The 64,811-nt window shown below is 45.5% G+C and overlaps 2 protein-coding genes across 5 annotated transcripts; one reads left to right on the top strand and one right to left on the bottom strand.

The window, feature by feature from the left end:
• Positions 1–4,445: 4,445 nt before the first annotated feature.
• Positions 4,446–11,669, bottom strand: LOC140222663 (uncharacterized). The gene is made up of 3 exons (XM_072293488.1): positions 11,633–11,669; positions 11,125–11,196; positions 4,446–6,092 (listed from the first exon to the last, which is right to left on the bottom strand). The coding sequence occupies exons 1-3, from the start codon at positions 11,667–11,669 to the stop codon at positions 4,522–4,524; spliced, it is 1,680 nt and encodes a 559-aa protein (XP_072149589.1). The 3' UTR covers positions 4,446–4,521.
• A 13,259-nt stretch (positions 11,670–24,928) lies between these two features.
• LOC117852687 (uncharacterized) lies at positions 24,929–33,180 on the top strand. 4 transcript variants are annotated; one of them, XM_034734887.1, is made up of 4 exons: positions 24,929–25,184; positions 25,549–25,631; positions 25,726–25,808; positions 31,600–33,180. In XM_034734887.1, exons 2-4 carry the CDS (start codon positions 25,571–25,573, stop codon positions 32,881–32,883), a joined length of 1,428 nt encoding a protein of 475 aa, XP_034590778.1. In that variant the 5' UTR covers positions 24,929–25,184; positions 25,549–25,570; the 3' UTR covers positions 32,884–33,180. The 4 variants fall into 4 exon arrangements, with proteins under 4 accessions (XP_034590778.1, XP_034590777.1, XP_072149390.1 ...); XM_034734886.2 differs by having other exon boundaries at positions 24,932–25,184; positions 25,540–25,631; XM_072293289.1 differs by lacking the exon at positions 24,929–25,184 and adding an exon at positions 29,742–30,692 and having other exon boundaries at positions 25,565–25,631; positions 25,726–29,655.
• Positions 33,181–64,811: the final 31,631 nt, after the last annotated feature.

Raw genomic sequence — 64,811 nt, 5'->3', positions numbered from 1 at the left:
GCTCGGAGCTTCTATCAGACTGATGGGTGGGGCCATCCTTGTTGACTGGCCGATAGATACGCACTTTAGATACAACATAAATTGCTAATAAAAAAATTCCGAAACATATGGATGATGCATCTTGTTTTATAGATGTAATTGTCCGGAACACAATGCTACAAGCGAAATTAAAAATAGACACTCCATATGAAAGTTATTGTATTTTTAAAGAGGTGAAACAACCATTGCAAATGAGGTCGTTTAAATTTTAGGTCACAATGGAATATTCTTCTTTGAGTGGTTTGGATGGTCTCACCCGTACGTCATGTATGGCCCACGATGTGCACACAGATGTAGCCCATCATCGTGAGGTGTAATTCAAGAAAAAGCACGATCCATGTCAGTAAAAAATAAAGCAGGCCAAACGGGCCAGCCTGCTCGTTCGCAGGTCGTGCGGTTGTTGCTGAGCGCGACTGGTACCGCGTTAGATTTTTCCATAAATTACCTCTTGTCTCCACTAATATCGACGCGGCCCATGTAACATTTATTCAGGCGGCCTTGGGAGTGGCAATATGGGCCCAAGCCAACGCGAGTGACCTAAGAAATATGGGCTGCAAATATCTTAGTGACCAGGCGCTTGGGCGGCCCTGCTCGCCCAGGCCACAGGTAATTTAATTCGATTGTATGGCCAGTCACGCGTTCTTGCGTGTGATTGTGTTTTCGTAGCTGCAACATTCCGGCATAGGCATTGGTTCTCACTTCTTTGTTTTTTCCCCGAGGTTTCGTGCAATGGCGCGTGCTTGCCCGCTGCTATCGGTCTGTGGAAGAGGAAGACACGGTCGGCCAAAAAACAGCAGATTCCTCTCTCTGATTTCTCCAGTACGGCCACGCGCAAAAAAGTTGGGAAGGCCAGAGCCTCCAGAGGTGGCGTGGCGGATTTCCTAGGAATCGCCTGTTGAGAGAACCTGTGGGTAGGATAAAAGCCTAATTAATTGATTTTTCCGGAGGAGTTTGGCAACCTTAATTAGCTGATTATCCGTTCTGAGTGTAAAATGACATGCATAATCCTATGCCTGATGATATGACATGCATACTCCTATGGCTGATGATAGCTCATTTGATTCATCAGTACGAGTAGAAGATGATTTTAACAGTATTTTTAAAAATTGCAAAACACAAATTTTGATACAATAATTAGTAAAACATTCCACGTGATAGTATTTTACGTGGAATTAGTAGTAGTATTGTACAATTAGTAGTAGCATTTTACGTCACCTCAATCAATCTCCATTAGTTCAACAAAGAAAGGATATTAAATTAGGGATGGCAACATCAATGAATCACATCTCAAAGAGAAAAAGGGAGAGGTCGAGCTCCTCCCGTTTGAGGCAGCAGGCCACCAGCTGGTGCCGCTGCTGCTTGCTCTGCACTGCCCGCCTGCTTTGCTCTGCTGCTGCTGCCTGCTCAGCACTGCCAAAACCTCCTCGCTGGCCGCGCCGCCCGCCCGCCTGCTCCCTGCAGGCCGCGCCGCACCGGCCGCCGCCCGACCGCCTGCTGCGCCGCGCCGCCGCACGAACCAGATCTGCGGTGGGAGAGGCTTCGAACCTCAGGGACGGCGGCGGCCTGAGATGCGGCGGCGCGAACCCTAGCGCCAGAGAGGGAGGAACGGGAGGGAGAGGGAGAATATCGGTGGAAAAGCCACGAGGATTACTCGTACCGCGGGGGGGGGGGGGGGGGGGGGGGGGGGGGGGGGGGGGGGGGCGCTGAGCGCGGTGCGGTGCTAGGCAAGTCGCGGTGGGGAAGCTGTATCGCGGCGCGGTACCGCGCGGCCGCTGCGACCTGTTCGGCGGGATTCTCGCGGTTGGCTGCCGCACCGCGACCGCAACGCGAAAACAAACAGGGCCTAGATACTCCCGTAATTCGCGGGTGGGCTTTGCAGCGCCGAAGCCGCGTCGCTCGTCGGACGGCAGCGGTGGTGACTCCCGGCACGCGGTTTGGCCTGCGTTCGTGCCTCCGTTGGGTTTATCTCCATCTCCTCCCCGCTGTCTTCCGCGGCCGGAAGCCGCTGAGGAAGCCGCGCGCGGCACCCGGCCGGCCACTTGCTTCGCGCCGATCCGATCCCTGTTACAAGGCCTGTAGACGGCGAGTCGGCAAGGACGCCGCGCGGCAGCGTCACACCGTGCCGCTCGCTTCAACGGAGATCGGGCGTGCCGAGTCGACTGCTTCACCGCCACGGAAACAACATGATTACTCTCTTGTCCCCGTGTGTTGACTTGACCTGCTGGTGCGTTTGTATCACCACTCGCGCACGGCCCACACACGCCGCTCCGATCCGCCCCCTTCACTGCAGCCTGGCCGTTTGAGACAAGCGAGAATTATTGGGCTGCCGTGGCAGAAAGCACTGGCCTCTCGATCGGTTGCCGCCAACGCCAAGAGACGAGCGTCTGACTACTGAAATCCAACTGTTTTCCTAGGATTCGAAATCCTAATGAAACACTCAAAAGCGGTGGGGAAACTGTTTTCCTACGGGTTTTTGGTAGGGGAAGGTTCCTAGGACCATTTCGACGGGAAAGGGCGGCGTGCCCTAGCATTGCATTGCAAAAGCGTAAGGAATGTTTTTTTTTGCTTCTACATGGGCAAACAAAGCTTACATGGAAAGACGATTTCCCTACTGTAGGGAAAGATGCTGAGATGGCAGACTGATCAGCTACCATTTCTATTTGAATTCAAATATTTTCATATAGAAACATCATATAAGAATTCGAATACAAAATTATGTTTGAATTAAAAATAAAAATATTTTCATTTGGCAAAATATGCATTTTGTTCCTTAACTTTAACCTGAGCCTGAGGGTCAAATTCATCCCTCAATTTTTAGATAGGCTAATTTGGTCCCTCAACTTCCGTTTTTAGGTCAAACTCGTCCTTGTGCTAATATGGTGCACTTTGTTAGCATGAGACTAATGCGAAAAATCCTTTTTGCCCTTGGCTCATGTAGACTAGACATGTATGTGCTCATATTCCCTTGACATATACATGCAAAAATAGATTTGTTAACTAACACATAATATGTACTCAAATAAATATTTACTCATACTCTTTTGGTATATATATGACTCAATATATGTATGCATAGTCTAAAACCTAAAATCAGCTTGTGCTCACATACATATGTGTATTCATACTCTCTCAGTAAATATGTATAAATATTTATGTGCTCGTACTTGGTTTGGATCATACTGTTATTACACTTAATGACGGAAATTGAGGAGAGGAAGAAGGAGCCAAGGGCAAAAAGGACTTTTCGTATTAGTCTCATGCTAAAATAGGGCTCCCACATCAGCATAAGGACGAGTTTGACCAAAAACAAAAGTTGAGGGACTAGACTGGTTGATTTCAAAGTTGAGGGACGAACTTAACCCTTGGAGCAAAATGGAGGGATCAAAACGCCTATTTTGCCTTTTCATTTCTAAATTCAAACACACGAACATGACCATAACCTTTGGGTCCATTAAACCAACATTCAGTAGGGCATACATTTTTTAAGTTGTATAATATCAAAATACATGGCATCAACTATTCCAAAGATAAGCTATACAAAAGCTACATTAGGTGACTTTGGTAAGCTACAACATACAACCAACATTGGTTTTCTTATGCCATTTTCAATGGGTATCATCGAGGGTTTCATGTGCATTAAATTCTATGGCACATCAGCAATTTTGCTGACTTAGCAACCTAATTATGAAGAGAGAGGAAAGGGGAGTTTCATCCCATGAAACCCACCTGGCACAATTATCAAGTCCTATGAAATCCAATGAAACTTGCACTGAGATGTTATAGTTTCATAGCATGACACATTTGATCATAACTCTACATAAAAATTAAATGATGCAGGCTGCCTGTAAAATTGTGCAATGAAATTATGCATTGAGAGTGACAGTTTTATTTCATTAAAAAGATAATATGGCAGTTTTGGTAACAATGCGATGAAATATGAACTGGCTTTAACCTAGCTCTACTGTTTCTCGAAGCGGCCGGCAGCTGAGCTCCAGATACACCAGCCCCAGCCTGCTGATGATGATGCCCACCCGTACTGCTTTCTGAACGCGTTCGTGTCCCATGTAATGATCCGTCACCCTGGCCGGCCGGCCGTGTGGTAAATTCTCAGTTCCCACCGTACCGCAGTTTCTCGGAATGGCACCCCAACACCCACCCATTACCCAATTGCAATGCACATTGGCGGACCCAGAAACGGACCACGAGCGGGGCTAAATCATAGGCCAAATTTTTTTTTCTCGCTCAAGCCAGTACACTAATTACTAATAGATATAGCTAAGATTGATTTAGAGTGCTCAAAGGCCAAGATACATAGAATTATGATAATAAGTATAGAAAAATACCAAATACATGGAGTCTTGCATCTTCAAGAATTCACACCACTTGAACCAATACCACTTGAACTGCCACGCCCAATGCTACATAATTTTTAAATGTCATACACTTCTTCAATGATCAAGATAACAAACAAGAAGAAAAATACTAAAATAATACGCACCTTGGGACCTTGCGTGGCAAGTTTATCTTACGATTTCTTAAGCCTTGAAAGCGCGTCAAAATTTTATCATCTTCGATGAATGCAAACAAATCCCGCTCAATATAGCATAACATGCTATCATTCATCCAATCATCATTCATTTTATTCCTCCTGTCGGTCTTGATAATATTCATAGCAGAGAAGGCTCTTTCAACTGTTGCTGTTGCCACTGGTAATATCAGTGCAAGCTCAATGAGGCGATACACCAAAGGAAAATGTGTATGTATATCAGTTTGAACCATCTTCTCGGCAAGGCTACCAAGATCAATACAAGTGCAAAATTCTTCATCATGTTTGACTTCATCAATGAAATTTTCAAGCTCAGTTCTTAGCTTCGCACATTCATAATCGCTGAAGTCAGCATAATAAATCTTTGCAAGCTCAACTAATTTCTCTATCTCAAAATTGGCAAATTCATTTGTCGGATCAAGACAAGAAACACATCTCAATAGTTGAGTTGATCTTTCTGGAAATCTATTGCTCAACTCACAAATTACTTGATCAAGGACAACAATGAAAATCCCATGATGAAAATGATGGTAGTAGGTCACTAATTTGGCTCCACGACATTTTGAACGACCTCTTACTGGTATCATATCTTCCATATAAGGAAAGTCTATCTTTTGTTTTACAGCAAAGGCTTTTACCTCCTCAAAAAGATTATCCCAACCATTCTCCCTCATGGCATTTATATTTCTCATCACAGAACCAATCAATCCTATTGCACGAACAATATTTTGATTTTTCATTTGCAAACATTGTGATAGGTCTTCAGTTATTCCTAATACTCTAATCATAAGATGCAATATGAACACAAATTGAAATGACTCCATTTTTTCTATCAATCTAGATGCTATAGTTTTCTTTTCCCCATCAGTTCCATCATCACTAATATTCTCTAACACCTCAAGCACAGGTTCCCACATGTGCAGAAGACGTACTAATGTTTTGTGATGTGTACCCCATCGTGTATCACCAGGCCTAGCAAGACTAGTTTCTTGGTTTTTCCCTCTCCCAGGAGATATTTCACCACTATCTAATTGCTGAACAAGAATATCATGTTGTTTCTGCAGAAGTTGATCTTTTCGCTTGCAAGAAACACTAACAGTATTGACAACTGAAGTGACATAATTGAAGAAATCATCCGTTGAAGCACAACATCTGGCTACAGCAACTACCACAAGCTGCAATTGATGAGCAAAACAGTGGATGTAAAAGGCAAAGGGGTTTTCATTCAATACCAGCCTTTGCAACCCATGAAAGTGCCCTCTCATGTTTGAAGCTCCATCATAACCTTGTCCTCTAACCTTGGAAATAGACAACCCATATTTTGCAAGCATAGAAACCAATGCTTCCTTCAGTGAAGATGATGTGGTGTCAGAAACATGTTGCAAGCCAAGGAACCGCTTAATCACACTTCCTTTATCATTGACAAACCTATTAAACAAAAATTGGCAAATGGTCAATTGAAAACACAAAACAAAACAAATAAAACACACAAATATATGATATATACCTCACAACCACAGCCATTTGTTCCTTAATTGATGCATCACGAGCCTCATCAACAAGCACCGCAAATCAACGGTCTCCAATTTCATTCTTAATTAATTCACTTGTCTCCTCTGCACAAGCCCTAACCAAATCTTTTTGAATTTTCGGACAACTCATTTAATTATTCCCTGGGGCATTCTCACCGGTCACAAGTGCAGCCTTAGGATCCTTCTTTCTATACCAATCAAGCATCTCCAAAAAGTTCTCTTTATTTTTGGATGTTTTAGACTCATCATGCCCACGAAATGCTAGAGCTTGCAAAAGGAGAAATCTAGCGATGCCTAACATTATAGTTAAACGAGCTTTATATGCCTCCTCTTCTGCTGCAGTTGTTACTGCCCACACATGTTTACACTTTGCCTTTGATTTTTGAAATCAATTGACCGTTTTCTTGCTACACTATGATAGCCATTAATTGATCGAGAATGCTTGAGCAAAGAATCCTTTCCCTTTTTCCAATTTCTAAACCCTACTCTGGTGAATGCATCATTATCAAACTTGCTTGTAGCTGGTGGCTTAAAGAGGTAGCAATAAAAGCAATAGGCTGCATCCTTAGCAGGACTGTACTCTAACCAATCAAATTGAGTAAACCATGATTTAACAAATCCTCTAGTTTGAGTTTTGCCCGATGTTCTTTCATACTCACTATTTGGTTGATATGGACCCATATGTAGATACGCTCTCCTAGCATCATCCCTAATATCATGATGGAATTCATCAATTGGCTTTCTAAGACCTGGATCAGCAACTATATCATTCATATCAAGCTCAATGCGGGGTCTCTTTTGATCAAGTTGTCTCTCTTGAGTAGAAGCAGCGACATCTTTCTTAGCATAATATTTTTCCATTCTACAAAATAAAACCAATCGAATTCCAATCATTGACTAAATTTCTAAGACTAATAACGAAAAGATAAACCTAAAATGAAATAAAGAAGGATCACTCACTGGACGTTGTCCTGGTTCCTGGACTAGAGACCGGCGGCGCTGTCGTTCACTGGAGGAGGGCAGGAGGGGCGGCGGCCGGGCGCTGTCCAGTGGAGGCCGGAGAGCAGCAATCGCCGATCTCGATTAGGCGAGAGGCCACGAGGGCGGGCGATGCGATCGTGGAAGTCGAAACGGGACGAGGCGTCGGGGGCGGCGGCGCGGAACGCAGGAGTGCGACGCTTGCTGTGCCGTGCGATGGTTGTGCTGGGTAGTATGTAGGCCAATAGTTATTTATTTTGGGCTGGGCTTTTGCTAAAAACAAAACCTGTTAAAAAATTTTTCAGCCCAACGGGGGGCTGCAGCCCCCCCAGCCCCCCCCGTGCGTCCGCCAGTGGCAATGCAGATTCCTCCGAGTGCCTCACCCCGGAAGCAGCTGAGGAAACCGCAGCTGACAAATTAACCCACCCACTTGTTGCGCGGAAGACGATGAGCAGATCATGCGAAATATCATCCTCGATCTAACGACGCCGCCGCAGCGCCACCGCGTTGTTTGGAAATGGACACCGGTCGGTTGGAAATGGATTAGGCCGGCCGGGGAGTCGGGGAGATGTTGCTTTGCAACTGCATCTTTAGCTAATCTCTTATCTCCGTGTGTTGACTTGACCTGCTGGTGACCCGATGTTGCTTTGCAATTTGCAGAAGCGGCCAAGAAAGCGCGTGGGTTGATAGGATTATTGGCTTATTGCCATGTCGGATGATTCTTTCACATTAATTAACTATGAGGCAAAGAATCCATCAGCTGGCCAGTTTATTCAATTCGACACTTCATCATTATGAAATGGGCAAAGAAGATAGGTATAAAAAGGGATTCTTCCAAGGAAACTTCCCGGACAACAATTTATCGCTCTGATGGATTTGTTCCGTCTACGGCCTAGTACGCCGCACGAACAAAAATAACCAAAATGTGCTTCGTTTGGACAGTGTTCATTTCATAACCATTGCTTTCTAAATTTGCATTGGGTTAGTTGGCTTTCACCTTTCGGTGGCATATAGGTGATAGGTGTAGACATTCTTTCACCTAAAACTAAGTTAGTTGCTACTTCCCCTGCCATTTGCAAATGCCTTCTTAGTTCCCATGCGCACCACGAGAACATGCATGCTGAGTGAGTGAGTGTGTTGATTTTGAGCGTACCTCCAAACACGTGATATTTTGAGTGTGTTCATTAGACACGTGATATTTTGAGTGTGTTCATTAGTACCGGTTGGTGTTATCAACGTCACAAACTAGTATTCGATGGGGTAGCTGTTAGACCCGGTACTGTTCCAGGTATAGTTTTGGCTGGTATTAGCATGCGGGACGAAAGGTCGATTCTCCATTGGAGGCACACACATGTGTTTTCATGTACATAAAAATAGTAAAAGAATTAAACGGATCGCACAAACATAAAAAAAGCATCTACACAGGGGCATAGAAACGACTAACATGCATGCTCAATCAAAGTTCCCACCATGTACACATTCGATAAGCTTGTAAATAATTATTTTTTCTCAAATTGGTCATAAATTTGGCCTAAAAATTCTGAATTTCACAAAATTTCACGAATTTCAATGATTTTGCAGGAGGCTGAAAAAAGTTAAAAGCGAAATTAAAAACTCTGGTCCACACTTCATCCTCTTATAAATTAAATCATCATTCATGGTTGTTGCTTTCCACATCAGCATGTAAGTAGAGGTTTTTTTCATATAGAATTTGTTTGTAGTAGCATTACTTGTCAGAGAAATGCCTACACTATTTGTTTAGAAAAATAGTTCCATCAATTCAACGGTTAGTTGGAGTAACCTCTTCTTCCCATTAGCATCGTTGTTTGTCAGCCATCATATGAGGAAGAATCCTCTACCAGTTTAGACTTTAAATGATAACAATGCAACGTAGAAGAATCCTCTAGGTAAAATAGAATCCTTTGGAACCTTAGGCAACTATAAGTTGTTATATTTTAGTAGTGTATGCTTTGATGGAAATGTTTTGTTTGACTTAGTGTGGTAACGGAAGGGGTTTCTGAAAGGAACACATTATCGCGTGACCTGTCGCGCCAACATGGATCGCGTGACCCCTACCCGTACTAATACAATTCTGTGTGACCTTGCACTGTACTGACATAATTATTGTTGCATGGCTCGTGGGCACCGGTCATTGCACACCCTACGGAGGTGTGTGTGGGTCCATGCAGGTAGATTGAAATATCGCTTTCACGGACGATGCAATCGTTGATGTCATTGAGAAGAAAAATAAGGCTATGTTCTTTAATTAATCATTACTCTCTCATCAATCATATCTATTTTCAAATCCGATTACATCATTGAGATCTTTATGACAAGATCTACAAAATGTTGGCGGCAGTTAGCGCGTCAGTTTGAAAAACTACAAGCGCATAGATCGTCCTACAATCAAGTATGGCTCTAATACCAGCTGAAACAGGGCCGAATCTCCATTTCTGAGAATTCAAGCCTACGCACCTCCTAATAGTCCTAGGAAGGCTATCATGTGCGAATCCTTGTCTCAGATAGTATAATCTGTACCAACACAGAAAAATAGAGTAGCAACAGAGTAATAATATTATAAATATTAAGTACAACACTTCGGCTCATGCCGGTACAAGTCCATTAGGACTGAATCATGAAAGGTAAAACATCTACGCAGCGAAAACGCATAGCGTGGTGAACAACATCTCCAGAGGCGACTTGAGCGAGGGACCTTCTCTAGTCTTCCAATCCGTCATTGTCGAAGTCGTAGTCGGGCTCCGACTCTGAAAAGCCACCATCTACCCGAGAAGCGGGTATGCCATGTCAAGTTCCAAAAGCATCAAGCCAAGGAAACGGGGGAATAATACTATATGCATGGATCAACATATATATGGCTGTAAAGGTATGTGCAACAGTAGACAGCAGCAATCAAGAATGCATTAAAGCAATACCATCTCCGAGGTCAACACCTCACATCAAGGAAGTCGTCACAAATCACCTGATCCTTCACCCAAGAATCCAGCACCCAAACACACTAGGGGATGTGAGAACTCCCTTCCCTCATATCTCAACGGCAAACGCCAGCCTATCTCAAAGAAGGAAAGGTAGAAGTATAATATAAATCTAGTCAGAAGTAGCAGTCAACAGTGCTGTCCATAACCAGTGGACACGGGCTATAGCTATAGGTTTATACACTCTACAGAGGTTGTACATCTATACTGGCATGGATGGAGCGTGAACGGGGATCAGCTGTCCAAACCCCATCTAATGGCCGAAGACCTAGTAGGTGGCTAGGACTCTCATGTTTCCTCAAGTCTAGAACCGTCCTTAACTGCAGGGCACGTCATCACCAGTTGAGGACGTCGAAGCTGTGAAACCTACCCACGTCACGGTGCAGTCTGGTTAAAGCAGGTCAACACCTTGAACTCCTTACACTGATCCTCCAATCCGCCTACAGGCTAAGCACTATCCACCACTAGTCTCGGATCGAACCCCTCCCATAACAAGGCGAACGATATATACAAAAATAGATACTATGACTGGTGGTAAACTGACTCGGTCCTTAGGGGCTGAGAGCGAGCACTCAACTCCACAACTATGTACCAAAGTACCTGCAACGTACAAGTATGCCACCTTCTCCTCAGTGTCAAACAAGGTACCCGCCACAGGTACAGGGCGTGGAGAGAGTCCAGAACGCTCTCCCTTGGAAAGGCCCTCCTCAGTACCAACCGTGGCTCGCTCCCGCCAAAACATGTCAAGGAATCACACTCACCCAAAACACACGCGAGAGTGTACAAGGAATCCCATCACCAAAATCATGGCATATGTCCATCCATAACTCAAAAGCATGTATATGGATATAATAAGGTGAACTAGCTAGGGGTCGATAGCTAGTCCACAAGTAGGTAACAAAGAAAATAGGATAAACAATTATCAAGGCATGACTAGAAACATAGGCTATGCAATCAATCATCATCCAAGCACCATAAATAAAGCGCTAGCAACTAAGCATGCATAGGATCTATATGATTGGAAGTGAAATGACACCTTGTTCGTAGACGTTGGGATCCCCCTTGGTGTAGTCGGGGTCTTGAGAGTCTTCCGGGTCGTAGCTCGGGTCTGAAGACAACGAGATATGACACAACATAAATTAATTGCCATTACATCTAGGTAAAAACTCCAAGAAAGCTAAATTTAGAAGATCTAAATAACATCAAACTAGCTACCAATAGCACGGGCTTGATTTTACAAATTTAATGCAATTGGTTTCATATTTTTTTCAAATGAATTTATTAGGAAGTATATGTGTATATTAGGATGTATTTATCCTTTCCTTGTACACTTGATGTATTTCTTGTACTTCAAGCCATATTGGCCATATATATAGAGGTCACCCCCCGTTAGGGTGTGTGGTGTTTCCCATGTACTTCTCTACATGGTATCACGAGATTATATTGTGGGCCTCCTCTCCTCTCCCTAGCGCCTCCCTCCTATCCCATGTGTAACCCTAGGGTGGTGCCCCTTCTGCTGCGCTACCGCCCCCCCTCCGCTGCACCTTCTGTCGCGTACGCCCCCTCCCTGCCACGCGCCATGGCCACCCTCTCCTCCGCTGACTTTTCCGTGTCCGTTGACGCCACCACCCCTGCTGGTGGCTCTGTGCCACCGTCTGGCGCACCTGTTGGCGCCGACGGTGGTGTCCTTGTGCCGCCGCCTCCTAGTCCGCCTCCTCCCGACGTCGGCGGTGGTGCCCCTGTGCCACCCCCCAGGCCTCCTCTTGGCGCCGGCGGTGGCGCTTCCCCTGGTGGCGGTTTGCATCTTATTCATGCACCACCACCCGTAATCCACCCCTACGCAACCGTCTCTGTCAAGTCTTACATTCCCATGACATTGACGATGATGTCCTCCGTCTACACCAAGTGGGCGTCCTTCTTCAAGTTCATGTGCGGCAAGTTAGGCCTCAAGTCGCACATCGACCCCACAGTGGTGCCTCGTCCCCAGGACTCCGACCGATATCAAGCGGATTGCTGCGTCCGCTCCTAGTTCTTCGGCTCTGTCGATGACTCCGTCCTCGACCTTGCCATGACCGATGACGATCATACCGCCCGGGATCTTTGGCTTGCCATCGAGGGCCTCTTCCGTGCCAACAAGCAGTCCCAGGCGATCTTCCTCAGCCATGACTTCCACTCCACGACACAGGGTGACTCCTCCATCACCGAGTACTGCAGCCATATGAAGACCCTCGCTGACGCCCTCCGTGACGTCAGCCATCCCGTTCAGGACTCCCAGCTTGTCCTGAACCTCCTCCACAGTCTCAACCCGCGCTTCTCCAACACCGCCGACGACATCGCTAACTCCACCGCTAGCTTCCTATCCTTCGCCTAGGCGCGGGACATGCTCTTTGTGAAGGAACTTCACCTAGCCAATGAGGAGAAGATATCCAACTCCACCGCCCTTCTCGCCGGGAACCCTTCATCGTCTTCATCCTCGAACTGTACGGGTGGGTGTCGCCCGTCATCTGGTTCTGTCCAGACTGGCGACGGCGGCAGCGGCGGCCGCACTGGCGGCGGCGGCGGCAAGAAGAAGTGGCAGCAGAAGAAGGGTGGCGATAGCTTCTAGGCGCCCCTAGCAGTGAAGGGACCCTACGGCCCATCGGCCCGTGGTTTTGCTTCAGTCCGGGGCCTGGCTCCTATGACGTCCCGGGTTTCTAGCCAACCGGCGGTCAAGGCGGTGGGGGCTGACGTGTCGGCACCCTTGGCCTCCTCGGCCCCCCTCCGTAAGCCCACGCCGCCTACACCCCCGTACAGGCGCCCACTCAGGCACCAACCTGGGACTAGGAAGAACTGGTTGCTGCCTTGTACTAGATGGCGCTGCAGGACGACAGCTGGGTTGTTGACTCATGTGCTTCTGGTCACATGTCATCTTCGGACGGTATTCTTCATTCCCACCTAACTCTCTCTCTCACTCCTCCATTACTGTCGGTAAAAGTCACACCCTTCCCATCATGTGCCGTGGCAACTCCACCCCCCACCTCCCACTTTCACCTTAACAATGTCCTTGTTGTCCCTTCTTTAATTCGTAATTTGATTTCTGTTCGTCAGTTTACTAAGGATGATAACTGCACCATAGAGTTTGACGCTTTTGGTTTCTTTGTCAAGGATTTTTTGACCAGACGCATGATCCTTCGCTGCAATAGCGCCAGCGATCTTTACACCATGCCTCCGGTAGCCAGCTTTGCAGCGCCCCACGCCGGCCTCGCCATCTCCTCTAGTTTGTCGCATCTCTGTCTTGGTCATTCTAGTCCTGCCGCCATAGCTACACTTAGACAAACTTCATCTATTGCCTATAATAAAGACAGTCACACTCTATGTCATTCATGTCAGTTAGGGAAACATGTGCGGTTACCTTTCTCACATTCTAGCTCTTGCAACTCTGATCCTTTTGAGTTAATTCACTGTGATGTTTGGACTTCTCCCGTTGCTAGAATTTTTGGTTATCGCTACTACCTAGTCATTTTGGATGACTTCTTGCATTTTTGTTGGACGTTTCCTCTAGTTCACAAGTCTGAAGTTACCTCACACATCACTGCCTTTTGCGCCTATGCTCATACGTAGTTTAGTCTTCCCGTTCGAAGCGTCTAAGCTGACAATGGGACTGAGTTTGTCAATAAGCCTCTCACATCTTTTTTGACTTCTCGGGGTATCCACTTGCGTCTCTCGTGTCCCTGCACTTCTTCCCAAAATGGGAAAGCTGAGCGTGTCCTACGCACCCTTAATAACGTGACTCACAACTTGCTCATTCACGCCTCCATGGCTGCCCCATACTGGGCCTAGGCACTCACCACCGCCGCCTATCTTCTGAACCGGCGCCCCTGCTTTGCCATTCAGAATGACATTCCCTACCGCCTCCTCTATTTCCAGCCTCCCGAGTACTCTCACTTACATGTATTTGGTTGTCTTTGTTACTCTAACCTCTCAGCCACGGCACTCCACAAGCTTGCTCCTCGTTCCACAGCCTGTGTCTTCCTCGGTTATCCCTCCCCTCACAAGGGGTACCGGTGTCTTGACTTGTCCCCTCATCGAGTCATCATCTCTCGCCATGTTGTCTTCGACGAGTCCGTTTTCCCCTTCTCCTCCCACCCCACTCACCGGTGCAGCTCAACTTCCTCTTGTCCAGCGCCTCTGATGCTCCTGCTCCCACCTCGATCGTCCTGTCCTCGGATGTGGAGCAGCCGCAGCCCTCACCCGTTGTTTTGCAGGAACTTCCTGATGACGACCCCGCCATCTTGGTACATGGACCGATCGTGTACCCCACTCCGTCTGCGGGCAGGACGCCGCTCTCTCTTTCACCGGTGAATGCTCCGAATGGTAGGGCGAGCCTCCCCTGACCGCTCCCACGAGCGCCCCGACCGGTCGGGCGAGCACCCCAATCGCTCCGGCGGGCGCTCCAACCGATCGGACGAGCGCCCCGACCGTACCAGCGAGCGCTCCGACCGGTCGGGCCAGTGCCCACGGTACCCTCCCCCACGTCCGCGGTGCCCACGGCCGTGGCACCTCCTGCACCGTCCTCATCACCACCTATCCCTCCTCGCCCTGTCACTCGTTCTATGACTGGGGCAATCCAGCGGGTCCACTACCAGGGCATGACAGCCTCGACTTCTTCTCCGCCCTCTCTGATTTCGGTGAAATATCGCAGTGCTCTAGCTGATGCCAATTGGTGTGCTGCCATGGTCGACGAGTTCAGACCCTCATCGACAATGACACCTGGCGCCTCGTCCTGCAGCCGCCGGGTGCCAATGTCATGTCGGGCAAGAGGATCTTCCGGCATAAGTTCCATGCTGATGGGTCCCTTGCCCAGCACAAGGCACGCTGGGTGGTTCGTGGCTTCTCCCAGCATCACGGCATCGACTAACAGCCACAGACTGCACACCAGCAGGTAGATTGGGCTGCAAAGATAGCTGAAGTAATGCAAGATTAGTTCGGGTTAAAACCTACGCAACAGACTTACATGTACAGAACGCTGTATCCACCTGCTTATGATCTGCTTCCCTTTCCCCATCGGTATAAAGTACCTGACTTTACCAAGTTCTCTGGACAAGATGATACTTCTATGGTGGAGCACGTCAATCGATTCATTATTCAATGTGGAGAAGCAATTGCGAAGGATGCGTTGAAGGTTCGGCTATTCTCATCATCTTTGTTTTGATTGGCCTTTGCGTGGTTCATGTAACTTCTAGCAGATTCTATTATTTTCTATGCCGATCTGAAGAAGCAGTTTCATAAATACTTCTTTGCCGGAGTTCATGAGATGAAGCTCATGGATCTGATTGGTTTGAGGTAGAGGAGTGATGAGTCAATATCTGGGTCTATACAAAGATTCAGAGAAGTCAGAAACAAATGCTATAGTTTGGTCCTAAGTGATAGCCAACTAGCTGAAGTAGCCTTTCAACGACTCTTGCCTCACATCAAAGAAAAATACGCATTGCAAGAGTTTGACAGTCTAAGTCAGCTTGTGTATTGGATGTCAAACTAGGAAGTGCGCCCTGATGAGCAGAAGAGGAACTTCCAAAAGAGGGTTGCATATGTGGAGTACTCCGATTCGGATGAAGAGATGGAAATCGGCTTGGCTGAATGGGTTAAAAACAAGAAGCTAGTTTCGTGTCCATTTACCAAAGCCGACAAAATCTTTGATTTGTTGTTGCAATAGAGGCAGATCAAGTTGTCATCCTATCATTCTATCCCATCGGCTGAGGAGCTCAAAAAGATCAAATACTGCAAGTGGCATAATGCTACGTCTCATGATACAAATGAGTGCAAAGTTTTCCGTCAGCAGATTCAATCGACTATTGAGCAGGGAAGACTTAAGTTTGAAGTCCCTACAAAGCCAGCAAAGTTGATGAAGATCGACCAACACCCTTTCCCAACTAACATGGTGGAATTTGGTGGTAAGGGTGCAATTTAGACCAAAGTGTTGACTTCAGAATCGACCAAGAAGAGTGGAGCTATAGATCCTAAAGTTCAGATATCGGCTGATGACATCAATAGAAAAGGTTGATTAGAAGAAGGAGAAAGTTCAAAGGGACCTCGTAGGCCGATTACTTCTCAAGAATTGCTCAACAAACTCCAAATGCAGCAAGAGAAAGCAAGGCACAGGGAAGAGAAGATACGTCACCATGAAGATCATTGGAGGTGCCCGTTCTTCATATACTGCTGGGAAGAAGGGATCAAACTACCATCGGTTGATAACTGCCTTGAGTGCAATAGGTTGTGTCAAGATAGTCGATCGTTCAAGAGGCTATGCTTTGATGATAGAAATTGCAAGCCGATCATCAGAAATAGATCTGATTATGGTGATAGGCATATTCCAGTGCATGATCGGCTGGGGGGCAGAATTGGTGTACCTAATTGGCTGGAAGAAAGGGCCAATGAAAGAGTCCCTGATGAGGAGCCGATGTGTCACAAACCAGAGCGATCGCGTGCATCACAGCATGGTGTTGCCCAGAAGGTTTGACCAAGTCCCAGAAGAGAAGAGTTCGGCGCTTGCGTTAGTGGGAATAGCGAGAAGAAGAAGAAAAACATGGCTTAGAGAGGAAAGGAGTCAAATCCCAAGTATGGCGCGTCAAAATGAAAGCTGATAATGTGGATGATAACCATAAATCGGCTGCAGATATCAACATGGTCTTCATTCTGCCGATGGAGTTTATGGCTCCAGCTGATCATAGTGAAGTATCGGAAGCAGAGCGATGGATGGTGCAGTTAACCTTAGAGCCGATGCCGGCTACCTTTGAGAAGCCTGAGGATGAAAATTGTTGGCACTTAAAAGCTTTGTTCCTCAAAGGACAGGTTAATGGGAGGCTAGTTACCAAGCTGCTGGTGGATGAAGGTGCGGTGGTAAATATCATGCTATATGCCATGTTTCGCAAGCTTGGAAAGGGCAAAGAAGATTTGATGAAAATGGATATGATGCTGAAAGACTTTGAAGGAAACATCTCACCAGCTCGGGTGGCACTCTGCGTTGATTTGACGGTTGGAAGTAAGACCTTACCTACCACATTTTTCATCATTAATGGTAAAGGGTCATATAACATGCTCTTAGGTCGAGATTGGATTCATGCCAATTGCTATATCCCGTCTATGATGCATCAATGCCTCATCCAGTGGATCAGCAATTCAATGGAAGTTATCCCTGCTGATTCCCCTTTTAGCATTGCCGCAGCCGATGACTAGCAGTGGATCTGTGAACAAGTACGTTTTATATCTGGCAAAGCCTAGGATATAGACTTCTTGAAGGTGTTCGATTTTGGACTACAGCCGATCCAAGTAGTCGGCTCAGAAGAATCATCTTGATGGATGAATTCGTTGAAGATAATGGGAAGCTTGGGCACGGGTTTACGTTGGCCAATGAATTAGAGCAGGTAGATCTTGGAGATGGCAGCAAGCCAAGGCCGATGTACATTAGTGCTAAGTTAGATCCTGAGTATAAGAAAGAATTGATTAAGTTACTTAGGGAGTTTAAAGATTCCTTTGCTTGGGAATATTATGAAATACCTGGCTTAGACCGATCTATTGTTGAACATCGGTTGCCTATAAAGCCAGGGTATCGGCCGTATTAGCAGTCTGCGCGGCGTTGTAATCCAAAAGTGTTGCATGATATTAAAACTGAGATTACAAGATTAATTGAAGCTAACTTCATCAGGCAGTGTCGTTATGTTGAACGGATTTCTAATGTTGCCCATGTATACAAGAAGAATGGAAAGCTACAAGTTTGTATTAATTTTAGGGATCTCAAAAAAGCCACACTGATGGATGGTTATCCAATGCCAGTAGGCGATGTACTGATAGATGCTGCTGCAGGGCACAAAGTTATTAGTTTCATGGATGATAATGCTGGGTATAACCAGATATTTATGGCGGAAGAAGATATTTCCAAAATAGCCTTTAGGTGTCCTGGGCACGTCGGCTTGTTTGAGTGGATCATCATGACTTTTGGATTGAAGAATGTTGGGGCTACATATCAACGGGCCATGAACTATATTTTCCATGAACTCATCGACAAGATAGTAGAGATTTACGTCGATGATGTCGTGGTTAAATCAAAACGATACTAGGAGAATTTGGCCGATTTACGCAGGGTTCTGGAGTGCACAAGGAAGTATGGACTGAAGATGAATCCAAATAGGTGTGCTTTTGGCGTATCGGCTGGACAGTTCTTGGGTTTCATGGTACATGAACGTGGCATCGAGGTTAGTCAGAGGATCATTGGTGCCATTAACAAGGTTGTTGCTCCAAAAAATAAAACTGAGTTTCAGTCATTGATCGGCAAGATTAATTTCATTCGAAGGTTCATATCAAACTTGTCTGGAAGAATTCAGGCATTCAGTTTGTTGTTAAAATTAAAGGTTGATCGAGAATTTATTTGGGGAGTGGAACAACAAAAGGCATTAGATGAAATCAAGCGGTACTTAGTGTCACCTCCAGTGTTGGTACCACCCCAGTAACATAAGCCGTTCAAGTTGTACTTATCGGCTGATGAGCGTGCCGTCAGATCGGCCCTTGTTCAGGAGTTTGAGGGTAAGGAACGGATGATTTATTATGTGAGCAGGAGACTTTTGGATGCGGAGACCAGGTATTCTCCGATCGAAAGGTTGTGCTTATGCTTGTATTTCTCCTGCACTAAGCTTAGACATTATCTATTATCAGCTGAATGCGTCGTCGTATGCAAAGATGATGTTGTCAAATATATGTTTTCGTTGCCAATTTTGAATAGGAAAATCGGAAAATGGATTTTGGCTCTCTCAGAATTTGACCTGAAGTATGAATCGGCTAAAGCTGTTAAAGGACAAGTCATGGCGATTTTGTTGTTCAGCACTGTGGTCCAGAGGTTGCTGTCGTGGAACCAGTTCCATGGACTTTATTCTTTGATGGATCTTCATGTGGAATTAGCTCAGGGATCGGCATAGTGCTTGTGTCACCACAGGGGGCAAACTATGAGTTTTTGTTGCCTATTGATGCTACCGCTACCAATAATCAGGTTGAATATGAAGCTGTTTTAAAGGGCATCAAGCTGTTGAGAGAGATTAAAGCTGATGCTGTTGAAATATTTGGGGATTCTATGCTGGTCGTCAATCATTTAACTGGAGAATATGAATGCATGGATGACATTTTGAGAGTCTACCATGAAGAGTGCCTCCAGTTACTTAAGGAATTCAACAGCGTGACCATTGAGCATATTCCCAAATCTTACAATGAAGAGGCTAACAGACTCGCTCAAAGTGCTTCTGGGTATCGGCCGATTTGTGGTGCTATGGCCTTAGAGCCGATGGTTGATGATTGGAGGAAAGAAATAGCCGATTATTTAAGGGATCCATCCAAAAAGGTTGACATATGAGTACGTCTTCAGACCATAAAATATGTGTTACTAGGGGATGGTTTATATTATCAGACGATTGATGGGGTCTTGCTCGAGTGCCTTGGCATTGAAGAATCAAAAAGCTTAATGGGCGAAATTCATGAAGGAGTTTGTCGGGCTCATCAATCGGCCTTTAAAATGAAATGGATTGTCAGAAATAATGGGTACTACTGGCTAACTATCCTTGAAGATTACTTCAAGTATTACAAGGATTGTCAAGATTGCCAAAGGTTTGGCAATGTACAGAGAGCTCCGGCATCAGCTATGAATCCTATAATTAAGCCGTGGCCGTTCAGGGGTTGGGGAATTGACTTGATCAGCCAGATCTATCCATCATCAAGTAAGGGCCACAAGTTCATATTGGTAGCAACATATTATTTTACAAAGTGGGTTGAAGTGATTCCTTTGAAGAATGTGACATCGGCAAACATGATCGACTTTGTTAAAGAGCACATTATCTATCGGTTCGGTATCCCTCGGACTATTACAACCGATCAAGGGACTATGTTCACTTCAGTGGGATTTGATGAATTTGCTGCTAGTATAGGGATTAAATTATTGAATTCTTCTCCTTATTATGCTCAAGCAAATGGTCAGGCTGAAGCATCCAACAAAGGAATTATCAAGTTAATCAAGAGGAAGATTGAGGAGCAACCAAGACGTTGGCATGTTACGCTAAATGAATCTTTGTGGGCATATCGGATGGCCTATCATGGTGCTACAAAAGTATCCCCTTATCAGTTGGTTTATGGGCATGAAGCGGTTTTGCTTGGGAATTAAAGACGGGATCAAGACGTATATCATTGCAGTATCAATTGACAACGATGATTACTCAATCCTAATGAAAGGTGAGTTGGAGGATCTAGCAAGTCATCGGCTAAGGGCTTTGATCAGTATTGATGAAAATAAAAAGAGAGTGGCCAGATGGTATGATAAGAAGGTCAAAGTCAAAGAGTTTTCCTAGGGAGATCTGGTCTAGAAATTAGTGTTGCCGATAGGGTCTAAAGATCCTAAATACGGAAAATGGTCACCCACGCGGGAAGGACCATATCGGGTAAATCAGTGTGCTCCGGGCAATGCATATATTCTAGAGACATTTGAAGGGGAAGAATTCGTTAGAGCCTTAAACGGGAAATACTTAAAGAAATACTACCCCAGTATATGGGTAGATGCATAGCCGATGGCTTAAAGCTTCGGACCGTTATAGCCAATACTAATTATATCACCTTCAGTACAAAAAGAAGGAAAGCAAACATGCTAATAGCCGATGAGATACAAGTAAGCCGATTTCAGTTCGGTACGTCAGGTGATACATGGCCGACGCAATATGCGTCTCCCTTAGAACAAATAATATCTGCAATCTCTAAGTTATCAAGGTACAACAAGACATTACATCGAACCCAAGAAAAACCCTGGATTGATTTTATCGCACGCAGGCGAGCTTGGTTGTCTTCATCTTGAAGATTAGCGATTACTTGTTCTCTTTGGTGAAGTAGGCCTGGATGGTGTCCTAGTTGAGTTGTGGTTATGTTAATCTCATTGGTGATCTGGCTCAGTTCTTGCAGAAGCTGATCCCTTCTGGCTTCCAGAGTAGTCAATTTACTTTCAAGAATTGAAAACAAAAGTTGAAGGCCTCGTGCTTGAATGGCCGATTGTTGCACCTGCTGACTTGAACTTGCAGAGTTGATTGCAAATAAAACCAGCTTGACATTCGAGGGAATGTAATCTCTGATTTGATCAAGGTTGGTCTGGATCAGATCTTTGTTCGCTTGAGAGAGCTTCTTGTTGGATTAGAGGAGGAAGATGATGGCCGTGGATTTATAGTCTTGCCTGTGAAGGGTATGCATGGCATTTCATCCGCCGTCTGCGCGAAATACGAGAAGCTGTTGTTCATCAGCGCTTTCTCAGGGAAGTAAATCATGGCCGAGAGAATTTCGGAAGCGAAAGATATATTTCACTCCGAAACTGGGGGGCATGTGTTGACACCGTTTTTTGACATGTGTCAAAACTGGCATCAAAAGGAAGCAAAGATGCTGATGCATGACAGAAGGACAACGGCTAGTGAAAATGGCTGATAGAGTCACAAAGGTTCAGCCGATGAAAGGTGACAGAGACTCAGCCGATGAGGACGGGAGGTGTCAGCCGATAAAAGGTGACGGAGACCCAGCCGATGAGGACGGGAGGTGTCAGCCGATGAAGGGTAACAGGGACCCAGCCGATGCGAGCAAGAGGATTCCAGCCGATCGGAGATATTGGGGTTAGACCATTAAAAGGCAAGAGAGTCTTGATCGGCGAAGATATTGCAAGACAATGGATGTAGAGTTGGTCGAGGGAAGCCAAATTCGTTTCTGACTCTTGTACGAGTTGTTTTATTTAGATAAGTTTATTTCTTTAGTTACAGATATTGTATTGCGTCGTAATTGACTAGGACTAGGAGTCTTGAGTTTAGGATATAAATAGAAACCCTGTGAGGTCTGAAAAACATGTACACACACAAACAAACAAATCTACTTTATTCATAATTTACTTTCAAGTCGGCGACTTCACCAAAGTTCTCGTTTGCTTCATGAGTTCTTCGAAGCTAGCAGGGCAGCATCATCTTGACATTCGGTTGGATCGTAAGTTCCGCGTTTATCGAGTAATTTCTAGGCTTTAACTTCCGACGCATCGCTATTGTTTCGTCTAAATTTTTTCATCAAGTTATCGATATTTGCTAGATCTGCAAGTTTATTTGTTTAAATCTTGTTGCTTTAGCTTTTATCACCACTATCCAGCTTGGAATAGGTTCCGATCGGCTTCTTATCCTGTTTTTCAATCAAGAACTGTTCTATAGCTGATTAAGATCTATTTCAAGTGTTGTTCGTGTAGCATTGTTTAGGTTGCATTTCAATAGTTCCTTTACATTGATTACGCATACATCGGCTAACCTAGCTGATCGTCTATTTCTGTATCGGCTACTCGGCTGTTACGATCTCCTGGAGCTAAGCGGAACATCAGTCGATTTGCTCTCGAATTTAATGTCTTCTTTGCCCTTGTCAATTAGCAGGTCAAATTGACTGGCACGCCTTGGATCGAGAGGGTTACAATCTGTACTTGAGCGAAGTAGATCTCTCAGGTTTCGTGTGTTAGTACGCGAAGGTCACCGCCCGATTTTTGCGTCAACAGGTAGAAGGTGATGATGCAGCCCACATTGCCAGAGTAGACGAACAAGGTGGAGATGAGACGGAGACGCTGGCAACGAGGTGGTGATGGACGAAGTGAGGAGATAGACCAGAATGATCTGGCGCAAGGCCTAATGATCCGGATGACGTGGAGGCGAAGCTCGAAGGAGATGAGGAAGAACTTGAATAGCTTGACGAAGACCATGCGTGCGATGCACACACTGACATAGTCATGGACAAGGTCGCAGATGTTGTCGACGGTGATGATGATGCAATGGCAAGAGGACCATGGAGGGCGGCGTTGCTGCTCAAAGAGGCGGCACAACCACAACTGTCGTGTTGATGGAGGTGCACGCGTACTCAAGACAACTGTCCCAAATCCGCACGTGTCATGACCGTGCACTGATTGGCTGATCAGATCGAGGGCGCAACTACCAGACGGTGGATGATGATGTCGTGCAGATCGGAGCCATGGCGACGATGTCGAGGACGACTGGCGTGGAGACCGTATGGCGGAGGGGCCTGGTGGCACTATGGGTGGTGCCCCTATGCGCACTGCACGCTAGCCCGGGCCACACAGGTGTTAAAGAAGAACAGCCGGTGACGATGTAGAGGAATAGGCATGCGGAGTCGATACAGTGGCGGGCGACGTAAACCTGATTTCTGATCGAGAAAAAAAATACAGCAGCAACTTCTCCTATACAACCTTATGTGCATGTAGCCCTTAGCTCCACCTTCTTGTTTTTTCCTTCTGCGCAAAAGCACGATAGAGAAGGGGAGGGATAGGCAACGGCCAGACGCACTACGGTGGAGAGAGTCTGCCATTGGAGCATGGCCGGCAAGGACGCGCATCACTACTGGAAAATTATCCTTTTGTCCATTGCATTAGTGCCAGTTGCAACTGGGCCTGGTACTAATGTGAGCATTAGTACTGAGCCTAATGAATAGTTCCCCAGGAGCCTCCTGTGACCCCCTTTAATACCGGTTGGGGGCTCCAACCGGTACTAAAGGTTGCACATTAGTATCGGTTGGAGCCTCCACCCGGTACTAATGTGCCATCGAGCCTTTAGTACCGGGTGTTGGCTCCACCCGGTACTAATATGCAACCTTTAGTACCGGGTGCAGCCTCCACCCGGTACTAACTTCCCTCCTATAAATCCGCCTTCTTCTTCCTCCTACCCGAGCCATTAACCACAGCTCGGGCTACATCCTATCCTTGGAGTCATAGGGGAGGTGCTGCCGGATTGAAGACCATTTTGTGCGGATTTCACTCATTCAAGTGTTCTAAAGGTTAGAAACTTCATCCTCCATTGATACATCATCGGCCTCGCGTGACATGGCAACCAATTTAGTACCAGTTGGTCTCCCCAACCGGTACTAAAGGACCCCCTTTAGTACTAGATATTTCAACCAGTACTAAAGGCCCCCCCTTTAGTACCGAACTAGCAATACCGGTTACGCAACCGGTACTAAAAGAGGTTACGAACCGGTATTGATGGGGCTTTCCCAGCAGTGCATGCAGCCCCAAGGCGAGGTCCCTCCTACGGCGGCTTGAGGAGCACGGCCTCACGGCCGCAGATCCCGCAGGTTGCACGGAGCAACAACGTGGTCGACGTCCTTCACATAGACTGGCCCGGTTAGCAACCTGACACAGCGAAGCGGAGGCATCTCGACTTCCGAGGGAAGCGAGGGCGATGACGGCGCTGAGCTGCACGGCAACCCAGCAAGCCTACGGACGACTGCACCCAAGATGAGTTCCTTCACGATCCGTTGCTGCTTGACGCAACGATGGCAGCCGGATCAATAAGATCCGCCGCAAAACAAGAGCGCTGCCCCTGGTGGAGATCGATCTCCCCAGGGGCGGCGCGGTGGGCAGAGGAAGATACGGGTTAGATCTGAAAAAAAACTCGTGATACCATGTAGGAGGAATAGATTGTGTATAATAGATGGATTGGTTGTATTGCATTGAGCCTTTCAGCCGATATATATTGAGTACAAGACTTGGAGGGCAAGGCTCCATTGGATATATATGGCAGTCTACGATACATGTATCTACAACTACCAAATATACTCTAAAACATGCACTCTTGCTTTGGAATTTCATTAAATAAGCCTCTCCATGAGCCATTTTTCCAGCATTTTTCCTTTATGAAATCAATTAATTCTTTTTCGAGTCTCATTTTATCTTACCTTGCTACTAATCTTCAGTATCCTGTGCCTATTACGTCATTGCATGCGTTGCTAGTTTGTTAAACCTCAGTGTGTGGTCCTTTTATCACGTCTAGCCGTCTAGAGACAAAATACTTATTTTATAACCATAGAAGAAAAGTCCGCACAGGCATTAGAAGACGGGGCTAAACTTCATGGCTAAGGATTTGTTCTTTTTTTCTTTGATGAAAAATAGTACTTCTACTGTGGCTTATGATCGACCATCATAAGTAGGACACCATACGATAGGATGCGTTGATTTGCCTTGTGGTTGTATTAGCCATCGACAGGCCTTGCTCCGCAACAGCAGAGCTGCAGGGCTCGCATTATTAGGTGAGTGCTTAATATTTCTTACAACTTTCCTTCCTTCCGATTTGTCGCCACTTCGTAGATCAAAAGCTACTGAATTCAGTTTGTTTTGGTTTCGCCTGTTAATCGATCCGTTGATTCTCTTTCCTGATTCAAGTTGATGCTATGACGACCAGAGTGTATGCATGTGATATGCCATGTGTGTTTTGGTTCATCTGATCTGTCCATGTTCTCCCAATTGCCTGGGCTGTTAATTCGATCTCAAGATCATAATATAAACTATTCTTTATCTTTCTTGTTGTGCTACATGCAAACCTTTTATGTACACGTTCTTAAAAATAAAATTCTTGGTCTAATTGCTTGTGATTTTGACATATAGTTGCTGCAGGGGGGAAGCTCCAACCACGACCATGGCAGATGAGGTCAAGATCCAGATCGATGCCGTGCCCACTGATAAGGATCCAAGCCAAGGTGAGGACCACACCTCCAATCGATGCTGGTTCACGCGCCAGCCAGCTACCTTGTCTCTCCAAGGATTTCACGCGAATAAACTGTGCAATTGCAGCTTCGAGTTCATCTTCCGAGACGGAGAGAACCGCGACGGAGACTGAGAGGCCTGCATCAGGAACACCCGGCGCACAAGGCCAGGTACGCGCTCAGCATGTGCACGCATGCTTAGTCGTTCCTCTACAGTTTGCTGAAATATCAGGCAAAACCACCGGCCACCGGCCGGTAAGTCGTCAGGCCTCGTCATGATTAATGGCGCTTGGACGCCGGAGGCCGGTCGTGAGGGCCGGAGCCCACCGAATACAGCAGCCGCGTTGGCAAACAAGAAACCGTGAATAACCCCGCACCTGCATTCACGAGTGGAACAGAAGTAGGGGTATAGAATCTAGGTGCGGCATGTGATGTGGGGAACAAAGGTACGGTGTTCCTTCACCTCTTCTCGACAAATGCCAAGAAAAGATCACTAGTAGAGAATTGGCTTTCCATGCGCCCCCTTTTGTCCCGGTTTAAAGTTGGTCCGGAACAAAATGTTCACCAACCGGGACTAAAACTCGGTCACTGGTGGGGGGCTCACCAACCGGGACCTTTTATCCCGGTTGCAAAGACTAGTGGGAAAAAAAGACTCTGAGAGGCCTTTTATCCCGGTTTGAAACACCAACCGGGATAAAAGACCCCCCCTTTTATCCCGGTTGGTAACACCAACCGGGATAAAAGGGTCAAGAGCCTTTTATCCCGGTTTGTAATACCAACCGGGATAAAAGGGGGTCATTTATTTCGGTTGGTATTTCAAACCGGGATAAAAGGGTCCCCAACGAGGTGACTGGAAGGTGACTGGAAGAGGATTAAATCCTCGAACCCTTTTATCCCGGTTTGTAATACCAACCGGGATAAAAGGGGGTCTTTTATCCCGGTTGGAAACACCAACCGGGATAAAAGGGTCCCCCACGAGTTAATACAAAAGGATAGCATCCCCTACATAGTTAGATGTGGTGTGTAGGTGGGATGGCAAGGAAGCTACGCGCGAGGCTGGAGGTTGTGGGTTCGAATCCCACGAACCGCGCACGCGCATATTTCGCGTGATAAATCGCGTGACTTGTGACTTGCGTATTACCAACCGGGATAAAAGGGGGTCTTTTGTTCCGGTTGAGTGACCCGGGCCTTTTGTCCCGGTTGACTGGGGATACCATGTTTAGTTTCTAATTAAGATAAACCTTGCTAGCAGTCTCAATATACAAAGCGCACCTATATAGTTGCGCCAGGAAAACGTTGTCAGGAGAAGAAAATTGAAAGAACTGACCTTGCCCAAAAACTAAGGTAAAGGCAAGGGAAGAATCAATCATTCGTTTCGTACGTGCTCTTCCTTTGTCAGGTAGGTTAGGCAAATTTAAGGGATCCTAACAAGTATGCAACTACCGAAGACAGTGCCACTCTGTTCAAGTACTCTTTAAAACATATATTATGTTCAGCTTGATGGCTATGTTTTGAGATATAGAGTCATGCTTGGATACTATGATTGAGATGTAGTGAAAATGATCTAGTATAGAATACAATATTTTAATCTAAACATTGATAATAGTCCCCATCTGCATTTCTCCTTTTTTCTAGATAATGACCTACATGTCAATGCATCCATCCTCTCTCATCTCTCTACCGATTCCTAACCTTTTCCATCATGACTGTGCGAAGCTCCAATGACACCATCACCCGTCCCGGAGCTGCTCACCCGGAGGCGTCGAGCCCCTTGCTATAGCAGTAGTTTGCTGCCGTGGGAGGGAGGGAAGAAAAGGGGGCAGGGGAACTCGATTTGGTGGGAAGTGACAACAGGCAGCGCATCGATCCCCTAGGAGGTGGATGTGGATCCTTGCGGTGTCGAGGACAGCGGAGGTGGCCTTGGGGGCGGAGTTCCTTGCACGTGACCAACGATTACAAGCTAGATGGGGTTCCTAGCAGCATCGAGGGCTGCGGAGGTCGCTTGCGACCGCAATGACCCTAGCTCACTGGCCCTACCGGCCTGTCCATTGGTGTCGAACGCCCCATTGCCTCAGCACTTTGCGCGCGCCACCATCAACTTTGTCGCTGGTGGATAGGATCTCAGGAAAGGCTGGAGCGAAGCTTTAGGAGAATACAAGGGAGCTCGAGGGCGGCCTAAGGGAAGCTCATGGGCATGTACCTAGTAGCACAGTGCATATCCCATAGAGACGAGGTTGGAGGGAATGTATCTAGTGGAAACCATCTACCCCGTGCAACCTTGAAAATTATGAATCAAGATCACGAGATGTTAATCTAATGGATAGGGTTAGAGGTGGGATTATTTTGCGCTTAAGCTTCCCCACCCGCTTGCCACTTTTTCTAATACCCCCTGCGGCCAGGCGTCAAGAGGAGTTGAAAGTGGCCAGGCGGGTGGGGGGAGGGCTTAAGCGCAAAATAATCCCACCTTTAACCCTATCCATTGGATTAACATCTTGTGGTCTTAATTCATAGTTTCCAAGATTACACGGACTGGGTAGATGATTTCCACTAAATACGTTCCCAAGGTTGGAGAGGAAGGTGAGATTGATATTGAGAAGCAGGCCAGCCGAGCGTGCCGATAAAACCAATGGGCGGCTCAGCGGCAGCCACGGTGGATGGATAGGGAAAGAAATGGACAAGTGGGTCCCGGATGACATGGTGGAGTGAGAAAGAAACGGACAAGTGGGTCCCAAATGACATGGTGGAGCGAGACTTTCTGACATTTGGATCCCACTAATGTCAACTAAAATCACATTCAAAGCCACTTTTAAAATGGTGCATGGGTTAAGTTGACCTGTTTTGATAGATGAGAGGTGTATGATTCCTTGAGGGTGGCTTTCGGGTTCACCAGGTGAAATGGACTTTGCTTTATTTTATTTAATGGTACCAGCATGATTCATACTCGAGATCTCTAAAACCCTAATATAAGTTGTAAGCATTGGCCCTGATACCACATTAAGTTGTAAGCATTGGTGAATAGTTTAACCCAAAAATTTAAGGGAACAGTGCGCAATTCACTTATATTAACACATCGTGGGATTCGAACCCACAACCTCCAGCCTCGCGCGTAGCTTCCTTACCATCCCACCTACACACCATATCTGACTATGTAGGGGATGCTATCCTTTTGTATTAACTCGTGGGGGATAAAAGACCCCCTTTTATCAATACCAACCGGGATAAAAGGGTTCGACAGATTTAGTCCTGTTCCAGTGACCTCGTTGGGGACCATTTTATCCCGGTTTGAAACACCAACCGGGATAAATGACCCCCTTTTATCCCGGTTGGTATTACAAACCGGGATAAAAAGCTCTCGACCCTTTTATCTCGGTTGGTGTTTTATCCCGGTTGGTAACACCAACCGGGATAAAGGGGGGGGTCTTTTATCTCGGTTGGTGTTTCAAACCGGGATAAAATGTCTCTCAGGATCTTTTTTTCACACTAGCCTTTGCAACCGGGATAAAAGGTCCCGGTTGGTGAGCCCTCCACCAGTGACCGAGCTTTAGTCCCGGTTGGTGAACCTTTTGTCCCGGACCAACTTTAAACTGGGACAAAAGGGGGCACATCGAAAGCCAATTCTCTACTAGTGTGTGGATGTGGGGAGACAAAGCATGGAGGGACAAATGTGATCTAGAAGTGGTAGTCAAGTGGAAATTGTTGGTGTAAGAAAGGTAGCAACTTAGTGAAGCCTAGGAGGAGAGATTTGTCAACGTGTCATTGGTGGGTGACATATCTACGGTAGAAACTACTGGGTGCAAGCATATCGGAGAGTGAGTTTGGATTCGATCATAGGGAAAGAGAAATTGGAAGTGCATTATTGATCATTTTCACCAAAATATAGTGAAAGCCTCTAACCGATCGATTAATTAACTCAATCACCAACGAAGTTCAATTGAAGAGCATTGGAACCGTTGGGACGGTTGTGTTGATCGAGAATATTGATCGTGCCCAGCGAAATGGAGTGACAATTCAAGATCGAGTAAGTAACACATGTTAAATATTGAGTTGTTATTTGCTTATGGAATGTTGATTCCTTATTTTCTAATTAATTGTTCAATTTGATAGATCAACACTCGGGAGCTCTATGTACAAGCAGAGGGATTCGAATCCAACTTAATGCACTATTGTTTGTTGCTCCAAGCCTCCTGCACAATGAGAGTGGATAAATAGAAATAGTTATGGCCATCCACTTAAAAAAGGCCAAGGATGTCACCAAGTTTATAATTAGGAAGATCTCATTGTCGTACATACATCTATGGGCCCACCAGAAGGTTTGGACAATCCTAAATATGGGGCTGGACATCAAGACGTAGGTGCAGTACAGTGTAGTCTACATGGCAAGATAGGAACTAGTCGAGGATTAGGAAAAGTACTCGTGGCAATAAGAGTAGAACTCGTCTAGTCGAATCCGACTGGTATTTTTGTAACCAACCGACCTGTAACCCTACCCATGGCAATATAAGGCGAGGCAGGTACCCCCTCCAAAGCAATTCAATCCAACCAACACACAGGACGTAGGGTATTACGCTATTCAGCGACCCGAACTTGTCTAAATCATGTGTCTACATTTACCTTCGAGTTCCTAATCTTGACGAGCCCTATTAACCAAAATACTACCTCAGGCACCCCCCTCGGTAGGTTGCCGGGTCTAAACACCGACACTCATTGAGGACTATGATGATGAGAGTCGCACTCCAAGCTTGGAGGCACCCAATGAAAGAAGACCTCTGGGAAGGAAACAAAAGAAGGAGAGTATTAAGAAGGGAGAATGATGGTCTTGTATTCTTGTTTGCGGTGCAAGAGATGATCATAACAAAGAAGGAGATGTAGGCCATGAGGAAGAATGAAAAGGAATCAAGGTGGATGAAGGTCAAGTCACTGGAGAAGTGAAGGTGGCATATGGGGAGCATAATTTGGTGATTGAAGAGAAGTTGAGAGTCCTTGGACAAGAGGTGCAAGCAAAGAAGATGAAAGCAAAAATCAAGATCATGTTTATGGAAACTAGTGGGATTGGAGGTAATGCACACGCAAATTCTAGCGTCATGGTTGAGTGGGACTTAGAAGGGAATATAAATTAGAGTGTGTGATGATCGACATGTGATTTATGCATTTCGACCATATAAGTTATGTTCGAATTTGAAATGGTGTTGAATTTATGTGCTATAGAAAACTAAATATTTGAGTTATTTCGATGTGAAAGTAGAGTTATCATTATGTTTATATGCAAGTGTAGAGAGAAATAAAGAGAAAGGATTATTAGGATGAGTTTATCGGGAATTGCAAAGCACCTCTCTTAATAATCCTAAAAGTGATATAGGAGCAGGCCGATAATAAGGTTCTGTTTGTTTCCCTCCTAGATTATACAAACTAAAGTATGATCTATGGATAGTAGGGTAAAATACCATTCTAGAACCACTCTAGGATCATAATAATCTGAAATAAGCTTGGGAGACCACAAATTATTTGTAGTCCCATAGTAGCTTTTATCATAAAATGCATGACCATAATCCAACTTATTTATAATCTAGAGGGATTATAATCTGAAACAAACAGGCTCTAACTTAGGTTTTGTTAGGTTAATCCTTTCCAAGGGGATTGCTTCCCTAAATCTATTAGGCAATTAATCCCCCCTCAATCCCTGCACTCTTTCTCAATCCGATATTAAAAGGTCACTTTATTGAGCATGGATGGGAGACTATTAGATTGGAGACTATTAGAGTTGCTGTAAGCTACTATCTTTGTACACATGATGTACCCTTGAACATACTTTTTAGTGCACGCATGTCATTTTGTGATTCGTTCTGAATTTTCAAGTGATAAACATTTTCTAACGCAGTCACTGACTACTGGCAGCTAGATACCGATGCATTATTAGGATTTAATCATCTTTACTGATACTTCTTGCTGCAATTGGCCTCTGCAGGATGAGACAAGCACCGTGGGGAACGAACAGGGTGGCACAGCAGAGGGCGAGAGAGACATCCAGCTCGGCGCAGTGGTGGCCATCCTCTCCTTCACCGTGATGCTCCCCGGTCTCTCCTTCAGTTCAGCGGTGGCAAAGGGCCCGGAGAACTGGCGCCTCGACATCCTCATGCTCTTCGCATTCGCTTCTTGCATCTGTGGTTTATCGTTCATGCTCCTGAGCATGCAGCTGCTGGGGGCTCCGGAGACCCGTGCCTCCTTGCACCGGATCATCTCTCGCTGCCTCTTCTATGCCTGCATCGCCTTGCCAGCGCTGACAATACTCAGCCTGCTGCTGGTCATGCCGTTCAAGCTTTTCCTCTACGTTGGTCTCGCTGTCCCTCCGTTGGTGGTAGTGACGGTTGCCGGCGTCCACTGGTACGTCAAGAGCAGGAGCGAGGGAACAACAAAGCCGGACATCACGGCCGAGTTGAAGGAGCAGGAGAAGGAGATGGAATCCAACTCTAAGATCACCGGGGCCTTGATGGCCTCGTCGTTCGGGGGCCTCGTCGGCACGCTCGCAGCCTTGGATAAACAATCGGGAGACACCGGCGGCGACACCCTCCGCGGCACCCACGTCGCCATCATGTTCATGTTCAGCACAGCCGTGACGAGCGTTCTCCTGATGGTTCTTTCGATGGTGGCGCTGAAGATTGAAAGCAGAGTGCACAGGCGGTCCATCGTCGGAGCAATCAGGCATGCAAACGTCATCCTGCTCGGCTTGATCGCCGTCGCCGCATTCTCGGCGGCATTTGTGGTCCTCAGATTCTACATACTCACCGCGTTCGTCTCCGTGGCCCTCGCCGCCATGGTCCAGTTCATCATCGAGCATTGCACAACTGCCAAAGTCGATGCTGATGAACCGGTTGAAGGCCGGCAAGATGACAGCAACGACGTGCATCCAGACCCGGACCCGATCCAGGAGACGCAGCTCGGGTGGATGGCTGACATAGGCAAACAGGTGACTGCGTGGTCGCTGGGAGGAGTCATGGTAATCTTTGGACGCTTCATTGGAGATTCTGACAAAAATCACGACAAGGCCGCGGCAAACAAGACCTGCATGTTCCTGCTGACCTCGGCGTTTGCATCCGGGCTCGGGCTCATGTTTCTGATGAACTTCGGGTCCGGAGGTCGTCCAGCCAGAGTTGTCATCAACGCGGCCACCAACATACTGGCTTGCTCGGCCCTGGGGATGATTGCAGCAGCCGCACTTGCTATCTACGGCGTGGTAGTCATAAAGTCGTAGCAACGAAGAATCTCACATCCTCACTGAACATTTTTGGGCCACCATGCACCACGGCAACGACGGATGACTAAGTATAGCTCACTGCATTCTGTATTGTTTTATTCTATATGATATTCTGATGTTCTGAGCGGTAGATCATGGAACAAACAAATTATGCACGCCTAATGCGTGCCCATAGGCCATAGGGTCCAGGTAGTTATGGTACTAGTATGAGAAGTGCCTGGCGCGTTTAGCGGCAATTTGTCCATTGATTTTACAAGCAATAACTACTGATTGACATCTTTCATGACCCTGAAACCGCGGCTTTGCTGTTGTAATTCTGTTCCTTTCTTGTTCCATTCTCCTCTCGTGTTTGCTGGTCAACTCTGTTCACTACTGCTGCAGCAGGTAGGGTGTGCTCTTACCCCCTTGTGAGTGCAAAGGTCCTCACAAGTCGTATGGAAGGAAAGGAGATGCAAAGACCAACAAATATTTTAGCGCGCAACTGCACATCGATTAATTGGGGCGTGGATTGGGGCATGGAGCTACGACATGGCGGAATAGAAAACTGCCATCTCCGGCAGCGTGGTGTGTCCGTCATTAATGTTTTTTTTTTGAACAGGAGGGGCTAAGACCCTACTGGTTATATATTAAAACAAAAGAGTTACAGAAGTAATTACAAGCAGAAAAAAGGGAAGGGGGGAGGGATTACAACAGATGTTCGTGCCATTCTAAGGTGTTAAAGTTTAACATGGTGTGTTAAACTTTAACACATATGGAGTGTTTGGATGGGCTGTTAAATTTAACACCAAAGGTTGGAATTGACACCAATACCCCTCGATTAATGCTCTTAATGGCTTCCTAATACTCCTGTGTGCTTCCTGTTTCCTATGGCGCCAAGTCCTGGCGTTGAGTTTTGGTGCATGCTGGGTATGGCTGCTGTTGCTGCTCATACGTTTTGGTTTTTTTTCTCATTCAACCAAATCAAAGAACTAAAGGAGAAAAAACCTTCAAGTTATTTGCATTGTCCTATAAACACGATACAACACAAAGAGTGCACAAAGGTTGTCAATATCATTACAACACAACCATACAAATAATCTACGATTTGTTGTACAAACCATTAGCTAATTCATCACGAAATGCATTCATATTACAGTCTTCGTCCCCTGCTTCGGTATTCATCGCATGTCCTTCATACTTTGACACTTCGGCCATGGGAATGAAATTTTCATCCCGATCGAACATACAAAAGGCCCTATCGGTCATATCATTCTCTCGAATGAAATTGTGAATTGCCATGCATGCTACTATTATTTTGCTTTGTTTGTGCATTGGAAAACTTGGTATACCCAACAAAATCCTCCACTTCATCTTCAACACTCCAAAGGACCTCTCGATAACATTTCTAAGGGAAGAATGTGCGTAATTAAAGATCTCTTTCATACCTCTATGCATTGGGCCACTCCGAAACTCCGGTAGATGATATTTCGTACCCTTGTACAGTGCAAGGTAACCCGAACGGTTTGGATATCCCGAGTCAACTAGGTAAAATTTGCCTACAAATGAAGACAATTTTATAAGGTTAATGAAGTTGGCACGATTTATTGTACAAATGAAAACAATACAAGTATAGAAAGAAGTGTACCTGTAGGAGGATGTGGAAACTTGTCATCATATTTGGTTACGACATCACTAAAGACTCTCATATCATGAACCGATCCAGGCCATCCACTGACAACAAATGTGAACCTCATGTTGAAATCACAAATAGCCAGCACATTCTGTGTGGTATATCCATATCTCCCGGTGTGCTGAACCACCTTTTCATTTGGTACCACAACTAGTACATGCGTCCCATCTATAGCTCCTATACAATTGTTGAAGTATGGGGCAAACCGAGGGTTTTTCAATCTTTGGTGCACGGTCTTAAATTCTGGGTCCTTTGGCTTAATAATATCCACTGCTAGCTTAAGAACACTACACAAAACACTATTGAATATATGTCTTATTGTTTCTAAGGACCTTACAAACCAGTCCTCAACTTTTCTAAGTGATTAGGGTGCACCAATTATCCAAAGGAACATTCCTACCTCCATCGTTGACATTCCTCTAGTTCCTGCGGGCGGGGATGGTGGCGGGAGGAAGAAAGGGGGCGAGGGGAAGGTGATGGGAGGGAAAGAACGGGGAGAGGGGATGGTGGGAGGGGATGACCTGTGGGCGGGATGGATGGCCGGCGGGAGGAGATGGCGGCGGGTGGGGAGGAAGCGATGCGGGAGGGGAGGATGCGCAGGCGGCGGGTAGGAGAGAGAGGAGGAGAAAGAGGGGGGGGCAACTAGGGAAAGATGGAAGAGGGGGACCACTTTTAACACCTTTAGCAAGTTTTAACACCCCCTCCATGTGTTTATGAAAAATGGGGTGTTAAACTTTAACACAACTGTTTGGCAGCTAATGTGTTAAAAAGGTGTTGAAAGTGGGATGTTAAACTTTAACACCCCCTATCCAAACAGGGTCTAAAATTGAAGGGAAATATTTCTTCTTTGCCCTACGAATAACCAAGGCAGATTCATGCTTAAAGCACCTTATGGCCGCTTCCACTGAGAAAGGCTGTTGGTTGAAAATGAAGCTGTTTCTTGTCGTCTAGATGCTCCACGCTACAAGGATGATGATCTCCGTGAAGAAAGGCTTTGCAATCTGTCTCTTTAAATCTTCGATTATCTGGTTCGGGGATAAGTTATCCTGCACATTTAGGGAGATTTCCTGCCAACATAGGTTTGCAAAGGGGCAATGGAGGAAAAGGTGCTCCACTGTTTCATCACTGTTGTCAGCGCAGAAGATACATGAATAGTCATCCAGGCCCATGTTCTTTCTCCTTAATCTGTCCTGCATTAGGAGCCAGAAATAGATCTTATGCCTGAGTTGACAAGTGCTTTTCCATAGCCATTTGTATGAGATGTGAATATCTCTATGACCCTTCATGACTGCATACGCTTTCTGAGAACTATGTATAGTGGGGAGCCCTAAAGATATACCCATGTGTTGTTGCTGTTACCTAAGTTGCAGTTTAGGATATTTGCTGATAGTAGATGAAATTAGTCAAAAGCTTCAGCTGACATTGGTAGGTGAAAGAGGTTGTGTAGATGTTCTTCTGCTGCTGCCTTATAGAGGGAGATGTTTTTGGATTTTGTGAAGGAGTAGAGCTTAGGGTAGTAATTGAGTTTTGGCACCATTCCATTCCAGAGATCATCCCCCACAAGTATTGTTTTGCCATTTCTAGGGATGGAAGAGGCAAATCCTTTGTATTGGGTGATTAGTTTCAAGATGTCTCTCCACAAGATGCCAAGCAAACGAAGTCTCCATTGGTTGGCACAGCTAGCAGCTGCCTGGGGTTCGTCATTAATGTTTCCCAGAAAGTAGTGGAAATCACCGACCGACGCCTCCCAAGCTCTTCATTGGTGGCAATCGGGCTCGCCCAGGCCTGCTGCAACTGCAAGCTGTGGTCTGTGCGGGGCTCCTACATGGTTTCCGCAAACTGGTCAGGTCCTGTAACTTTAAAACCTATTGGACACTTCATACGAATACTATTTACCATTTTCTTACACTTAATTTAACAATCAATTAACTTATATCAACATTTCAAATAGACTACTTAACATTGTTCGGAGATGTGATATTATTTTTGTGTTGCTCACCCCTACCTTACCCAGATTTTGATGCATACTTCAAAATTTTCTTACAACTAATTCAAATCCTGATTAAACATTTTGAAGCGACTAATTCAATATTTCAGGGGTCAGATATTATTTTTGGTTGGCTTGAGGGATAAAGTATTTATTATGGTTAAATTGGTCCCTCCACCTTATCTTAACCATCTATCTACTATAGCACAGTCTCAAATACTATTGGAAAACTATGCATTCGTCCAATGCGTTAGTACCGGACGCGTTTTCGTCAAGTACTAACACGCGGCGTTAGTACCAGTCGTCACACACAATGCCACTGGAGCCCCTGTAGTACCGGTTTGGAGTCTAAGCCAGTACTGAATGACGTCATGTGGACCGTGTGGCCGACAGCTAGATTCCCTAGGAAGTTATTTAGTACCGGCTGGTGCCTTCAGCCAGTACTAAATGGTGAGGATGCCATTTAGTATTGGCTAGTAGCTGCAACCGGTACTAAATGGTACTAAATGAAACCATTTTACTGGTTGAAACTACCGGCCGGTACTAATATCAACCGTTTTCTCTCTATATAAATGAGTTGCTTCCTTAGCTTCCTCCCCGAGCAAGCTCACCATTTGCTCAGACTTCGTTTTTCTTCACTCAACTAGCTTCTTCACTAGACCGGTTAGCAACTTCATTCTCCCTCCTCTGGTCATAGTATTCTAGTTTTTTTTAATGAGATAGTTTTATGTTACAAATGGAGTATTTGTTGCTTGATTAGAGTGAGGAGAATGGAGAGTTTTTTAGAATAAGTTTTATGTTACAAATGGAATACTTGTTAATCTTTTAGAATGAGAAGAATGGAGAGTTTTTTAGAGTGAGGTGAATGAGGAGTTTTTTAAAATGAGTTTTATGTTACAAATGGAGTACTAGCTTGTTGATCTTTTAGAATGAGAAGAATGGAGAGTTTTTTAGAGTGAGGAGAATGGAGAGTTTTTTAGAATGAGTTTTATGTTACAAATGGAGTACTTGTTGATCTTTTAGAATGAGAAGAATGGAGAGTTTTTTAGAGTGAGGACTAAATATTATAAACACATTTACTCTATATTTCCCCTACCTAATACTGATGAAGTTTTTTATCTAATACGAAGCTCTATGTCCATTTTTCAATTACGATGCAGATGGACCGGCAATAGATGTAACACCTCCGCTCCTCCAATACTAGAGAATAGAAGAACTTCGAGTACACAAACTCTAGCTGAACATCATAAAAGAATCTTGAAATAATTTTTGCCAAACACCTTTTGGAGCCAGATTTTCATAATAGAAGTATGGTGGCCAATAGTCGGTTTAGGCAAAGATTTGTCCACTGACCTTGACCCATCGGCTTATAGTTAGTTTTGGATTGCCAAAATGAGTCATGCTCAGTGAACAGATCTTTTGCCTGGACAGGCTATTGGGCCATCATACTTCTATTATCAAAATGAGGCACTTGCTCCAAAAGATATTTGGACAATTATTTTAAGATTCCTTTATGATATTCAGCTAGAGTAGGTGGACTCGTAGATCTCATGTTGTACTATTATTTTAGGATTGGTGTATCTTTTTGTCTCCCAAATTAACTGTCGTGATGTCGACGATCTTATATTCTAAATATCTCATTGATGTAAGACTTAATATATGCACTAGATTATGTAGATAGGTTATTAGGAATCAACATTATCGATATAAGTCGTAGTTTGTATGTTGCGATGATTAACGGTCACATGTGCACGATCCTAGGTTCTAAGTATCTTATGTAAGATTTAATATGTACGATGAATTTGATATGTAATGTATTCTAGTTAATATTCCATATATACACATATATACATGTGACAACCTTGTCGTAATGATTGAAACATTTTATTAGAATTAAGATAGTGTGCACAGGAAAGAAAACTGCTGGGGGCGGACAGTTTCAGCTCCCGCCAATTTCGCAACTTTAGTACCGATTGGAAGCATGCCCGGTACTAAATGGAGGAATTTAGTATCGAGCAAAGGCTGGAACCGGTACTAAATGCCCCTAATTTGAGATCCCACTATTTAACAACTTTAGTACCGGTTGGGAGTCCTGCCCGGTACTAAACGGAGGAATTCAGTACCGGGCAAAGGCTAGCACCGGTTCTAAACTGTCCCACCTACAAATATTTCGTCTTCTCCAAACACTTAGCAGTTTCCAAAAATTAGCAGTTCCTCCCTCTGCGCCGCGCCGGACCCGTCCCCGTCGCCCTCGACCACCGCCGCCACCCCGTCGCCGTCGTCCATGACTGCCGCGCTGGTCCTATCCCCATCGCCATCGCCGTCGCCATCGCCGTCACCCACGACCGCCACGCCAGTCCTATCCCCGTCTCCATCACCATCGCCGTCGTCCCATCCCCGGCTCCGTCACCATCGCCCGTCGCCCCATCCCCGTCGACGTTGCCCATTGCCCCATCCCTGACCACCGCCACCCCATCCCCAGTGGCCATCCCCATCGCTACTCCTCTCCCTTCCCCGCCTCCCCCGCGGGCCGCCGCCACGCCTCTCCCTCCCTCGCCTCTCCCGCGTGCCGCCGCGCCTTCCCCGGTTAGGTTTTCTTTTTTTTTGATATTTTTAATTTTGATGCATTAAAATGATTTTGCTACCCGTATTGGATTAAAATGGCTATGATTTTGTTTGAATTGGATACCAATTTGTATTGGATGCTAAGTAATTTTTTTTGTGATTCAATTATGGCATAAAACTATATCTCTTAGAGGATATGTAGATATTCATGTGTAGCATTATGATAGAATTGTGGATGGCTATGAAACGATGGTCTAGATTTATTTCATTGTATATGATGTGCATATATGACAATGTATTATTGGTGGCAAAGTTGACTAGTTAAGAAAAATGGTGGCAAATTATCTTATCACAATTTTATTTGGATAGTTTGGGCTAACTATGGTAAGTGGAAGTTCTTCTCGCCATGGTGGCAGCGGCTGTGGAGGTGGCCGCTGTGGTGGTGGTGGCCGTGGACACTACATTTTCGAGGAGCCACCGTTGACTCATCCCCCAGGAATTCACTTCCCTAATCGCGTTATTGACTTGCTAAAAGGCGATCAAAATAGAGGAACAATTCCCAACATAGTAATATTCTTTCCTTCTTGTAATTAGTTTTTTACTCCACATGAATAATTTCTAAATTTACTTACATACAATGTAGCTTATTGACAATATTAGATGGTTGAAAGATGTTGTCGAAGCTCTAGGTGCTACTTCTCCTTTAGTGCAATCAGAGATAGTTGGTCCATGGAATTTTAAAAGAGTAAAAATCTCTTTTCATGTACCTATTCGAGAAACACATGCCAACCGAATGGGAGTACCAGGACAGCCCATCCTGATGGTTTCAATTGCTACATAGGGTCAATTAGTACCAAGTAGGGTAACTTTTTAAAGGACCGCCGTGGAGGCCTGCCTACAACAGCTTAAGGATCATGGGTACTTTGTGCCAGACTTCTCAGATTTTCGAATAAAGACGCTCGAGGAGGGAGAAAGCAATGTGACTAGGAATATTGAGAGACTTTGTCAGCTGAATCAACATGACATGGTATGGAGCACATATCTAGTCATGTAATTATGTTACATCTTTTAAATTTCATCATGTTATTCTATTCTTTTAGGATGTCTTTGGTAAAACCTTAGCGGCAATGAACTTTCACCTAGCTCAAGTCTTGGATATGTTGAATTATAGTTACACCGATAGAAACCTAATATGCATCAGAGATTTCAAGCTCCAGGCTCATCTCACATTCTACAGGCCATTTCAGTTGTGGTCATCTCCATTGTTCGAGATTTATGGTAGTGCATGTGACTGTCCTTATGGAGTGCTAGAGAGTGCACTAATTCATGCTCTAGCTTATATTGATGAAGTTCTAGTTTTTACGATTGGAGACTTAAGCTATGTGGCATATCTACATAAGCGAAGCATGGATGAACTCCTACTGTACCCTTTTCTTATGGATTTGAACTTGCTCTCTCTAAGATCTTAAGTATTGATGTACGAACTATTGAGTGTTAATGATTTAAATGGGTTGATACTGGTGATACTTGGATTTGAATGGGTTGATATATTAACGTAATATTATTAGTAAAAGCTCTATCGGATAAGAATACGAATTAAAACAAAAGGGTAAAAAAAGAATAAACTTTAGTACCGATTAGTAAAACTAACCGGTACTAAACCGCCGTTTGCAATAGTGCGACGTGGCTCGGAGTTTAGTACCGGTCGGTGTTACCGACCGGTACTAGGAGTCAATCCTTCGTAGTCAAATATTAGAAGCTATGTAATAAAAAATTGTAAAAGTTATATATATATATATATATATATATATATATATATATATATATATATAGACACACACACACACCACCATGGGGACGAAAGGATGCCGTGGAAAACTTACAGAATCGGCCGGAGATCGTGTCGATGCAGCCCTGCCAACCCGTACGAACTCGTGAAAGAAGAAAAGTATTTGCGAAGTCGCCGATTTGAAAGTACAGTACGAGGAAATAGTAGATTGTTGTATTGATTTGATGTTGTTTTTACAGATCTCTAAAGACAGCTATTTATAGCCTGTTACAACCAACCTCTTAACCGACTAGGATTCTATCTCTAATTTTAAACAAAAACGAATATTTACAAGTACAACTCGTATCGGAGTTGGTCGTTGCGCTCCTGTGGGCCGATCCCCCTTTATCTTCTCTTCGCAATTCACTTTAAGCCCATATTGGCCCAATTGCCCCAGCCTCTTAATCAGCCGATTTCTACCAACTCCATCCACCAAAACACTGCAGCGCCAATTGGCCGATCTTCAACTGTAGCACCAATCGGCCGACTCCCAGTCATGACCTTTTTGACTCATCGCATCGGCTAATCCTTTCCCTTTTTGATGCCGATTCCATACATGTCAAAATCTGGCGTCAACACATGCCCCCCAATTTCGGAGTAAAACATAATCTTTACTTCGAAATTCCTTTCAACTTCCCTTCCGAAACAAACGCATTAAAAATATCTTTCTGTTTCACGGTCTTCTGCCTGATGATTGCAATCTTTTCAAAATGGGCGCCTGAGACAACCACTCCCCACGAAAAATCACATCGACGGCATGGTAAAAATCTGCTTTTACCCCTTCTCAGACCGTCCTTAAATATCAGCACGTCCCGCACTTCTTTTTCACAAGCCCACGTCTTTGTTCTTTGGCGCACTGGTTTCCTTCTTCCTCCGGCGCCTCTTTAGCTTCCCATCTCCTCCTCCGGCGACCCTTTTCATCCGCATTCCACTCCACTTCCCCAATGGCAACACCTTCAGAAACATCACCAACACCCTAGGTCCCGGCGGCAGCTCCAGCGGCAGTGGTAGCAACTCCATCGGCAGGAGTGAGAGCTTCATTGGCGACAGAGGCCCCACCGACGGCTTCAGCGTCCGTAGCTCCGCCAGCAATCCCGCCAACCACGATGAGCTTCATCCCGGAGGTACTTACTTGAAACTTTCTTTTTACTTTTCACCGCCAAGGCATCCATTTTAGATCTGTTCTCATTTCTTTCCTTTTTACCTTTTTTAGGCGGTCTTATCTATCTTGGTCCTATGGGAAACCCAGATCCAACTGATCTAATCAACTTGGAAACCCATAGAATTCCATTTAAGCAGTCGACCAAACATAATCTTTACTTCGAAATTCCTTTCAACTTCCCTTCCGAAACAAACGCATTAAAAATATCTTTCTGTTTCACGGTCTTCTGCCTGATGATTGCAATCTTTTCAAAATGGGCGCCTGAGACAACCACTCCCCCCGAAAAATCACATCGACGGCACGGTAAAAATCTGCTTTTACCCCTTCTCAGACCGTCCTTAAATATCAGCACGTCCCGCACTTCTTTTTCACAAGCCCACGTCTTTGTTCTTTGGCGCACTGGTTTCCTTCTTCCTCCGGCGCCTCTTTAGCTTCCCATCTCCTCCTCCGGCGACCCTTTTCATCCGCATTCCACTCCACTTCCCCAATGGCAACACCTTCAGAAACATCACCAACACCCTAGGTCCCGGCGGCAGCTCCAGCGGCAGTGGTAGCAACTCCATCGGCAGGAGTGAGAGCTTCATTGGCGACAGAGGCCCCACCGACGGCTTCAGCGTCCGTAGCTCCGCCAGCAATCCCGCCAACCACGATGAGCTTCATCCCGGAGGTACTTACTTGAAACTTTCTTTTTACTTTTCACCGCCAAGGCATCCATTTTAGATCTGTTCTCATTTCTTTCCTTTTTACCTTTTTTAGGCGGTCTTATCTATCTTGGTCCTATGGGAAACCCAGATCCAACTGATCTAATCAACTTGGAAACCCATAGAATTCCATTTAAGCAGTCGACCATGGACTTAGATCACTGGTCAGGCACCTTCAGATCATGGCCGAACGAAACCCCCTGGTTGGAAAGAATGGTATCAAAGGATAGCCACCTCTAAAAGGGTTCAATGGGACGAGCGAAAAATCGGCCAGTGTATCGACTTGTCCTTATCCTAGATGGAAAGGAACGAGCCCTTAGTGATAGCAGCTTCCTATTTTTGGTCCGACGCTCTCAACACGTTTCTCTTCGGACATGGGCCTATGACTCCCACTTTGGCCGATGTAGTAATGTTGACCGGCCTTGACATCTCCTCTCCTGACACCCCTTTCCGCTACTTAGTCAAGCCGACCCATCGGCTAGAAACAAAAGGAATCGGCGGGTGGAAAGGGTTCATTAAGAGCAACAAGAGGACCGGGACAGTCGCAGAGAGGGAGCATGCGGCCTTCTTGATGATGTGGCTGGAGAAACACCTCTTGTGTGGGAGAGCAGCTGGTCCTTCTTCCAATACACAGGCTCTGGCCGAGGCATTATTTATAGGAGCTTCTGTTCCTCTCGGAAAACATCTACTAGGATCGGCTTATCATATGCTACATCAGATCGGCGTCAAGTTATCCAAGGGAGAGCCAATTGGAAATCTAGGTGGACCCTGGTGGTTCATCAACCTATGGCTCAATCTGTACATGAGCAAGATCTCACATTAGCGAGTGGAGCACATGACTTTTCCCAACATCGAATCGGCAGAAAATCCCACCGTACAGCGTCTTTGTACTTCCTTCGGCGAAGCAGCATCGGCTTTCTCTGGTTGCCAGTACTCTGCCACCAAGGTAGCCGAATATTTTAGATGCTTCTACAATGGCTTCAGCGAAGAAACAACTAGCTGGTTCCCATATCAGAGATCGGAACCACTCTTTGAGCTCCCCTCTTGCTTCGACTCAACGACCAACACATTTGATGATGACCTCACAGATGAGCTGATCAAGCCAGGGATCCTGCCGATGAATTTCTTCTCAGGGAAGGACGCCCCTACTTATGAATTTTATAATCCATCTGTCGTAGCACGACAATTCGGCTTGGGTCAACTGCCGATTTATGCATACTTTGCCGGCCGTGCAAAGTTCCGAGACGAGCTCACCAAAGGTCTCGATTACAGTCGGCTGTATGACCGGGTCCCAGATTCCAGCACCATAGACTTGACCAATTGGATAGTGGCCCCTTTTGCTGTCCAACAATTCAAGCTATGGTGGGCAGAATGGAAACAACATCTCTTCTGCGCCTCCCCGGCGATATACTGCAACATCCTGGACCCCAAAAATATTGATCCAAACGCAGAGGTATCACTCCTTCCTCAGCTGATTCTGATCCCTTTTTCTCTTTTTGTACCACTAACTCTTGTTTTTCTTTCAGTCTAAGAGTCAGGTCCCCCCGAGACGCAGCCGGAGCGGTCGGCCGATAGAGGATCGTTATCCGTACACGGAGTTCCCCCTTATTGGCTATCATGCCCCCTCCGTTGACGACATCACTGGCCGATTGAAGCAGGTGCTGAGGAAAATCATAAAGAAAACAAGCCGCCGAGTGCGCGCCCGCACGAAATCGGCCGATCCATCCGCGGCTGCATCGGCGGAGTCTTTGGTTGTGCCGACTCTCTTGGTTGTCGAGGAAGTTGACCCCCAAGCTGCTATAGAAGCCGGAGCGGCCGCCGCGTTGCTGTTGCTAGAAGCCATTCAGGTAAACTTGCTTTTAATTCCTCCCAATTATTCTTCCAACACTGACTCCTCCCTTATATCAGGCCGCGCAAATCGCCCCGGAGGCTCCACAGCAATCGGCAATGCCCCAGGCAGAAACTGGAGCACCAGTGCTTCCTCCCACTGGGGTACAAGGTCTCTTAACTTAATCTTTGACGTAGGTTATCGGCACGCTAACTATACCTTCCGAACAGCCGTTGACTAGAAAAGTTCCTCAAGAGGCCGGCTCGAGCAGGACACCGATAATCGTCGAATCCTCCTCCTCCGATGAGCCAATCGCACTAGCTCCTGAACCGAGGGTAACACTCCCGTAGGCGCAACTAGAGGAAATCTGCTTCAAAGAAGTAAGGAGTTCTATTACCCCAACTTGCCGATTCGCTATCACCGTCGGCTAACTTATTTTTCCTTACATTTATTCTTTTGCAGGAATAGGACACTCCTAATAATAGCCTCTTCTCATTTGCGGTTGCACTCTCTGATGATGAAGAAGTCGCCTCTTGTCAAGTTACCTTGAGCTCCGTCCCTGATAATGTCCGCGCCAAGCTCGAGAGCATACGAACCCTTCTTTAAGAAGACATCGGCCGATTGGTCGAGAATGCCTCACCAATTCGACAGCTCTTTGGTGACGTCAACGGCCGAGTCCCAAAAGAGGCGGAAGAAGCCTTGGCACCCGCAGCATACATAGAATCGATGCGGATCCCAGTGTTCAGGGCTCTACACCACATGGCCGATCGTGCCAAGCTGGCCAAAACTCGTGAGGAGGAAGATTCGTACAAGCACCGGGCCCAAGAGGTACACCATCGGATCCACTTCCGCGAGAACTCCCGCTCCGGAATCGTCAGTACCATAGATCGCCTCAAGCGCCGAAGGGCGGAACTCGCCAAGGAAATGGAGCAGGTAGTCAAGGAGATAGCCATCATAGAGTAGAAACTTCAAGATCTCCCCTCCGTCATCGCCGATCTGAAGCAGGAGAGGCAGCACTTAGCCCACGAGGCCCTCAGACTTCATCGCCACATGCCAGAGGTTCCGGGATCGACGGAGGACGACCAGCGGGTTTTAGACTCGGCCGATCAAATTAGGCGATGAGTGATTGTGGCCATTAATGCTCTTTTGGGATGAACTGTAAAAGTACTGGACATCTTGTAAGAACACTAATGCCCTTTGACCGTTTGATGCCCGAACTCAATCTTGACCCGTCCTTCGTGGCGCTCCTTTATTTATTACCTTTTTTACTCTGATGGGACATGTCTTACCAAACCCTCGCCCTTTTTCTTCCTATAAGTACCATCCTTGGTATTGCTTTCAAGGGTACTCGCCCCGCTCAATCTTTTCTCCCTCCGATTGCTTTTTCCATCGGAATACTTGCAGAGATGTCTTCTTCATCCTCTTCCTTTTCCTCTTCTTCCGTCAACCAGGTATGAGATCTGTCTTTGTTTTTCCCCCTCCAGTTTGATCTTTTAACCAATCTGACTTTAGGCGATTCTGTGTTAATTTTTTCAGCCAAGATGCCTTAGCCCCAAACTCGAATGGGCGGTCGAACTCATGCACTCTGACAAACCATTGTCGCAGGAAGACAAGGACTTGATCAGGGCACACCGTGAAGAACTCAGAGATCACATCCCTGCCGACGTTCAACGGATCTGAGATCACATCAACGGAAACTATTACAGGCGGCCGCCAGTCAACAAGAGCCACCCACTCCCTCACCCGGTCACCCTTGAAGATGCAGCGGTAGGAACATCTTGCCCGGTATGGATCGGAGCCATCCTCTTCCTTGCCAGGTTGAGGTGGAGGCCGCGATGAAAGATGTGGAAGAAAGAAGCACCCGCCTCCTGATAGAATTAGGTCGGATTGAGAGGGAACTCAAGAAGAAGCATGGTTGAGTATTTTTTGTTCTAAGGGCGACTTGTACCGTGTCGGCCGTGTACCTTATCGTCCGTACAGAATGATAAATCGGCCAACCTGAACGATTACTTTTCTCCTCTAGGCGATTTCTTTTTCTGCATCGGCTATATGATTATCCAGGAAGTAACCGTTCTATCCTGCCATGCCCCACAACAATTCTTATGCATCGACCCATATACTAGGGTAATATCTTTTCAGGTACCTCCCATTCAAGGCCCTAGTAAATTCCTGATCGGTTGTGATATTCTGAGGGATGCCGAAGCGGTAGACAATGTGGTCTCTTACGAAATCGACCATAGCGGCCGATGTTACGGCCTTTAATGGAATTGCCTCTACCCATTTGGTGAAATAATCTGTGGCTACTAAAATGAATTTATGCCCCTTACTTGATGGAGGATAAATTTGTCTGATGAGGTCTATTCCCTAACCTCTGAATAGCCATGGCTTGATTATTGGATTCATGACCGATGCGAGTGCACGCTGCACGTTTCCATATTTCTGATAGTCTTGACATCCTTTATAATATTTGAAACAATCTTTAAGGATCGTCGGCCAATAATATCCATTATTCCTAATCATCCACTTCATTTTATGAGCTGATTGGTGAGCTCCGCATACGCCTTCGTGGATTTCTCCCATCAGGATTTTTGCCTCCTCCGTCCCCAGGCACTTGAGCAGAACCCCATCAATTGTTTGGTAGAACAAATCGTGTTCGAGTAATACATACTTCGTGGCTTGAAAACGCACTCGCCGATCCACTTTCTTGGATGGATCTTTTAAATAATCGGCAATCTCTTTTCGCCAATCGTCGGCCGCGAGTTCCAGAGTCATGGCGCCTTGAATCGGCTGATACCCGGATGTGTGCTGGGCAAGCCTGTTGGCCTCCTCATTATAGTTCCTGGGAATATGCTCAATAACCGCGAACTTGAATTCTCTCAAAAGTTGGAGGCAATCCTCGTAATAAATTCTCAAAACATCATCTTTGCACTCAGATCTTCCTGTCAATTGGTCCACGATGAGCATGGAATCCCCAAAAATTTCCACAGCGTCGGCCTTAATCTCTCTTAACAATTGTATCCCTTTTAGGGCAGCCCGGTATTCCGCCTGGTTACTAGTAGCGGATGTTTCTATCGGCAGAGAGAAATCATAAATTGCCCCCCGAGGCGATATGAGGACGATGCCGATTCCTGATCCGGCCCCACATGACGAACCATCAAAATATAGAGTACACGGAACTGGTTCCACGACAGCAACTTCTGGTCCGCAGTGCTGGGCAACGAAATCGGCCATGACTTGACCTTTGACGGCTTTTGCCGACTCGTATCTTAGATCAAACTCTGATAAAGCCAAGATCCACTTTCCAATCCGCCCTTTCAAAATCGGCAACGACAGCATGTACTTTACTACGTCATCTTTGCATACGACTACGCACTCTGCCGATAACAGGTAGTGTCTGAGTTTGGTGCATGAGAAGTGAAGCCACAAGCACAATCGCTCTACCGAGGAGTATCTCGTTTTGGCGTCCAAAAGTCTTCTGCTAACATAATATATCACCCGTTCCTTTCCTTCGAACTCCTATACCAGCGCCGATCCGATAGCTCGTTCATCGGCCGACAAGTATAGCTTGAATGGCTTATCAGCCTGTGGTGGGACCAATACGGGTGGAGAGACTAGGTATCGTTTGATGTCTTCCAGTGCCTTGCATTGTTCTTCTACCCATACGAATTCTTGGTCGGGTAACGGTGTGAAAGCTTGGATGCGTCCGGACAGCTTCGATATGAATCTTCTGATGAAACTAACTTTGCCGATTAAGGACTGCAGCTCGGTTTTATTTTGTGGAGCCACGACTTTATTAATAGCCGCTATGATTTTCCGGTTGATCTCTATCCCACGCTCATGAACCATGAATCCTAAAAATTGTCCGGTGGATATGCCGAAGGCGCACTTGTTCGGGTTCATTTTTAACCCATGCTTTCTCGTGCATTCCAATACTTGCCGCAAATCGGCCAAGTGTTCCTGGTGTCCCTTCGACTTGACCACGATGTTGTCGATGTAAATCTCTACCAGTACGCCGATGAGTTTGTGAAATATGTAATTCATGGCTCGTTGATACGTAGCGCCGGCGTTCTTCAACCCAAAAGTCATTACTACCCACTCGAACAAACCGAGGTGGCCTAGGCATCTGAAAGCCGTTTTTGAAATATCTTCTTCGGCCATTAATATTTGGTTGTACCCGGCGTTTCCGTCCATAAAACTAATGAATTTATGACCCGCGGTAGCATCTATTAACACATTGGCTGTCGGCATTGGATATCCGTCCATCGGCGTAGCCTGATTAAGGTTCCTGAAGTCAATGCACACGCGCAGCTTCCCGTTCTTCTTGTATACGGGCACAATGTTGGAGATCCACTCGGTATAACGGCATTGCCGAATAAATTTTGCTTCAATCAGCCTTGTGATCTCGGCCTTTATATCAGGTAGAATTTTAGGATTACACCGCCGTGCGGGTTGCTGATACGGCCAATATCCCAGCTTTATGGGCAGCCGGTGTTCAACAATGGACCGGTCTAGACCAGGCATCTCATGATATTCCCAAGCAAAGCAATCTTTAAACTCTTTCAATAAATTTGTCAATTTACATTTGTAATATGGATCCAAATTAGCGCTAATGTACGTCGGCCTTGGCTTGGTGCCATCACTTAAATCTATCATCTCCAATGAATCGGCCGACGTAAATCCGTGCCCCAGCTTCCCGTCTTCTCAAACGAATTGATCCATTTAATCTGAATCTTCAGAGCCGACTGCTCGGATCGGCTGTAGGCCAAAATCGGACACTTTCAGGAAATCGGTGTCCCAAGTCCTCCCGGATATGCACTTGACGTGCTCGCAACTCCATTGCTGCGCGTCGGCCGCAGCAACGCTGTAGGCAGAATCGGCGGTGACTATTTTGATGTTGTCTCTGTCCCATTGTACGAGGCATTGATGCATTGTAGACGGGATGCAGCAATTTGCGTGTATCCAGTCGCGACCAAGTAACATATTGTAGGACCCTTTGCCATTAATAATAAAGAAAGTGGTAGGAAGAGTCTTACTGGCGATGGTGAGGTCGACGCAAAGCACGCCGCGGGCGGGAGACACGTTGCCTTCGAAGTCCTTGAGCATCATGTCCATCTTGGTCAAATCATCGTCGCTTTTTCCGAACCTTCGGAACATGGCATACGGCATGATGTTGACTGCAGCGCCTCCAACCCATGCTTTCTCGTGCATTCCAATACTTGCCGCAAATCGGCCAAGTGTTCCTGGTGTCCCTTCGACTTGACCACGATGTTGTCGATGTAAATCTCTACCAGTACGCCGATGAGTTTGTGAAATATGTAATTCATGGCTCGTTGATACGTAGCGCTGGCGTTCTTCAACCCAAAAGTCATTACTACCCACTCGAACAAACCGAGGTGGCCTAGGCATCTAAAAGCCGTTTTTGAAATATCTTCTTCGGCCATTAATATTTGGTTGTACCCGGCGTTTCCGTCCATAAAACTAATGAATTTATGACCCGCGGTAGCATCTATTAACACATTGGCTGTCGGCATTGGATATCCGTCCATCGGCGTAGCCTGATTAAGGTTCCTGAAGTCAATGCACACGCGCAGCTTCCCGTTCTTCTTGTATACGGGCACAATGTTGGAGATCCACTCGGTATAACGGCATTGCCGAATAAATTTTGCTTCAATCAGCCTTGTGATCTCGGCCTTTATATCAGGTAGAATTTTAGGATTACACCGCCGTGCGGGTTGCTGATACGGCCAATATCCCAGCTTTATGGGCAGCCGGTGTTCAACAATGGACCGGTCTAGACCAGGCATCTCATGATATTCCCAAGCAAAGCAATCTTTAAACTCTTTCAATAAATTTGTCAATTTACATTTGTAATATGGATCCAAATTAGCGCTAATGTACGTCGGCCTTGGCTTGGTGCCATCACTTAAATCTATCATCTCCAATGAATCGGCCGACGTAAATCCGTGCCCCAGCTTCCCGTCTTCTCAAACGAATTGATCCATTTAATCTGAATCTTCAGAGCCGACTGCTCGGATCGGCTGTAGGCCAAAATCGGACACTTTCAGGAAATCGGTGTCCCAAGTCCTCCCGGATATGCACTTGACGTGCTCGCAACTCCATTGCTGCGCGTCGGCCGCAGCAACGCTGTAGGCAGAATCGGCGGTGACTATTTTGATGTTGTCTCTGTCCCATTGTACGAGGCATTGATGCATTGTAGACGGGATGCAGCAATTTGCGTGTATCCAGTCGCGACCAAGTAACATATTGTAGGACCCTTTGCCATTAATAATAAAGAAAGTGGTAGGAAGAGTCTTACTGGCGATGGTGAGGTCGACGCAAAGCACGCCGCGGGCGGGAGACACGTTGCCTTCGAAGTCCTTGAGCATCATGTCCATCTTGGTCAAATCATCGTCGCTTTTTCCCAACCTTCGGAACATGGCATACGGCATGATGTTGACTGCAGCGCCTCCAACCCATGCTTTCTCGTGCATTCCAATACTTGCCGCAAATCGGCCAAGTGTTCCTGGTGTCCCTTCGACTTGACCACGATGTTGTCGATGTAAATCTCTACCAGTACGCCGATGAGTTTGTGAAATATGTAATTCATGGCTCGTTGATACGTAGCGCCGGCGTTCTTCAACCCAAAAGTCATTACTACCCACTCGAACAAACCGAGGTGGCCTAGGCATCTGAAAGCCGTTTTTGAAATATCTTCTTCGGCCATTAATATTTGGTTGTACCCGGCGTTTCCGTCCATAAAACTAATGAATTTATGACCCGCGGTAGCATCTATTAACACATTGGCTGTCGGCATTGGATATCCGTCCATCGGCGTAGCCTGATTAAGGTTCCTGAAGTCAATGCACACGCGCAGCTTCCCGTTCTTCTTGTATACGGGCACAATGTTGGAGATCCACTCGGTATAACGGCATTGCCGAATAAATTTTGCTTCAATCAGCCTTGTGATCTCGGCCTTTATATCAGGTAGAATTTTAGGATTACACCGCCGTGCGGGTTGCTGATACGGCCAATATCCCAGCTTTATGGGCAGCCGGTGTTCAACAATGGACCGGTCTAGACCAGGCATCTCATGATATTCCCAAGCAAAGCAATCTTTAAACTCTTTCAATAAATTTGTCAATTTACATTTGTAATATGGATCCAAATTAGCGCTAATGTACGTCGGCCTTGGCTTGGTGCCATCACTTAAATCTATCATCTCCAATGAATCGGCCGACGTAAATCCGTGCCCCAGCTTCCCGTCTTCTCAAACGAATTGATCCATTTAATCTGAATCTTCAGAGCCGACTGCTCGGATCGGCTGTAGGCCAAAATCGGACACTTTCAGGAAATCGGTGTCCCAAGTCCTCCCGGATATGCACTTGACGTGCTCGCAACTCCATTGCTGCGCGTCGGCCGCAGCAACGCTGTAGGCAGAATCGGCGGTGACTATTTTGATGTTGTCTCTGTCCCATTGTACGAGGCATTGATGCATTGTAGACGGGATGCAGAAATTTGCGTGTATCCAGTCGCGACCAAGTAACATATTGTAGGACCCTTTGCCATTAATAATAAAGAAAGTGGTAGGAAGAGTCTTACTGGCGATGGTGAGGTCGACGCAAAGCACGCCGCGGGCGGGAGACACGTTGCCTTCGAAGTCCTTGAGCATCATGTCCATCTTGGTCAAATCATCGTCGCTTTTTCCCAACCTTCGGAACATGGCATACGGCATGATGTTGACTGCAGCGCCTCCAACCCATGCTTTCTCGTGCATTCCAATACTTGCCGCAAATCGGCCAAGTGTTCCTGGTGTCCCTTCGACTTGACCACGATGTTGTCGATGTAAATCTCTACCAGTACGCCGATGAGTTTGTGAAATATGTAATTCATGGCTCGTTGATACGTAGCGCCGGCGTTCTTCAACCCAAAAGTCATTACTACCCACTCGAACAAACCGAGGTGGCCTAGGCATCTGAAAGCCGTTTTTGAAATATCTTCTTCGGCCATTAATATTTGGTTGTACCCGGCGTTTCCGTCCATAAAACTAATGAATTTATGACCCGCGGTAGCATCTATTAACACATTGGCTGTCGGCATTGGATATCCGTCCATCGGCGTAGCCTGATTAAGGTTCCTGAAGTCAATGCACACGCGCAGCTTCCCGTTCTTCTTGTATACGGGCACAATGTTGGAGATCCACTCGGTATAACGGCATTGCCGAATAAATTTTGCTTCAATCAGCCTTGTGATCTCGGCCTTTATATCAGGTAGAATTTTAGGATTACACCGCCGTGCGGGTTGCTGATACGGCCAATATCCCAGCTTTATGGGCAGCCGGTGTTCAACAATGGACCGGTCTAGACCAGGCATCTCATGATATTCCCAAGCAAAGCAATCTTTAAACTCTTTCAATAAATTTGTCAATTTACATTTGTAATATGGATCCAAATTAGCGCTAATGTACGTCGGCCTTGGCTTGGTGCCATCACTTAAATCTATCATCTCCAATGAATCGGCCGACGTAAATCCGTGCCCCAGCTTCCCGTCTTCTCAAACGAATTGATCCATTTAATCTGAATCTTCAGAGCCGACTGCTCGGATCGGCTGTAGGCCAAAATCGGACACTTTCAGGAAATCGGTGTCCCAAGTCCTCCCGGATATGCACTTGACGTGCTCGCAACTCCATTGCTGCGCGTCGGCCGCAGCAACGCTGTAGGCAGAATCGGCGGTGACTATTTTGATGTTGTCTCTGTCCCATTGTACGAGGCATTGATGCATTGTAGACGGGATGCAGAAATTTGCGTGTATCCAGTCGCGACCAAGTAACATATTGTAGGACCCTTTGCCATTAATAATAAAGAAAGTGGTAGGAAGAGTCTTACTGGCGATGGTGAGGTCGACGCAAAGCACGCCGCGGGCGGGAGACACGTTGCCTTCGAAGTCCTTGAGCATCATGTCCATCTTGGTCAAATCATCGTCGCTTTTTCCCAACCTTCGGAACATGGCATACGGCATGATGTTGACTGCAGCACCTCCAACCCATGCTTTCTCGTGCATTCCAATACTTGCCGCAAATCGGCCAAGTGTTCCTGGTGTCCCTTCGACTTGACCACGATGTTGTCGATGTAAATCTCTACCAGTACGCCGATGAGTTTGTGAAATATGTAATTCATGGCTCGTTGATACGTAGCGCCGGCGTTCTTCAACCCAAAAGTCATTACTACCCACTCGAACAAACCGAGGTGGCCTAGGCATCTGAAAGCCGTTTTTGAAATATCTTCTTCGGCCATTAATATTTGGTTGTACCCGGCGTTTCCGTCCATAAAACTAATGAATTTATGACCCGCGGTAGCATCTATTAACACATTGGCTGTCGGCATTGGATATCCGTCCATCGGCGTAGCCTGATTAAGGTTCCTGAAGTCAATGCACACGCGCAGCTTCCCGTTCTTCTTGTATACGGGCACAATGTTGGAGATCCACTCGGTATAACGGCATTGCCGAATAAATTTTGCTTCAATCAGCCTTGTGATCTCGGCCTTTATATCAGGTAGAATTTTAGGATTACACCGCCGTGCGGGTTGCTGATACGGCCAATATCCCAGCTTTATGGGCAGCCGGTGTTCAACAATGGACCGGTCTAGACCAGGCATCTCATGATATTCCCAAGCAAAGCAATCTTTAAACTCTTTCAATAAATTTGTCAATTTACATTTGTAATATGGATCCAAATTAGCGCTAATGTACGTCGGCCTTGGCTTGGTGCCATCACTTAAATCTATCATCTCCAATGAATCGGCCGACGTAAATCCGTGCCCCAGCTTCCCGTCTTCTCAAACGAATTGATCCATTTAATCTGAATCTTCAGAGCCGACTGCTCGGATCGGCTGTAGGCCAAAATCGGACACTTTCAGGAAATCGGTGTCCCAAGTCCTCCCGGATATGCACTTGACGTGCTCGCAACTCCATTGCTGCGCGTCGGCCGCAGCAACGCTGTAGGCAGAATCGGCGGTGACTATTTTGATGTTGTCTCTGTCCCATTGTACGAGGCATTGATGCATTGTAGACGGGATGCAGCAATTTGCGTGTATCCAGTCGCGACCAAGTAACATATTGTAGGACCCTTTGCCATTAATAATAAAGAAAGTGGTAGGAAGAGTCTTACTGGCGATGGTGAGGTCGACGCAAAGCACGCCGCGGGCGGGAGACACGTTGCCTTCGAAGTCCTTGAGCATCATGTCCATCTTGGTCAAATCATCGTCGCTTTTTCCCAACCTTCAGAACATGGCATACGGCATGATGTTGACTGCAGCGCCTCCGTCTACTAGTAGTTTTGTGACAGGTCGGCCGTTGACATGTCCTTTGAGGAACAGTGCCTTGAGGTGCTGCCGTTTTTCGTCTTCGGGTTTCTCAAAAGTGGTCATCATTGGCTCCAAAGCCAATTGTGCCATTTGTTCCTCCATATCTGACGTGTCATATCGGTCAGCGGGAGCCATGAACTCCATCGGCAAGATGAAAACCATGTTGACGTCAGCTGCCAATTCCTGGTTGTCGTCGCCTTCCCTATCATGTCTTTTGGGGCGCCAAACCCGAGACCTGTCGTTCTTCTTGTCTATCATCTGTCGTTGCTCTTCCTCCTGTTGTTCCCATTGGCGCAGACGTTGGAGCCTTCATTTTTGGGATTTGGTTAATCCATCAGGGCACCACCTAGGGTTCATTGGTTTAGCCGACGGTTTGGCGCGCTTCCATTCTGGCTCGCGCCCCAAGGGATTTTCATCTGATACCCGAGCATCGGCCATCTCTTCTAGCCGATCGTGTGTGCTAACTCTGTCTTCTGATCGGTCGTGCCGATCAGTTCTGCCCCCCGGCCTATCGTATCGCTCGCGTCTGTCCCTTGGCCGATCATATCGGTCGCTTCTGCCCCCCAGCCGATTACGCACTAAACGGCGCCGATCTTCTTGCTCGTGCCAGTTTCTGCCGATTAGCTCTGGCCTTCCATCTCTGGAGCGAGACCTTCTGAATGGGCGATTGTTGCGATATGGACCGCTGCATTCTGGGCAATTATCGGCCGATGGCAACCTAAGGTTATTTTCCCAGCAATGGATGAAGAACGGGCATCGCCAATGATCTTCGTGTCGTCGCATCATCTCTTCACGAAACCTTGAACTTTCTTGTTGCCGCTGGTACTTGTTGAGCAAAAATTGAAAAGTGATGGGTCTGCGTGGTTCTCCCGATCCCTCGCCTTCATCATCCATCCGCCTCTTCCCTTTGACATCTTCAGGCGCAGCTTGATTCCTGGGGTCCACGACGCCGCTCTTTTTAGCCGATTCTGACGTCAGCACCTTGGTCTGAAGTGCGTTCCTTCCTGTATCAACCATGTTGGTGGGAAAAGGATGCTGATCGATCTTCATCGGCTTTGCTGGCTTTGTCAGGACCTCGAATTTGAGCATGCCTTGCTCAATGGCCGATTGTATTTGCTGACGAAAGATTTTGCACTCATTTGTGTCATGGGACGTGGCATTATGCCATTTGCAATACTTCATCTTTTTCAACTGTTCGGTCGATGGGATCGTATGGTAGGGTGAGAGCTTGATCTGTCCTTCTTGGAGGAGTAGGTCGAAAATTTTGTCAGCCTTTGACATGTCGAAACCGAATGCCTCTGGTTCCTTTTTCCCGAAAGGACACGATATCGGCTTTTTCCCCTTAACCCACTCTGCCAGGCCGATTTCTATCTCCTCTTCAGAGTCAGATCCTTCTAAGTATGCCACCTTCTTCTGAAAATTCCTCTGTTGATCAAAGGGGCGTACTTCCTGACCAGACAGTCGGTGTACGATTTGACTCAGGCTTTCAAATTCTTGTGAAGCATATTTCTCTTTGATGTGCGGCAGGAGACCCTGGAAGGCTATATCGGCCAACTGTGCATCGGTCAGGACTAGGGTGTAGCACTTGTTTCTGACTTCTCTGAACCTCTGCACATATGTGGACACTGGCTCGTCACTCCTTTGCCTGAGGCTGGTCAGATCTGAGAGTTTCATCTCATGCACTCCCACGTAGAAGTACTTGTGGAACTGCTTCTCCAAGTCGGCCCAAGTAACTATGGAGTCGGGTGGTAGCGTAGTGAACCATTGGAAGGCCGATCCGGACAGAGATGATGAGAAGAGACGCACACATAGGGCATCCTGTGTAGCCACCTCCCCACATTGGATGATGAATCTATTCACGTGCTCCACAGTTGAGGTATCATCAAGCCCCGAAAACATGGTGAAATCGGGAACTTTGTACCGATGGGGAAACGGCAGTAGATCGTAGGTTGGCGGGTACGACGTTCTGTATGTGTAAGTTTGTACCTTCAGCTATAAACCGAATTGATCTTGAATTACCTCTGCTATCCGTGTCGTCCAGTCTGCTTGCTGTTGATGAACTACTGGCTAGGGAGCCGGCACATGTTGGTAGGTCGGCGGAGGGATGACTGGGTGATGAACGAAAGCGTGCGGCGGGTTCTGTGGTGACATGGTCGGCTGTGTGGTCGGCATCTGGTGTCTCAGCGGACCAGCCGTTTCATCATATAGTACAATCGGCGCAACGCCTCGGAGCGGTTCAGCAGTCTCTGCCCCCCTGCCAATTTTCGACGTGGCCGGTTGAAACTGTGGAATTGTCGGCTGAACGACCGATTGGAAGGGTGCCTGGGTTGGAGAGCCTCCATAGCCGGCCCATTGATCTTGGACGGCCGTCGCCGATGGTGCCCCCAAAGGCACTGAATTTAATGGTAACGATTGCGTGGAGGAAATCTAAATGGATTGAGGTGGCACCTGTGACTGGAGGTATGGTATGCCATTGTATCCCGGATGCATTGATGGCGAAGGAGCGCTGGGTCCTCCATGTTGAGCTTGGATTGGCTGAGGAGCCGAGTGGGATATGCTTGGAAAACTCCTGACCGGGGCTGTGATAGGTGGGGCGTATGCCGGCCCCTGGTATCCTTGAGACACGCCATTGGCTAGGGAACTAATGACGGCATTGAATACCGTGTTGGTTATCACCGGGGATTGATCGATGAAAGCCTGATAGACAGATTGCTGAACCATCTCGGACATCTTGCCCGAGTCCTCGACGATTGTAATCTGGCGGGGAGTTGGAAAAGGAGCTTTCTTGACAGTCTCCCCGCTCCTGGTACGACTAAAGGATTGCAGGCATGTCTTCCGATATTGTGCTATTTGCCTTTCTAGCTCTTCCTTCTGGTCATCCTTGAGGTCTGCTTCTGTCACTTCGATGACGTTATCTTCGGAGATTTCGGCAGCCTTTGACATGGTAGAGGTTGGATTGGTCCCACTGGGCGTGCCAAAACTATGTTGGCGCTAAAAATCAACCAATTGAATCTCAGCGTCGGACACACGATCCGGGAGAATCTGCTTAACTCTTGTTCGGGTAGTTGCCCTGGTGCGGTTCGCGCGGCGTGCCAGCCAATCTGACCTGTTGATTGGCAAGGAAGGAAACGTGTTAGATCCCAGAGGCTGCGATCGGCTAAGATTCCGATCTCGAGGAAGCTTATCAGCGAATCGGCCGATTTGCTATAACAAGGAAATCGGCTATGGTACAGCCGACAACTAGGTAACGTTTGTAAAGAAAACTGCCAAAGTAAAATAGACAACGCTACAGAAACAACACTAAAAACAGATCTAATCGGCTATGCGAAAGTGATAGATAAGCGATAAAGATAAATAAGCCGAAAGCTCTAATTCCAAGCTGGATAATTGGCGATAAAACTAGAACAACAGGTAAAACATAGAATTCTAGTAAATATCGATAATAGGTGAATAAATCTAAACGAAACAACATTGATGTGCCGGAAGTTAAAGCTTAGATATTACTCGATAAACGGAACTTACAGAATCGGCTGGAGATCGTGTCGATGCAGCCCTGCCAACCCGTACGAACTCGTGAAAGAAGAAAAGTATTTGCGAAGTCGTCGATTTGAAAGTACAGTACGAGGAAATAGTAGATTGTTGTATTGATTGGATGTTGTTTTTACAGATCTCTAAAGACGGCTATTTATAGCCTGTTACAACCAACCTCTTAACTGACTAGGATTCTATCTCTAATTTTAAACAAAAACGAATATTTACAAGTACAACTCGTATCGGAGTTGGTCGTTGCGCTCCTGTGGGCCGATCCCCCTTTATCTTCTCTTCGCAATTCACTTTAAGCCCATATTGTCCCAATTGCCCCAGCCTCTTAATCGGCCGATTTCTACCAACTCCATCCGCCAAAACACTGCAGCGCCAATCGGCCGATCTTCAACTGTAGCACCAATCGGCCGACTCCCAGTCATGACCTTTTTGACTCATCGCATCGGCTAATCCTTTCCCTTTTTTATGCCGATTCCATACATGTCAAAATCTGGCGTCAACACATGCCCCCCAATTTCGGAGTAAAACATAATCTTTACTTCGAAATTCCTTTCAACTTCCCTTCCGAAACAAACGCATTAAAAATATCTTTCTGTTTCACGGTCTTCTGCCTGATGATTGGAATCTTTTCAAAACGGGCGCCTGAGACAACCACTCCCCTCGAAAAATCGCATCGACGGCGCGGTAAAAATCTGCTTTTACCCCTTCTCAGACCGTCCTTAAATATCAGCACGTCCCGCACTTCTTTTTCACAAGCCCACGTCTTTGTTCTTTGGCGCACTGGTTTCCTTCTTCCTCCGGTGCCTCTTTAGCTTCCAATCTCCTCCTCCGGCGACCCTTTTCATCCGCATTCCACTCCACTTCCCTAATGGCTACACCTTCAGAAACTTCACCAACACCCGAGGTCCCGGCGGCAGCTCCACCAGCGGCGGCTCCAGCAGCAGTGGTAGCAACTCCATCGGCGGGAGCGGGAGCTTCATCGGCAACAGAGGCCCCACCGACGGCTTCAACGTCCGTAGCTCCACCAGCAATCCCGCCAACCACGATGAGCTTCATCCCGGAGGTACTTACTTGAAACTTTCTTTTTACTTTTCACCACCAAGGCATCAATTTTAGATCTGTTCTCATTTCTTTCCTTTTTACCTTTTTTAGGCGGTTAGGCACCAGATTACCATTCGCCTTACCGAAACCCCCAGTCTTAGGTGGTTAGGCCCAATTGCCCCAGCCTCTTAATTGGCCGATTTCTACCAACTCCATCCACCAAAACACTGCAACACCAATCGGCCGATCTTCAACTGTAGCACCAATCGGTCGACTCCCAGTCGTAACCTTTTCGACTCATCGCATTGGCTAATCCTTTCCCTTTTTGACGCTGATTCCATACGTGTCAAAATCTGGCATCAACACTTACAAACAGCGGGATGAGCTCCAACAGCCTCCCTTTATTCTAGTAATACAGAGGTGGTGGAGTGATACAATGGTAGGGGGTGTTGCTACTAATGGAGGGAATCCCTCGGAGCACTTCCGAGGTGGTGGATGTCTTCATGGAGTATTTTGTGAGTAGAGTGTGGGTGGAGGTCTTCTGCTTCTTCGTGGTGCCTTCGCTTCTTCGAACTCTGATGCTAGAATGCTTCGCCCAACTTCTTGTTTTATAGCCGCAGCAGAGGCTTTGAGAGATTCCTCAATTATGCACCTCTTCTGTTGCCTGGACAGCTGGACGGCACTCCGCTCCTCAATAATTGTCCTAGCTACAGTATAGTCACTATTTATTCCTTTTGCTCTGTCCTTTATTGCGCACTGTCTTCTCGTGACATTCTGGATGCTGCTTGGTATGGTCTTCCACGCCCGAATGATTGACGTCGCAGACTTCAATCACAAAATTATGGCATGTAGTATTATTCTTCCCCCAGCCGAATTGTTGTTAACACTTTAACAACAGAGGAAATTTTATTCTTATGTGAAGCAAAATATTATTTTTATGCCAGTTATATATTTATTCTCTTTCTTCAATATCAGGTTCTTCTGGTTGCCACAATTCATACCATGACAACAATTCACGACATTCCTTTCTTGGTTCTTATTCTTGGCTATCACCATGGATATCCATCATATCATCATCAGATATTGGTATATCCATTTTCAATTGATATTCTTTTTGCATATTTTTTTGAATTTTTCATCTATTTCAAGCCTTATTTCTTTCATCATTTCTTCTTTTAAATTATTCTTCCATTGGGGAAATATTGATTTAATTTTTTCCTTTAACTTCTTCTCAATATATTCTTCATTTGATGAGTCTGTTTCTTTGTTCAGAACTTCTTTATATGTTGGAGTCCTGGATGGTCCTTCTTCTCTTATATTTATTCCAGATGAGCTTGACTTAATTTCCTTTGTTTTTTTATATTTTTGAATATATTCCTTGGCTGCACGTTCTAAAAAATAATTTACTCCCAAAATATTTCTAGAATATGAAAGTGCTTGATCAATATCAATGTATTTCTTCCACAATATTCCTCCATCTTTATCTTTCTCTATCTTTTGAGCTATTACTTGCTCAATTGATACATAAATTCCTAGAATCTTCCCTTTATATATGGATTATATAGCTTTTTTTCTCTATATTTCTAGGTGACTCTTTTGGTTGTATTAACCCATTAATTGTATGAAAATATTTACCTAGGCTATTTAGAATAGCTAGCATATAGCCTTTATCTTCTCTTGTGTTATTATATTGGTACCAGAAATTGTCTAGTATGCATTCTTGTACTTCATCAAGTACAATATGATCCCTTGGTTTAAATTTATATGTGTTTGGAGGGAATATTCTTAACTTATTTTCTGCTCCAAAACAAAAACAGTCAACTCCTGTTGGGCTTACTCCTTCCTTCATTTCTGCAAAATAGATGACCGAGAAAATATATCAGGAAGGGTGTTATCCTTTCCTTTTATATGCTCAAATATTACTATATATCCATTTCCTGTAATAATATCTTCAAATAAACCCATCTTCTTGTGGAACTTTTTCTTACTATTAATTTTATTATAGTATCTACATATAGCTTCACAATCTGTCCTTACTATGAACTCTTTAAATCCTAGGTATAATCTAAAAGTATTTATAGCATTAATTACAGCTAATTTTTCCCTATCAGTATTATTTATTGCCTTTAGTTTGTATTTCCCTAAAGCGTACCTACATATTTTTTCTTCTATCTTTGAAGAGTTTGTATTTATATTTTTTCTTCTGTCTTCTAGTTTTGCTAAGTTTTCTATATAATTTCTAGCATAATTTACTATTCCTAAAAATTGCTGCAAGGTTTTCTTATCATTCATGACATCCGGAAATTACAAAATTTTCTTTGCGATATGATCTTGTAAATAAATTTTTCCTTCACCTATTTCATGGCCTAGAAAATTTATCTTTTATTTGCATATTTCCATTTTCTTTTTAGAAAGTATTAACCCATCCTGTTCTACCTTTCTAAAGAATGTTTCCAAATGAGCTATATGTTCTATATATGATTTTGAAAAAACCAATAAATCATCTATATAAACTAATATGAAGTCCTGATTTTCATTTAAAATATTTTGCAATCTTCTTTGGAATAAAGCAGGGGCATTTTTTTTAAACCTAATGGCATCACCAACCATTAAAAATGACCTTGAGCGACCAATTCATCCGACGTTTCATCTGATGGTACCTTCGGATCATCTAGTGCTGAAGAGCTTCTGGCCATAACCTCTCTGGAACTTGGAAAAGAAAATATGCTTCGTCCAATACACCTCTTAGCCCACCATCGGATCATCTGGTGCTATAGAGTTTTCTTTGTCTTCAATTTTTTCACCCTAGAATTCATCCGACGCTACTAGAAATCCTACCATTAGAACATCTAATGGTCTTGACTCAGGTAGCTACTGCACATTGTACCAATTGATCCGATGGTTGCTCCGAAGCTTATTATGTGGACCATCGGAACATCTGATGGTTCCTTTTTCTCTTCAACTTGTCCAATGCAAGCACCAAACATACCGTCACTTGGATGCTCTAGATTTTCTCCATCATTTGGATGCTTGAATACCATTGAATAATCCTAGATACCATAGCTTGTTCACTTGAATATCATAGCTTGGACACTTGGATACCATGATTTGGATATCAAGAACACAATATAGCTTAGATACTTGAATACCATGATTTAGACCTTACCATGGTTTGGTTGGCATTCTTGGGACCTAGAAAACCTAAAAGGTACATATGCTAGACAAAGCATTAGTCTCAATGACTGTTGTCACTCAATCACCAAAATCACAAACTATGGCCTAATGGGTCATGTTCGCTACATAGTCAAATGATTATATGATATAACCCACCATTAGATGACATTAAACCATTGTTATACGTGAGGGTGGTAAATGCACCGATTTAGTTAGTTTGCAGCAAATGAAATATGATGGATGAATGTCACACTTTTGCAATAATTGAGGATGAAAAATACACCTTTTCTTTCATGTAGTTAATTAGTTGGGCCCCACAAAAAGGACATCATGTCACGCTTTCCTTGTGTGACACCGACCCAATTTGGTTAGCCTAGTATGGCCCATGAGCGCAGGTACGCATGTTTAGTACCACCTTACTAGTTGAGCAAGGGTGGAACCAACTTATAAGCCTTTGTCAACCAGCCATCGCACCTTCGGGTTAACATTTTTAGATGAACCGCGGACGAAAGTATAACCAGGGTGCTATGTGTACGTGTGCCCGCACCTCAGAAGGACTGAACGGTGCGATTTTGGAGGATAGGGTGTTAGGGCCTGTTTGGTTCATGGGACTAAAGTTTAGTCCCTGTCATATCGAATGTTTAGATACTAATTAGGAGTATTAAATATAGGTTAATTACAAAATTAATTGCATAAATGAATGCTAATTCGCAAGATGAATATATTAAGTCTAATTAGTCCATGATTTGACTAGGTGATGCTACAGTAAATATGTGCTAACCATGGATTAATTAGGACTAGCAAAATGCCCGTGCGTTGCTACGGTGAAATGATATCGTATTTTTAAAACTCGTGTTTTTTTTCTATTTCTATCACTATATTTATTGTATTTCTGTTAACATATATCCTTATACTGAAATAATTATTCATTTTTCGAACACAATAAACCAAAATATTTATTGTTTGATGCTCTCTTGGTATACGTGTTTGGTTAATTATTTGTTTTCAAGGATATATATAGTGTCTAGTTGTTGTTCACGAGAAATAGTGTTTGAGTATTTTAAATGGAGCTCTAAGTTTGAATGGTGGGTTGTTTAGACTGTTAGAAGTGCTGGAAATTTCTGAAACTGAAACTGGAATGTTCAATTCCTGGTCGAAAGTCAGAAAGTCATAGCTCTCAATTTTCCAAACCAAAGATCTTTTGAGCAAAGTTCCTATCTAGAACTTGCAGCCCTATAGTACCTCTACAAGTTTGGTTAAAGACGTTTGGAGAGTTTGTTATTGGATTTGGATGATCTATGCTCGAGAAAAGGTGGCCTTTCGGTGCTTTGGAGATAACTGACGGGAGCAAATTCTAAAGGTAGGCGTCTTTCCCAAAGTTCAGAGACTTGTATCTTTCGATTCTTTGATCATATAAACCAAAACCCTATAAAACCCTATCTAGCACATGTAACTCGTTGATCTAGAAAGTTTTTTGGTGCAAGTTTATTTGTCCTTTTGTATTGGCTACTGTTTTCCTTGATAAACATCAGATATAGGGCACTCTTTGGGTGTCTTTCTAGGGCACCCGATGCTATCTGCGTATCTCTTTTGGCATAAACTATGTTTTAATTTCGCATCGTCTTGTCCTACCACTACGGAAAACAAGAAAATTGCCGAGTGTATTTATTTTGCTGAGTGTTTTTTTCAGGCACTCAGCAAACAAGCTCTTCGCCGAGTGCCAAAAACACTCGGCAAAGAGGGTAGTTTGCCGAGTATCAAAAAAAACACTCGGCAAAGAGGGGGGTTTGCCGAGTGTTTTTTTTTGACACTCGGCAAAAAAATATTTTTTTTCTCTTTTCATCATGAAATTTTTTCTACTCCCCACATACAACATGTGGTACTCCATGTTAAAATTTGGTATATTTTTGGATTTATTTGCTATATTTATTTAATTAATTGCATTTCAAGTAAATTTTTGGTATAAGTCAAATTTGAACTGCAAGTGATTCAAATTATGGAACAAAATGAGTAGAAAAATGATATTCATGTTATTTGGCCCATTTTGAGACCTGACCCATGAAATG

The sequence above is a fragment of the Setaria viridis genome, chromosome 4, assembly GCF_005286985.2.
Source record: "Setaria viridis chromosome 4, Setaria_viridis_v4.0, whole genome shotgun sequence".
Taxonomy (NCBI): Eukaryota; Viridiplantae; Streptophyta; class Magnoliopsida; order Poales; family Poaceae; genus Setaria; species Setaria viridis.
Note: the sequence above shows the minus strand (reverse complement) of the source record. Positions and strands in the feature narration are given on the sequence as shown.

What these genes read in the sequence shown, in the direction of transcription:
- LOC117852687 (XM_034734887.1), top strand. Translation starts at nt 25,571, where the DNA reads ATGGCAGATGAGGTCAAGATCCAGATCGATGCCGTGCCCACTGATAAG. An exon ending in TGATAAGGATCCAAGCCAAG is followed by an intron (nt 25,632 to 25,725) that starts GTGAGGACCACA and finishes GTGCAATTGCAG; the next exon opens with CTTCGAGTTCATCTTCCGAG. An exon ending in CACCCGGCGCACAAGGCCAG is followed by an intron (nt 25,809 to 31,599) that starts GTACGCGCTCAG and finishes TGGCCTCTGCAG; the next exon opens with GATGAGACAAGCACCGTGGG.
- LOC140222663 (XM_072293488.1), bottom strand. Translation starts at nt 11,669, where the DNA reads ATGGCGCGTGGCAGGGAGGGGGCGTACGCGACAGAAG. An exon ending in GGGGGCGTACGCGACAGAAG is followed by an intron (nt 11,197 to 11,632) that starts GTGCAGCGGAGG and finishes CGTTGTCTTCAG; the next exon opens with ACCCGAGCTACGACCCGGAA. An exon ending in TCCCAACGTCTACGAACAAG is followed by an intron (nt 6,093 to 11,124) that starts GTGTCATTTCAC and finishes TGTGGTTGTGAG; the next exon opens with GTATATATCATATATTTGTG.